The sequence below is a fragment of the Primulina tabacum genome, unplaced genomic scaffold (genome assembly GCF_025594145.1).
Source record: "Primulina tabacum isolate GXHZ01 unplaced genomic scaffold, ASM2559414v2 Contig779, whole genome shotgun sequence".
Taxonomy (NCBI): domain Eukaryota; kingdom Viridiplantae; phylum Streptophyta; class Magnoliopsida; order Lamiales; family Gesneriaceae; genus Primulina; species Primulina tabacum.
In genome coordinates this window covers 1-55374 of record NW_027459906.1, presented here as the reverse complement: position 1 = coordinate 55374, position 55374 = coordinate 1, and the positions used below count along the sequence as shown (strand labels likewise).

The following is a 55374-nucleotide window of genomic DNA, read 5'->3' as shown; positions in this document are numbered from 1 at the left end:
AATAAGAAACTTCGCTAGATTTTCAGTTTGACTAAATTCGAGTTCTAGCTTCCAACTTGAGCTAGCAATTACACACTTGAGTAAATATATTAGAGATACAATAACAAGTTTTGTTGTCATCAAAATTAAGATTGCTTGGTTTTTCTGAACCCAACAAATTGTTATACATGGACTTGTTACATTGATTGTTCTTTTAAAATCAATGTGTTACCATATATTGTATCAAGTATATATTGTAAGACGGTTTCACGAATCTTTATCTGTGAGACGAGTCAATCCTACCGATATTCACAACAAAAGTAATACTCTTAGCATAAAAAGTAATAATCTTTTATTGATGACACAAATAAGAGATCCGTTCACAAAATACGACCCGTGAGACCGTTTCACACAAGTTTTTAACTTGGATCACATTACATAACAAATTACATAGTTTGCCATTGTATGTACTTGTGAACGATGGAATATATAGATTAAAATAAAAATTTAATAAATTAATAGTGTTAGGACTGTGATATTTATTAATTTAGAAATATAATGTTAATCGATAATTTAATAGATTATTATTTTGAAGAATATTTTTCAAGTAAAAAAACATATATTTAATTATATAAAAAAGTAATTGTGCTTCATATATGTCCATATCTTATTTCTTAAATTACTATAAAAATTTAAAATCAAATTTCACATTTATTTTTAAAACAAGTAAATTTTATTCATTTTGATAATTAAAAAATATTCAATGACCAATAAAACTCATTTTATAATTTGAATATGATTCACTTCCATATATGGGTTCATAAATTAATAACATGAAATCCAGCCAAATTTAAATTTCAAGAAAAAACCAAACAATAATTGAATCATACTTTATTAAATTTCCTATTAATAATTGTAATTATAGATAATTATTAATGTATGGTATTGATTTACGGGATCATGGATTTATACAAGAGTTTTTTGAAAAATCATTATTTTATTAAATGATATTTAGATTATTATTCACATATTGGCCCCAAGTTGAGACTCTTGGTGCAATAATTGGTACTTACTGCTTGGTAGAGCGAATCGAACCGTGGTTTAACGCCCCGAAAATTTCAAGGTCCACGCGAACCACATGGAAACAAGTTACTAAATTCTTGTGTATTTTAATTAATTGTTTTTAATTGCATTAATTAATTATGTTATGCATATTCACATGTTTAAAATATATTTTTCTACATGGATGCATTAAAATGTATTTTTTCAAAGGTTATGCGAATTGCGATCGAGGAACGGAGACCGATGTCTTAAAAATGGAAAATGTTTTTATTAAATAACTGCTTTTAATTATTTAAAATATGGGTGATACTTTTTCTTATTTTTGAAAATATGGGGGTTGTTTAGGTTGATTTATACGTTGGGACGTGAATTTTATCGGGTGTTGGATTTCAACAAAATGCAAACGTTTGGCAACCCGGATAATAAATTCACAAAATTATTTAAACAAAATTATTTTAATATATTAATTAAACACTAATGGGCCTAAATTGCCTATTTAATGGGCCTAAGTCTTATCAGTGGTTTAGGTAAATATTATAAGCTAAAACCTACCCTAAACCCTTCTTGAAACCCACGCCCCCTGCCCCACAATCACACGAAATCTCCCATCAGAAAACACAAGCACACACACCACTTTCAAGAGGAAACAACCAAGGTTTGAAGAAAATTCATCCTAGGGTCTCCTACGTCAAAGTTCTTCGCATCGCCATCGAATATTTGTGCGTTTAAAATGCAAAGGTACGCCATAAATCTCCTCTTTCTCATCTATCACATCATATTACATGTTTTAATTATGTTTGCATAGAAAATAAGTTGGTCTTTTATTTGTTTTCGTTTTTATGCCATGGCATGATAATAACTCAAGTTTTTTTGATCCAAACCTTAATGTATTATTGCTTGAAGGACTGCCACTTAGGGACACCAATAAGGGATGAGTTTAAGAGGGTTTGAGGGCCTAGATAATCGGACATAAGATCTGGACATGGAGAAGGAAGAGGTTGGACGAAAATAGACTCCTTGGGAACAAGGACTCTTCGACTAAGGGCTTCTTAGGGATCACAGCGGCTTGCTGCTGTTAGGGTTGCGAACAAGAGATCTGAGAGGATGGTACGAGGTCCTAGAGCGGCCGTGCAAGGGTATGAAGTAACTAAGAGAGGGGCCGCACGGTGGAGAGAACTCGAGAGGCTAGCTGCGGCTGTTGGAGGAACAAGGGGGCAGGTGGCTGCGTGGGCTCCTTCAGGGCAAACGACGGGGCTCGTGAGGGTCGTAGCCACGAGCCAAGGGGGTGCACGCAGGGCTGGAAGAGCTAGGAGTGGAAAGGCACATGGCTAGAGCACCATCTAGCCGCGGCTGTGCGTGAGCAAGAGAACCATGCACGTCCTCGTGCATGGCTCGTGAGAGCTGGTCAGAGTGTCCTAGAGGGTTTGGTTAGGGTCCTAGGAGGGTCGACCAGGGGCTGGACCAAGGGGTTAGGGGCTGGAGCCGAGATATGAGGAGTTTGAAACCTTCTAGAACTAGGATTCCTTGTGCAGAAATTCAGTAGCTGCTAGGAAGTGTTCAAGGGACTAGATGTGCTTGAATTGGGTTGGTAAAGGTTAAGTTGTGTGTTAGGAGGATTTGGTTCAAGTTTGGTAAGTTTTGGTTAAGTTTCGAGTCCATACGAGTCAAAATCGGGATGTACGTCTAAGTTTAAAAACGAATCGAGGAATCTATCGAAAAGCTAAGTTTTAAGCCTAAGGAATAATTATAGGAGTGTTTTAAGGTTATTTGTTAAGTTTGGAATGATTTGGGTCATCGTTTAGAGGTTTAAGGATAAATACGAAAAAATATTCTTCTAGGGGTAAAACGGTCATTTTACACTGAAAAATGGGTAGACGTCCTGGCAGTGCCCCGAATGTAATAATATATGATAAAATGTTATTTTAAAATGTTTTTTTTAAAGGTTTAAAGATTTTTATGATTTAATATTCCAATAAGATTATTTCCAATGTTTATGAATTTTTACATGTTAAATTTTGATTTTAAATGTTTATGGAATATTATGATTATTTATGGAATTTTTGATGAAACCATAAAGTTAAAAGGATATGTTGCATGCTTGTTTTTAAAAGGAAAATGATATCCAAGCATGATTTTTATAAAGTGATGAAAATGTAAAACGTTGAAGGAAGTGAAGTAATTGTGACTATTGAGGATATGAGGATAAGAAAGGGGATATCGTGAGGGAAGGCCCCAGAGAGAGCCCATTTATGGGAGAAGGCCTCAGAGGGAGCCCAACGATCATATTTTCATTCGATGAGGATAGGCCAAGGCTCAGTTGACGAGAGATCGTCGCTGATGTCCCCGTCGCCCGGTACTGTGGTTACATGTAAATGGATCTATCGACTTTTGAGGATGAGGAAAGTCACAATTAACGATCTGAATTCAATAAAAAAGAAATGTGTATGATCATGATGAAAGGAGACATGTTATGAATGAGGAAAAAGAAAATCTTGATGTTTAAAGTATGCATGTTCATATTAATATGTTGAAGGTGATATGAAAATGTATACGAAAGGGTTTACGAAAATTTTTATGAAAAGCTTATGAAAATATTATTGTGTTAAAGTTTATGCATCATGAAAATCTTTATGAAAATGTTATTGTTTTAAAGTTTATGCATCTTCGTGAAAATGATATTTTAAGTACAAGTATTTTTCATTGTTGCATGTGATCTGTACATGTATTATGTTGTTATCAAGATTATGGTATGTTGAGTCTTTAGAGTCACTAGATGTGATTGATGCATGTGATTATGAAAATGATGGAGGTCTTGATGATTGACTTTGCTGGACTGAAGGTGCACATAACCCGAGGACCAGCGGTTCTACTTTTCCGCACTTATGATTTATGATTACAATTTACGTTAAAATATTTTTAAGACTATTTTGAGTGGTTTTTGATAGGATGATACTTTTCACGTTTATTGTTTTTTAGGTTTGGTAAAACAATTGACGATTTTATGTTTTGAGTACTTCACTCAATTTTAAGCACTCGTTGGTTGGTTTATCTTTAAAATGGTGCAAAATATTTTATGAAAATATTTTGTGTACGGTAAGGGTTCGGCCGATTTAGTGAGGATTGAAAAAAAAATTTCTATTACTTTTTAAGAAAACGAATAAGCAGACATCTCACGTGGTGCTTGAGCTGCTGTACGGTTTAAAAGATTTGAGTTGTACCATTACCACCAGCTATAGCTTTTGGTAAAGCGGTAAGCACTCGGTCCTACAATTAGTATCAGAGCCAAGGTCACGGGTTTGATTCCCATTGATTCCCAAGGAGCGCAATTATTGGGAGGGAGATTGTTGGGTGCAATAATTGTTCCTGCTTGGTAGAGCGATCGAACCGTGGTGCTTGAGCTGCTGTGCGGTCTAAAAGATTTGAGTTGCACAATTACCACCAGCTATAGCTTTTGGTAAAGCGGTAAGCATTCGGTCCTACAGAGACTTTGAAAAATATTAGAGATTATTAATTTATAGATTTTTTACTGTATGAAAATAATATTTGTTATAATCGATAACAAACTGCAAGGTTTATGTCAATTTTTTTGGATATATTTGTTTAACACTCTCTTATAAATTACGTTGTTTTCGTTTGAAATAAATAGGTAGGGGTTTGACAAACCCGACCATAAAATTGCCACTTAATAATAAATAAATAGAAATCGTACAATATGGAGGGGAATTGGAATAATCCAGCTGCTGTTTTTCACACGTTGGAAATTAAAGGGGATCGTTGTACGAAGTGGAAAATAAATCAGCCATTATTTTAGGCTTAATGATTTTGGCCGTATGAAATAAAATAAAAGTAAATTATCAATTAACACGAATAAGAGTAAACTTAATTAAAGTATGCTTCATATAAATAAAAATCCCCCATAATTTTCTTTAGTCCCCATGTAAAATTTTTAATTCGTTTTATTTAGAAAATAATTTAATTATTAAATTTTATTTGTATAAAACCATATATGGCATAAGGAATTCAACGCTATACGTTTATTGTTGAGATGATGGCCGAGATTTTGAAGATATAAGTGATGTGATTAAGAGTCAATAAAAGAACTTAACCACCTATTTGTAACTAACTAGTGGTAGGTGTGTTAGTTAGGCCCAAGCTACTATTTTTGGTTGACTTGTGTATAGGCAAGAGGATCACATGCAATAAAAAAGGAGGACCTATTGTAAACTCATTCTTCTTCTTCACAATAAAAGCTCTCTGATTTCTTCAATTTCTCAATCATTGTGCAATTGTTTTTCTGCTAAAATACTTGGTGAATTCTGGTGCTAAAATACTTGGTGAATTCTGTATCAAGACAGAGGATAAATCTTATAACAATTGGCATCAAGAGCCAAGTTCGATCAACTGATTCCATCAAGAATGACGTCTCCGAGATTTGATATTGATAAATTAACGGGGAAGAACGACTTCGGGACATGGCGTCTCAAGATGCGAGCTCTTCTCGTACATCAAGGTCTTGAGGATGCTCTGGAGGGCAATAAGAAATTATCGGAATCAATGTCCTACAAAGAAAGGAGGGGGCTCCTCGATAAGGTTCACAGTGCCTTGATCTTATCTCTAGGTGACAGTCTTTAGGGAAGTTTCAAAGAAGAAGTCTGCTGCGACAATCTGGCAAAAATTGGAAAACTTGTATTTGACCAAATCTTTGGCAAACAAGTTGTATTTGAAGCAAAAATTATACGCTTTCAAGACGTTGGAAGGGAGATCTTTGGAAGATCATCTTGATGATTTTAGCAAGATCCTTCTGAATCTTTAGAATATTGACATCAAAATCGAAGATGAAGATCAAGCTTTACTTCTCCTAAGATCATTGTCTAGTGATTTCAATATCATTTCAGATACATTAATATATGGATAGAAAACATTAACTCTTGAAGAAGTGCAAGCAGCATTGTTCTCTAAAGAACTCAAGAAACGAGCAGAAGGAGCCGTTGATGTGGGGGCAGAAGGTTTGAATATCAGAGGAAGAAGTAAGAAGAAAGAATTTAAACCCAGAAGTGTTAATAGATCCAAATCTAATGATAGAAAGAAATGTTTTCTATGCAAAAAGGAGGGACATTTCAAAAAGGATTTTCCCGATCTCAAGAAGCACAATCTGGGCAAGAAAAATGATTATGGAGATGCCAATGTAGCCTCAGAAGGATATGAGAGCGCTGAAGTTCTTTGTGTAACAAGCGAAGGAAAAAAAATCGAGAATGGGTTCTTGACTCAGGTTGCTCCTTCCATATGTGCCCTAAAAAGAACTGGTTTCTCTCGTATAAAACATGTGAAGAAGGAAATATATTGCTTGGAAACAACAAAGCATGCAAGATAGTTGGCATTTGATCTATAAAACTTAAGCTTGCAGATGGCACTGAGAAAGTCTTGACTGATGTAAGGCATATACCTGAGTTAAAAAGGAATCTAGTGTCAGTAGGTATGTTGGATTCCCACGGTTTTTGTTGCAAGGTTGAAGTTGGAGTTCTCAAGGTCTTGAAAGGATCATTAGTAATAATGAAAGGAAGGCTTGAGAATGGCTTATACCTACTGCAAGCAAAAGCCATTACCGATGCCTCAATCACAACATCAAATATTCAACAGTCAAGAGCACAAATTTGGCATAAGAGATTAGCCCACATCAGTGATGTAGGGCTCAAGGAGATCAGTAAACAAGGCCTTCTCGGAAAAGATCAAATGACAGGAGTTCAATTTTGTGAACATTGCATATTTGGCAAAGCAAAACGATTAAAGTTTGCCACTAGAATTCACAAGGCTAAAGAAATTCTATACTATGTTCATAGTGATTTTTGGGGCCCCTCTAGATTCCCTTCAAAGAGTGGTGGAAGGTATTTCCTATCATTGATTGACGACTTCTCACGGAGAGTATGGATCTATATCTTGAAAAACAAGAGTGATACATTTGGAAAATTCAAATAATTGAAAACACTTGTTGAAACACAAACTAGAAGGAAGCTAAAGAAGTTGAGAACAGACAATGGCTTAGAATTCTGTTCAGAAGAATTCAAACAATATTGTAAGTTAATGGTATAGAGTGACATTTTATTGTGAAGAGAACTCCACAACAAAATGGTTTGGTGGAACGAGTGAATAAAACTATTATGGAGAGAGTAAGGTGTATGTTGTCAGATGCTAACTTGCCAAACGATTTCTGGGCAGAAGCTGCTTCTACAGCTGTATACCTTATAAACAGAAGTCCAACCACGACAATAGAGTTTTATCCTATGGAAAGATGGTCAAAATAAGCCTCAAATCTGAGCAATCTAAGAATTTTGGATGTGTGGATTATGCACAAATTAACCAAGGAAAGTTGGAACCTAGATCTTTGAAATGTATGTTCCTAGGCTATCCGGAGGGTGTCAAAGGTTTCAGATTGTGGTACAAAGATGAGGGGAAATCCAAGATAATCATCAGTATGGATGTGGTATTTAGAGAAAATGAGATGTATCATCCACAAAATCAAAGTTCAAATGATGATCAACAATCTGTTGAAGATGAGAAATCTCCGATTGATGTGGAGCCATCTGAAACATAATATGAAGATTCAAAGGAACTGGTTGGTCAAGAAGTGGACTCTCAGACTCAAGTCAATCCTCAAACAATAGATGATAATTGGCTGACAAGGGACATGATTAGAAGGAACATAACACCACCTTATAGATTCGGATATGCAAATATGATGGCATTTGGTAAGAAATATTTATTTGTTTGTGTTGATGACTTATAAAGTTTTACATAGTAAGTTTTCTTAGAGAAAAATCATGGTACCTTTGATGCTTTTAAGAAATTACATGCAATGATTACTAATATACCTAATTTGAGGGTTGGTAAGATCAGCACCGACCATGTTAAAGAGTTTGAGAATTTACATTTTGCATCTTTGATGATTTCAGCTTGCGCAAAAATTATAGTTCATAGTCCTTTATCAACATCTTACAATCTGATTCAGAGTTTGACTTGTAAATATGATTTATAGATCATTGTCTTAATTTTGTAACGCATAATAAATTGTTTCATTTGGATAATCTAGCTGATCGGGATGACTAAAATACCGTAACTAATCATGGTCAACTGATTGTTGTTTTCGTGCAATCAATTTGGTTTTGCCACATTAGTTTGCCTAGATAACATCCGATTTAGTCCAATTGATGTGTAGTTTGTCATTTTTATTACTGAGCTGATGTGATATATCATAATAATACTGAAACTCGCCAAATTTTCAGTTTGGCTAAATTCGAGTTTTAGCTTCCAACTTGAACTAGCAACTACACACTTGAATAAATATGCTATATAAATACAATAACAAGTTTTTTAATCATCAAAATGAAGATTGCTTGTGTTTCTCAACCCAACAATCTCTCACCTTTTTGATGATCACAAAATAACATATTTCCCCCTTTTTGTGTGAATAAAAAACTATATTTCAAAACAACTTTAACACAAAATTTTCTCCCCCACATTATTTAAAATCAACATCCACCTTAAAATCACAATTAGCTATCCTACTATATCTTTGAAAGTTTGAAATTGATAAAAGTAGAAAGATGACTAACCAGTGCAAATATTTTCAAAATGATGGTATTTTCAAAATATGCAATGCACAAATAATACAAAAAAATATCCAACACATGAATACATGAATCATGCATCTAGCTTCAACAAGAATAAAAACTCAATAAATTTCAACCAACACAAAATCAAAACACGCTGACCAATTTCAATATTCATAAACATTGAAATTGTCCTTTATTAGTCATTAAGCACAATCAACAAATGCAAAGGAATTGTTGGTCAAACTAGCATAAGATAGAATATCTAATTGACAATTTTCTCAAGCACCATAGAATAAATAAAACTTAGAGCGAGTGTATCGAGTTTTCTTGATGATATGTGACTGAAATTTGAGTTTTTTCGCCTTACACTGATGTTGGCAACAACCTTGAATTTCGTGACACAAAAGCCAACTTCTTCCTTGGCCTCTTTACTTGTGGCAGCACACTGGTCTAAATTTGAACCGATAAACTGTTTTTGCTCGTGCACAACCAGATGGAAAATTTTATATACTCTGTGATCTTCTATGAGTCTAGTTTGTAATGCAAAATGCGATTTACCATTTAGACATCCTAGTAAAGAGTTATGTCATTTTATTCAAGGTTGCTGCAAGCTATTAAAAAATTTAAACTTTACATATATGTGTTAGAGAAATATGAAAAAATAATTTTAAAATTAAAAATCAGTTTCATGTTCTTTCAAGAAAACCCACCCCAATACTAATTGATATGATCAATTGATGGATAATCGTTGAGCTATAATAGCTCAGTTCTTAAAATAATGAACACCGATAATTTAAATCGAATTTTATTTTAAAATCAAGCGGAAGACACTGAAAATAATACTTCGTAGAAACCTATTAAACATTTTTAAAGCATTTAAAAGATATGCAAGTTGAATGAGTAAAAAAAATTTTGGTTGAATCATTTTGTCAAATACTTGGTATGCAATATTCTGGGCATTTGAAGAACACATAAAATGCTTCAATAATGCATATTAAAAAAATAACAATAATTAAATGCAATAAATAAATAGACACAAAACCTCACAATTCGCATAATGTTTAACATCTCTTATGCCATGATTAAAAAACAATCTTTAATGTCTTTGTGTGAAGACTCATTCATCTAAACTTTAAAACTCAAATCTATTGTATATATGTGAGTGATTGTGTGTGAGGATTTAATTTATTACAATGTATGTATATCTCAAATGTATCCTCACACGTTGGGCTTACTCTCATTATAATTAATTTCTTCATGTAGGCTGCCCATACTTTGAATTCCTTTCCAAAGCTTGTATTTGATATTCAAGATATTATATTGATAAGCTCCAAAAATGATATATACATTAGACACAAGAATATGACCATTTGGAAAGTTTTTGTATTGTTTCTGATATTTATACGGCCATTTCCGCCTTGTTGGCACTATTCCAGAGCCTAACTGATTTTTATTTTTTTCCCAGTTTTGCTCTTCTACTCAACTGAACATGTTCAACTGGTCATTCGGTTCAACTCAACCAGCTCAACTGAACATGTTCAACTCACCTGTTCAATTGGTCATTCAGTTTTGCTCGTTTGCTCAACTGCTCATTCAGTTTTACTCGTCTGCACAACTAAACCTCCTCAACCGAACCTGTTAAATTGGTCATTCAATATGGATCGTCTACTAAACTGAACCAACTCATATCTTCGTAGTCCTTTATCAGCATCTTATACTCCGATTCAAACTATGACTTGTTATTATGATTTGTAGATCACTGTCTTAGCTTCGTAACGCATACTAAATCATTTTGTTTGGATAACCGAGCTGATCACGCTGACTAAAATACCGCAACTGCTCTTATCCAACTGATTGTTGTTTTAGTGGAATTAGTTTGATATTGCAACCTTCAATTTTCCTAGATAACGTCTAATTTAGCCCAATTGACATGAAATACTTGTCCCAAATTGAGTTTTCTGTTTAGTGATTTGACAATTTGTCATTTCATTATCCAGATGTGAGATATCATCAAAATACGGAAACTCTTAGATTTTCAGTTTGGCTAAATTCGAGTTCTACCTTTCAACTTGAGCTAGCAACTACACACTTTAGTAAATATATTAGAGATACAATAACAAGTTTTGTTATCATCAAAATTAAGACTTCTTGTGTTTCTGAACCCAACAAATTGTTATACTTGGACTTGGTACGTTGTGACCATACAGCGAAGCTCGAAGTTACTCGCGGACGCTGCCCTCTCCCTCAGCCTCAACACAGCCCGCTCCACAGCCGCAGACATGGCCGAGCCCTTGAAATGGAGCAGCATACGCCCCAGGGAGGTGGGCGCCATGCGCGATTGTGTGGAGCAGCTGGCTGACTCGGTGGAAAGGCTCCGCCGATCCGCGGCGGAGATGAACCTGATCGGTAAGAGATGCCCCGATTTCTTGCTGATGATGGAAGACATTCAGACTTGGGTCAGCGCCGCCTTGACGTACGAGGACAACTGCATGAACGGAGTCGCTGCCAAGCCGACCACCTGCGAAGTGAAGATCGCCGTGAGGGGGAGGATTTCGAAGGTGGCGCGTATGACTAGCAATGCATTGGCGCTGATCAATCACTATGCTACAATTCATGGTTAATTTTTTAATAAAATATAATTACATAAAAGAGAGATTGAGTACTTACAATATAATATAAATTAATTAAATCGAGAATGTATGGGGGACGTGTGACTATATAACATATAATATATTTATTAGATATATATTTGTGAATTCTAGATAATACAGGATTGTTGGAATGTATATGATTACACGAGCAAAAATATGGATATCCTGTTATAGCATATCAATTTTTTTTTAAAGATGAACTTTGTTACCATATATTGTATCAAAATTATATAATTTGCCATTATATGTACTTGTGAACGATGGAATATATAGATTAAAATAAAATTTTAATAAATTAATAGCGTTAGGACTGTGATATTTTATTAATTTAGAAATACAAAGGTAATCCATAATTTAATAAATTAATATTTTGAAGAATATTTTTTCAAGTAAAAAAACATCTATTTAATTACATAAAAAAAGTCATTGTGCTTCATATATGTCTATATTATTTCTTAAATTAATATAAAAAATAAAAAATCAAATTTATTTTTTAAAACAATTAATTATATTCATTTTGATAATTAAAAAAATATTCATTGACTAATAAAACTCATTTTATAATTTGAATATGATTCACTTCCATATATGGGTTCATGAATTATAAAACATGAAATCCAGCCAAATTTAAATTTCAAGAAAAACCAAACAATAATTGAATCATATTTTATTAAATAATCATATTCATAATTGTAATTATAGATAATTATTAATATATGGTATTTATCTACGGGATCATGGATTTATAGAGTTTTTTTTTTTGAAAAATCATTATTTTATTAAATTATTGAGATTATTAATTCAACATATTGGCCCAAGTTGAGACTTTGAAAAATATTAGAGATTATTAATTTATAGATTTTTTACTGTATGAAAATAATATTTGTTATAATCGATAAGGTTTATGTCAATTTTTTTGGATATATTTGTTTAACACTCTCTTATAAATTACGTTGTTTTCGTTTGAAATAAATAGGTACAATATGGAGGGGAATTGAATAATCCAGCTGCTGTTTTTCACACGTTGGAAATTAACGGGAGTCGTTGTACGAAGTGGAAAATAAATCAGCCATTATTTTAGGCTTAATGATTTTGGCCGTATGAAATAAAATAAAAGTAAATTATCAATTAATTAACACGAATAAGAGTAAACTTAATTAAAGTATGCTTCATATGAATAAAATCCCCCATAATTTTCGTTAGTCCCCATGTAAAATTTTGAATTCATTTTATTTATAAAATAATTTAATCATTAAATCTATTTGTATAAAACCATATATGGCATAAGAATTTAACGTTGTACGTGTATTGTTGAGATGGTGGCCGAGATTTTGAAGATACAAATGATGTGATTAAGAGTCAAAAAAAGAACCTAACTATCTATTTGTAACTAACTAGTGTTAGGAGTGTTAGTTAGGCCCAAACTACTATTTTTTGTCGACTTGTGTATAGGCAAGAGGATCACATGCAATAAAAAGGAGGACCTACTGTAAACTCATTCTTCTTCTTCACAATAAAAGCTCTCGGATTTCTTCAATTTCTCAATAACTGTGCAATCGTTTTTCTACTAAAATCCTTGGTGAATTCTGTATCAACAGAGAGGATAAATCTTATAACAATTGGCATGAAGAGCCAAGTTCGATCAGCCGATTCCATCAAGAATGACTCTGCGAGATTAGATATTGATAAATTAATGGGGAAGAACGACTTCGGGACATGGCGTCGCAAGATGCGAGCTCTTCTCGTACATCAAGGTCTTGAGAATGCTCTGGAGGGCGATAAGAAATTATCGGAATCAATGTCCTACAAAGAAAAGAAAGGGCTCCTCGATAAGGCTCACAGTGCCTTGATCTTATCTCTATGTGACAAAGTCTTGAGGGAAGTTTCAAAGAAGAAATCTGCTGCGGCAATTTGGCAAATATTGGAAAACTTGTATATGACCAAATCTTTGGCAAACAGGTTGTCTTTGAAGCAAAAATTATACGCTTTCAAGATGTTGGTAGGGAGATCTTTGGAAGATCATCTTGATGATTTTAACAAGATCCTTCTGGATCCTGAGAATATTGACATCAAAATCGAAGATGAAGATCAAGCTTTACTTCTCCTAAGATCATTGTCTAGTGATTTCAATATCATTTCAGATACATTAATATATGGATGAGAAACATTAACTCTTGAAGAAGTGCAAGCAGCATTGTTCTCTAAAGAACTCAAGAAACGAGCTGAAGGAGCCGTTGATGTGCAGGCAGAAGGTTTGAATATCAGAGGAAGAAGTAAGAAGAAAGAATTTAAACCCAGAAGTGTTAATAGATCCAAATCTAATGATAGAAAGAAATGTTTTCTGTGCAAGAAGGAGGGACATTTCAAAAAGGATTTTCCCGATCTCAAGAAGCACAATTTGGGCAAGAAAAATGATTATGGAGATGCCAATGTAGCCTCAGAAGGATATGAGAGCGCTGAAGTTCTTTGTGTAACAAGCGAATGAACAAATCAAGAATGAGTTCTTGACTCAGGTTGCTCCTTCCATATGTGCCCTCAAAAGAACTGGTTTCTCTCGTATAAACCATGTGAAGAAGGAAATATATCGCTTGGAAACAACAAAACATGCAAGATAGTTGGCATTTGATCCATAAAACTGAAGCTTGCAGATGGCACTGAGAAAGTCTTGACTGATGTAAGGCATATACCTGAGTTAAAAAAGAATCTAGTGTCAGTAGGTATGTTGGATTCCCACGGTTTTTGTTGCAAGGTTGAAGGTAGAGTTCTTAAGGTCTTGAAAGGATCATTAGTAATAATGAAAGGAAGGCTCGAGAATGGCTTATACCTCATGCAAGCAAAAGCCATTACCGATGCCTCAATCACAACAACAAATATTCAACAGTCAAGAGCACAAATTTGGCATAAGAGATTAGCCCACATCAGTGATGTAGGGCTCAAGGAGCTCAGTAAACAAGGCCTTCTCGGAGAAGATCAAATGATAGGAGTTCAATTCTGTGAACATTGCATATTTGGCAAAGCAAAACGATTAAAGTTTGCCACTAGAATTCACAAGGCTAAAGAAATTCTATACTATGTTCATAGTGATCTTTGGGGCCTCTCTAGATTCCCTTCAAAGAGTGGTGGAAGGTATTTCCTATCATTGATTGACGACTTTTCACGGAGAGTATGGATCTATATCTTGAAAAACAAGAGTGATACATTTGGAAAATTCAAATAATTGAAAACACTTGTTGAAACACAAACTAGAAGGAAGCTAAAGAAGTTGAGAACAGACAATGGCTTAGAATTCTGTTCAGAAGAATTCAAACAATATTGTAAGTTTATGGTATAGAGAGACATTTTATTGTGAAGAGAACTCCACAACAAAATGGTTTGGAGGAACGAGTGAATAAAACTATTATGGAGAGAGTAAGGTGTATGTTGTCAGATGCTAACTTGCCAAACGATTTCTGGGCAGAAGCTACTTCTACAGCTGTATACCTTATAAACAGAAGTCCATCCATGACATTAGATTTTAAAACTCCTATGGAAAGATGGTCAAAACAAGCCTCAAATCTGAGCAATCTAAGAATTTTGGATGCGTGGCTTATGCACAAATTAACCAAGGAAAGTTGGAACCTAGATCCTTGAAATGTATGTTCCTAGGCTATCCGGAGGGTGTCAAAGGTTTCAGATTGTGGTACAAAGATGAGGGGAAATCCAAGATAATCATCAGTATGGATGTGGTATTTAGAGAAAATGAGATGTATCATCCACAAAATCAAAATTCAAATGATGATCAACAATCTGTTGAAGATGAGGAATCTCATATTAATGTGGAGCCATCTAAAACATAATAAGAAAATTCAATGGAACTGGTGGTTGGTCAAGAAGTGGACTCTCAGACTCAAGTCAATCCTCAAACAATAGATGATAATTGGCTGACAATGGACATGATTAGAAGGAACATAACACCACCTTATAGATTAGGATATGCAAATATGATGGCATTTGCTCTCACAATAGCCACTGAAGTTAAAGGTGAAGAACCATTGACTTTCAAAGAAGCTATGAGCAGTATTAATTCTCAAAGGTGGTTAGAGGCTATGAAAGATATACTCAAGTCTCTGGAAAAGAACCAAACTTGATATTTGGTTGAGAAACCATTGGGACAAAGAGTGATAGGCTGCAAGTGGATGTATAAAGTTAAAGAGGCTATACCAAAACTTGAGAAAGCCAGATTCAAGGCTAGGCTTGTTGCTGAGGGATACTTACAGCGCGAGGAAGTGGACTATAATGAAGTTTTTTCATCTGTAGTTAAATATAGTTTCATAAGGCTGCTCTTGTACCTAGGGTGCAAGAAGACTTGAACTTGGAACAACTCGATGTTAAAACAGTTTTTTTACATGGTGACCTCAAAAAATCCCCTCACCAATGGTATCGAAGATTTGATACTTTTATGCTAAAAATAGGCTTCAAAAGAAGTGAACATGACATCTGTTTTGTCATTAAAGAAGTGATAAGCACATTGGAATTTATTTATTACTTTATGTCGACGATATACTAGTTGCATCGAAGAGCAAATCTGATACTAAGATGGTGAAAGAATTTTTGAAATTTGAGTTTGAAATGAAGGATATGGAGCATGCTAGTAAGATACCGGGGATGGAAATTAACAGAAATCAATATGTTGGAAGAATCTCCATATCTCAAAGTGGCTATATTGAGAAAGTCTTGAAGAAATTCAATATGGACAAATCGAAGTCAGTGCTAGCTCCATCTGCACCACACTTTAAACTCACATAAAGACTCACCTGAGACTGAAGAGGAAGTGCATTATATGGAAAGGATACCTTACTGTAATATTGCAGGGGTCTTATGTACGCCATGATTTGCACACGCTCTGATCTAGCTTATGCAGTAAGCTTGGTAAGCCGTTACATGAGCAAACCGGGGAAGAATCACTCAGAGCCTAAAATGAGATTGTTGTATCTCAGGGGAACATCTAAAATGAGATTGTTGTATCTCATGGATCTTTAGGTATCTCAGGGAACATCTAAAATGGTACTGTTGTATGAAAGGAAAGGAGGAAATTCAGAAATAATAAATGGTTTTGTGGATGCAGATTACGCGAGCTGTCTCGACACAAGGAGATCTCTAATTGGATATGTGTTTAAATATAATGGGAATGTGGTTAGTTGGAAATGTAACCTGTAGCATGCAGTGTCACTATCCACTACAAAGGCCGAACTCATTGCAGTCACAGAGGCGATCAAAGAAGCTATATGGATGAATGGGATGGTTACTGATTAGGAAAACAAAAAGGTATTCCCAAGAGTATTTTGTGATAGTCAGTGGGATTCATCTAGCTAAGAATCAAGTTTATCATGAAAGAACTAAACACATTGATATTAAACTCTATTTTGTAAGAGAGATTATTGCAAAAAGAAGAGTGAAGTTGGAGAAGGTATTTACAAGTAAGAACCCTGCGGATATAATGACCAAAACTTTGTCAGTAACAAAGTTCAAGCACTGTATGAAGCTACAACATCTGGAAGATGGAAAAATCTAGCCAAGCTGCAGAATGTTGAGATGGTGGCCGCGATTTTGAAGATACAAGTGATGTGATTAAGAGTCAATAAAGGAACCTAACCGCCTATTTGTAACTAACTAGTGTTAGGTAGGTCCGAGCTACAATTTTTTGTTGACTTGTGTATAGGCAAGAGGATCACATGCAATAAAAAGGAGGACCTATGTAAACTCATTCTTCTTCACAATAAAAGCTCTCAGACACAGATGATAAATTCTTATAACATGTACATAGATTTTAAATCCTTCGAAAACTTGGATCTCTTTTACCATTTATATAAATTTTTGAATATTATTGTTTGAAATTATAATAATCACATGTATTTATTAAAATAAAACCAGTTTTTGAAACACTCCTTTAAGTAACGTCTATGACTCGGTTCAGAAAAACACAAATAATTCATTCTACGTTAGAAAATTCAATTTAGAAAGAATTGAAAAAACAGTTTGGCAAAGACCGAAGTTCTCCTTGGACAAATACTTATAGAACATTATTTTATAAAAATCTTTTTACAAATTTTTTAGAAAGTATTTTAAATATTATTTTAAGAATAAATATGTGTTTAAACAATTTTATAATTTTTTTTAGAGTTAAAAATATGTTTGAACAAATTTTTTGATTATTTAATAACATAAAAACAATACATTTCAATTATTCTTTAAAAATCATACTTAAAGAATAATTTTTTAAAAAAACAAATATTTTCATAAAATTTTTCAGAAACTTTTCCAAATATACTTCAATTTTTTTTCATTTATAAAACAATAAAAACATTTTTAAAGTTCTTATCCAAATATAGTATAAATGTATTTTAATTTTACAAAAAAATAAAGCTAAAGATACCGATACTTAAAATTCTGATAATATCTTAAAAACAAATTCGCGTCATTTCACTCATGTGATTTCAAATTCAATTAGCGTCTCTTTAATCATAATCCAACAGTTAAGAGAGCAACAATCAGACACAAAATGTTACTTCAAGTGAACATGATTCATCTTTAAAATTATCTCAGTAAAATGGAATTTGAATGAAAATAACAAAAATTTGTGTGATACGGTCTCACGGATCGTATTTTGTGAGACAGATCTCTTATTTGGGTCATCCATAAAAAAATATTACTTTTTATGCTAAGAATATTACTTTTTATTGTGAATATCGTCAGGGTTGATCCGTCTCACACATAAAGATTCGTGAGACCGTCTCACAAGAGATCTACTCATAAAAAATACATCAAAGAGCTAGGAACTTGGAAGTATTGAGACTTGTTGAAATTTAGGGTGCGACTCGTGAAAATGAGCACTAAAAGTCCATATCTCCATCATTCCCACTATCTCGATTACAAACAAGAAGGAGATAATTGAGTTAGTCCAACAAATTTCTAATTAAATTTAGTGACAAGATCGTAGCTGAGAATTTAAAGTTGTGAAAATAATGCACTACGAATAATGATTAGTTATAATATTTATATTATTGTGCAAATGTTGGAATAATGGTAAAGGCTGAAATCATGGATTTTAGGCCAGCTTTTTTGTGGGGATTTAATTGGCCATTCGAGCCTTGTTAGCAGACATATTTTCAAAGTGTAATTTATGTATACTAGGCTATTGTAGGATAAAGACATTATCATGCCTTTAATTTAAAGAAGGATATGACAGCACTTGGCCGATAATTGTGGGAAAGCTGCGTAATTTTGATTCATATATGTCTATAAATTCGACCTTCTACGACAATAAAAAATCACATGGAAAAACATTCATGGAACCTCTCAATATATTCAGTCAATTTCTTCGGTTATAAGTTTTGTTATGATCCAAAAACATTTTGGATCAACATTTCGAAGCATAAATTGTAAATGAACTTGTGCTTTAAAATATATGTATGTGTTTAAAAATTCGATCGACATGACATATTCATTCAAATTGATACACGATTTCTTGTTTTGTTTCGCTTCAATATAATCACTAATTTTGAAAGCACGTCTGAAAATTCGATCCACATGATATATTCATTAAATATGATATTTGATTTGATATGACTCTGATGCGATGAAATATAATAACTGATACCATGGTCTCGCCTCTTAGAAAATTAAAAATCAAGGACTGATTAGTAAATCATGAAAAATAATATGACTTTCAGTGTCATTTTTTTGTTCAGCTTTGATTTTGACACGTTATTCTTCTTATCGTATAAATATATGTATTTTTTTATTTATTATGATCGATCGTCCCCCTATTTACTAAGTATTTCCCAAAATATTCACCTATTACTCTCCCTCCTCTGATAATAACGAAGATAAACTTGACGGCGATGAACAACAAATGTCTTGGTGATAGTGTTAAATATCGATATTCTATTTTAATTTACTTTCTTTAGATTTAATTCGTTTCTGCCCATTTTGTATTTAGTTTCGTATTATTGTAAAGACAGTGTTTATTATTTTTATGAAAAAGAATGGTTTGGTTGTACACTATACTACAAGGCTTGTTTTATGATTGTATGATTGTGAAACAACATCGTATGTCGACTTACTCTGGTCTTGGGGCGTCCCTGACAAGATCGGTAGCTGATAATTTAAAGATGTTAAATGATGCGCTACAAGTAAAGATAAGATAATATCTATACTATATTATTAAGTGTGAGGATATGATAATAACTACTTAGAGAGGACACCAACATCTTTTTCCAATTTTACCTTTATATGATACTAATATTACACTTTTGTTTTGTTTTGTTTTTTTTAAATTTCAACTCACACTTTTATTTTTATTTTTTTTATTTCAACAATTCAAATATCAATTTAGTCCCTCCATAATTTGTCAAATTTCACTTTAGTTCATCGATAATGATAAAAAAGATTGTACACACACGCATCGCGTGTGCAGAGTAACTAGTTTATATTATTGTGCAAATGTTTAAATAATGCAAAAGGCTGAAATCATGGATTTCAGGTCGGCCATTTTTTTTTAATTTAATTGACCATTCGAGCTTGTTAGCAGAAATTTCGAGGCCTAATTAATGTATAGTAGGCGACTGTATGATAAGGTATTATCATGCCTTTAATTTAAAGAAGGATATGACAGCACTCAGCCGATAATTTTGGGAAAGCAGCGTAATTTCGATTCATTTATGTCTATAAATTTGACCTTCTATGATAATAAAAAATAAACGGAAAAGCATTCATAGAACCTCTCAATATATCCAATCAAATTTTCTGTCCAAAGTTCTCTGCTAATCCAAGAACATTTTGGAGCATAAATTGCAAGTGAGCTTATGCTTTAAAATATATTTATGTGTTTGAAAATTCAATCGACATGATATATTTCATTCAAATTGATATATGATTTCTTGCTTCGTTTTGCTTCAATATAATCGTTATATTTGAAAGCATGTTTTGAAATTATTTAAAGGCATTGTTACAATTTGCATTTGAAATGGCAAAAGAATTTCCGACCTTTGATATTTAAAAGAATTGTTTCCATATCATTATGAAGAAAATGTTTATTATTTTTATGAAAAATACTGGTTTGGTTGTGTATTATTCTACGATGCTTATTGCTTTATGATTGTGTGATTGTGAAACAATGTCGTATGTCTACCCACCCCGATATCGAGATGTGACATTTAGCCTTGAGATCGAATTGTTCAAATCAACCCAGTTTTATTAGATTTTTTTAGTTTATTTTATTTGGATTGATTAATCTATCCCCTAACCTCTTCATTTATGGTGTTCAAAGCTCTATAAATATCTATACAATATATACAACCAAAACATTCGCTCAATTTTCTCATAACTTTGATCTCCAGCGAAGCAAATCATCGATGGTTGTCTAGTTTTTATTAAGGTATGTACGTAAACTTCCTAACTGATAATATTTTTGATGTTTTCAAATATTGTATGGTCCTAGTTATATGTCCAAAAAATATTTATAAGCATTGTCTAGAAAATCCTTGTTTTTTTTGTATGCAGTGGCGGAGCCACATTAAAGCCTGTGTGACAAATTTTTTTTAAAAAAAATTATATATAAATTTTGGACTGATTTAAAATTAACCCGGATAGATCAATTTAAATAATTAAATGATTCTAATGTTTAAAATTTTAACTAGAGTAGAGCCATATTCTTGGCTCCCCATTGTTTGTATGTCTAAATTAACACATTTATTTATATGATCGTTCAAATTTTTTTTTTTGGAAATGTTAAAATTATAGTAGTTATCATAATGAACGAAAAACACTGAGGTAGCTCTTCTAAACAAAATTATAATTAGATATTTTCTGCTCTGGATAAATAGGAGTTGAATAATTAACAAGTTATAATTAACAAGTAATTATAGTATAAATACATGAACTAATTTTTTTTTTAAAATACTTTTTATCTAAATTTTTATAAATATATTTTTCTGCTCCTATGATGTGGTGTTTGTCAATACCGTTGCCACGGCACAAGTGACTTCACCCAAAAAAAGGGGAAAATGTTTTTTCAAAATTAAACAATTGGAATATACAACTAAATACAAAGGGAAAAATAATATATAACATTTAAATATTTAAAATAATGCTTATAATTGTTATATCTATCGAGCATGTTCCTAAAGACATATAGCCTAAAGACATACAGTTACGCAAGGTTTTTAGCTGATATACCATTTTAAAAACAAACTGAGCTAAGAAAAGGAGACAATTAAATTTTAGAATAATAATGAATATGAGGTTCTTCTATGGAACTTTTACAAAACATAAAAAGAATTAACAAAGATATAACAAAGAAATTAAACAACAGAGGATTTTACCGAGGTCCACCTCAGAAACATAAATTCATAAAAATCACCCATGTTATGTGTATTTAATATGACTGCATGAAAAATACGATACAATTTTTTTCTTTTTTATGACAAAACATGAACAAAACCTAAGTTTTTATGTTTCTAAATTCATGATTATGATGCAAAAAGGGGCTGCCATGATAGGGCTATTAGGAAGGACGTTTTTCACCATGTTTAAGGGTCCATAGATGCATGTTTAAGGGCTGAACAATAGGGATGCAAGAGCTGAACGAAAATTTGGGTTTAAGGAACTAGTGTTTTCGAATTTGGGTTCTAGAAGGGCACGGCTGTGGACTGCTGTTGGGGCATGTATGGGGGTCCTAATAGGGTCTAGCCATGGTCCTAGATAGGCTAAGGGACGATTGGTGCAAGGGTAGGCCTGAATCCGCTAGGGGTGGCGGCGCAAGGCTTGTAGGTGATAGTTTATGGGTTTGCAAGTGCATGGACTGTAGGGCTTGACCGACAACAAGTAAAAACATGGCCATCATTTCTTCAATACAAATATATATTGTATTTTGCAATGGTGTTTTTTCTCTAAGGATGTTGCACAATTTTAAAAATACGTCAGGATACATTCTATAAATTTCTCGAAAGTTTGTTGTATCCTCTTTTAATATTTTATGGATATATTCGTATCCATTTGAAGTTATTGGTTGTCTATTTAAGGGACGATGGACACGTTCGTCATTCATGTTAGTTATATGCTTAGTTAGCACATAGAGGATCCCAAGAATTTGCCTCAACAAATAGCTAAAAGCTTCGTGTAATTTTTCTTCGAATTCTTCTTCTTCCATTTGATATGCTACATCATGTACGTTGATATATGACATTTTAATGAACCACCTGATATCAGACAAGGAATTAGAAAAAAAAAATCTATGAATTTATTGATTCCATGTAAAACTCAAAACTTATATAAATAATCCAAAAATCCACAATTAGAAAAAAAATAAAAAGAATATATCCAGAAATTGTATCACAATATAACTCATTATTGATCATGTCCCTAAAAATATGCATTCAGTTAATTTATAGTCTATCCATCCCGAACGCGCCTCAATTGTCTTTTTCAAGAAATCCATCTTCTTTGATCTGGTGTTAAGTAAATCAAGCACTTTGTATCGAGTACGATTATCCAAATTTTGGACCTCTTTGATAGCATCCCAACAAGTATCACCTGCATTCCATATTAATTCTATCTTAGAAACTACCTTCTCAAGAGTGTGGGATATTTCACATATATAATTTGGGTCTGTATTCTTGAATGTGCTTGATTTTGCTTCAAACTCAGCCCTATCTCGTTTTTTAGTTGTTGGTGGAACCTCTGAACTGGGCTAAGGAGGTAATGGTAAAGCAGAGTCCTCAAAAAATGGAGGCTGGTGTGAAGATTCTTGTTTGTCACTTTGCACGAATTCACCACTATCATAATCAAAGACATAATCATATAATAAATTAGTTTCCCTATTTTCTTCTATCTCAAATGTTCTTGCATCAGTGTCATCTCCTAGTCCAATGGAGTATTTTCCAGTAGCAGTTCCAGTCCCGACCGCAATTCCCAAATCTTCATAATCCTCAAAAGTGTCTGTCCGATAGTGTTCATGTTTAGGATGAGACTGGTCAAGAACAAAAAACAACAATTGTTAAAACTAGTTATAATTATAATTATAAATATAAATTTATGACTTTTACCTTGAAATAATCCTCACATACTTCATCTTTAGCAGTGAATTTCTTTGTCACGAAATCCCATTCAAAATCAGAGTTATGACGTATAAGCTTACAATAATTGTTGTATCGTTGTTTGAACCACTTTAAACGACTTTGATATTGTGTAATATAGTCTTTTCACACCCAAGTTTTTCGTTTAGAGCAGGAAGTATGTAAGGCCCTGGCCCTGTCCTCAGACCCTGCAATCACAGTTCCTGGACTCAGACCAGCTTGCACTTACTCATCTGACTTCTCCACGCCAGGAAAGTGGAGTTTGTGACTTCCCAGGATTCGACCCCTCAACCTCCTGGCATATAGGTATATTGGCTACAATCCTATATGCCAGGAGGTTGAGGGGTCGAATCCTGGGAAGGCACAAACTCCACTTTCCTGGCGTGGAGAAGTCCGATGAGTAAGTGCAAGCTGGTCTGAGTCCAGGAACTGTGATTGCAGGGTCTGAGGACAGGGCCAGGGCCTTACAAAGTATTTTTTTCTCCACAGTTTTTTTGTTAAATACTCCATTCTTATCACGCCATCTCGCATTGCGGCATCAACCATGTGTTTTAGCAATTCATTACTCTCTTCAGTTGTCCACACATTATATTTTGCTTGTGAATCTCCCATTGTAAGTATCACTTGAGTATGCATAAGATATAAAATATACGGTGATAAGAAGCTAACAAGCACATACATTTTAATAGATATTGTCCAAAAAAAGTAAAAAGATCTAGAGACAATGATAAAGTGTGATACAAACAATCAAACAACAAGGACTAACAAGAATTTTAAGAAAGAAGCTCCTAAGTTCTATGCTTATCACAACTACATGATATACATTGATTTAATTAGTTCAAAAAATATACATTGTTTCTTTTTCTACAGATTTCTGATATATATATGCTAGTTGTGCTCAAATCGTATATTTTAATAAACTTTTCCCCTAAATTTATATACATGAATTAGAATACAGAAAATCATTAACATAAATATATCTCTATCGCAAGCAACTTGTACTACTGGGCGAGGACTGGCGAATATTTGATCTTTGATTGGGTTGGTTGGATTAGATTATTTTAATAATTCACTGGATCAGGTTACAATTTTATTTATTGATTATTCATCGTAAATCAACTAATCAATTTATTAATTATTATCTTATTACTTTTTATTCTAATGAATATTTTCAGTATGAAAGAAACTGTTCAAAACAGTTTAAATGAAGAATATGATTTACCTGAAAATTTAGATTTGTTGAATAAATGGACTATTCCTAAGATAGAATCTAAAATGATCTATAAGTTAGGAACCTTTGAAAGAATTGGTTTTAAACAAGTAGTTAAACTACAGAATCATCAGTACCTCTTCATAATAATGAAATGGTAATTAGATTGTTAAATAATAAAGATAGTTTACCTTATATGAAAAATTATAGATTTATTCATATAGGTTTAATTCAAATTTCTTTTAGACCTCTAACTTTAGAAGGACTACCAGAAAGTTTAATAGCAGCTTTAAGAGATGGTAGAAATTTGAATTGGAAAAAATCCCTTATGGGAATAATTCAATCTAGTCTGGCACATGGTCCAGAATATTTTGATGTTTATCCTTATTTATTTTTATCTCTGTCTGATATTAATATATTAGATTCTTTAACATTAAATGTTAAAACTCATGGTTATAATTATACTCCTGGTACAGAAGTAATATGTATCTGTTATCGTATTTATTACAAACCATTATTTACACTGAATCCTATGTGTAAAAGAATAGATAAAAAATTAAATGAAACTATTCTTATAGAAACTAATTTTAATAGATCTAATATTACAACCCGTAGATCTATAAAATGGGAAGAAATTGAATTTCCAGAAAACTGGATAATTGAACAAGCTGTTCCTAGAAATCATATAATAAATAGGGATTTACAACAAGTTATTCAGAATAATGAAGGATCTGTTCAAATACAGTTCAATAATGAACAAAGAAGATTATTACCATCTTCTATCTATGCTAGATCAAGATCTAGTCATTCTTTTATTTCACCTTTAGGTTATATGGTGGATGTTCCTCAAACTTCTAGAGCTTCAACTTCTCAGATAAGAGAAGATGTAGAGTCTTCTGTACAAGATAGAGTAGATGAATTAATCATAAATCAAAACAATATTGTTCATAAAAGTAACTTTCAAAAAGTTAGAGAAACTGATACAGTTTCAGAAATGTATTTTAGTATTTAATGGATAGTAAATCAAAAATTGATTTTACTAAAGGATATCTTGCTAGAGCAAAGATCAATGCAGAATTTTATTTACCCAAATGGGAATCTTTCAGAAATTGGTACTTTAAAAGTTTTTCTGAAAATGAGTTTGATTATATTGTTTCGGAATTTTATAAATATTGTGAAAACCAGAATAAATTGATTCATTTTGTTCCTTGGTTTTTTAAAACATTTATTATAGATTATATATTCTTGAAAGAAATTTTAAACTTTCTTCTGGACAGATTCAAAAATCTGTTTATCCTCCTCAACAATCTTTTATTATAGAAAAAAATAATAAAATTTTAAATTTTACTGCTTTTTCAAAATTATTTGAGAATGATATGTTGCAAATAACTGTTAAACATATTAATCAGATAATTGAAAAACAAAATTATACAAATTTGTATCTTACGATAATAGGAGAGGAAATAGTTTCTCTTAAGGATCGTATTGATAAAATTATTTTAGCTATAAATTAAATTAAATTAGATGTTCATTTACAGTCTAAAGAAGAAACTAATATTGTTTCTATTGCTACTTCGTCTATTCAATCCCCTCCAGATATAAAGGATTTTAAATTTAAATCTTCTGTTTCTGATATAGAAAAATTATTAGAAAAAAATGTAAAAATCTGAATTTAAATACTCTTAATGAAGAATTTGAGAATAATGAGAATTATTCTGATGAAGAAATTAATAAAATCAAATGGACAGATAAACCTACCCAAAATAAATATTATTATAATAGACCTACTCCCATGGATGTTCTTATAGAAGAACAAGAATATATATTTGCTAGTAGTTATAATGGGAAGAGTATTTATGAATGGAATATTGATGGTTTTAGTGATAAGCAAATTTATAATACTGCTCACAAAATGCTTATGTATAGTACTGTGTGTAAAACTTCAGGCAATAATGATAAAAATATTGCTAAGATGATTATATCAAGTTTTACTGGCCAACTTAAATGTTGGTGGGATAATTATTTAAATCAATCCCAAAAAGAAGATATTATAAATTCAATAAAAATTGAAAATAATATTCAATCAGAGAATGTAGTATATTCATTAATAATGACTATGATTGAACATTTAACTGGTAAATTCACTGATGATAGTGAAAAGATTCGTACTTTATTAAGTAATCTAAAATGTAAAACACTTACTGATAGAAGATGGTATAAAGATACATTTTTATCTCGTATTTATAAGATACCAGATTGTAATAATAGTTTCTGGAAAGTTAAATTCATAGATGGTTTACCTTTTCTATTTGCTGAAAGAATTATAAAATTATGAAGAAAAGATGAAATTAATATTCCATATGAAAATTATACTCATGAAAATTTAATTAATACTGTTAGACTTAAATTTGTTGTGGAGATGCTAGTAAAAGTGGAGATGCTAGTAAAAACCAGTAGATGATGGCTTAGTACAAAACCAGTAGATGTAAAATAGCAGAAAAACAGAATGACTTGTATCGAGCTAAAGACCAGTAGCAGCACTTGTCAAGTACTGTTTCTTAGCTAAAACCAGAACTAGAAGGATAAAAAAATTCGAAATATACACTAACAGAATCTTGCATATCTCAAAGTCTCTAAATATTACCGTTGATCTATTAACGTGATACCAGCATTTATTGCTTCATTAAATGCCATTAAATGCTATACAAGAACATTTAAGACGGTATACCATTTTTGGTATGAACTGCGACTGATTACTTTTAATGTATTCTGCAGGGTCCATTTTCGGCAATAAAGCTGAACCACTGAAAAGTCAAAAAGAGCCGTTCAAATTTTAACGTTGGATAAAGTCTATATATATGGAGACGAAGCACTTTTCAAAAAAAAAAAAAGAGAGAGAAGTGGAATGAATCTAAATCAAAGAATATCATTTGAGCATCGCTAGAACTTTCAGTCATCCCAAAAGCTCAACACTGAAAAAGCAGCACACGCTTCATTGCATACTCTTGATCATTGAGATCATATTGTGCTAGCTATTTTCGTTATATCTTCTCAAGCTATTAACTTCATTATTTCATTGATAGAAGGATTTGTAACTGGAAAAGAGTTTTTTCCAGAATTTAAGATCATTCAAGAAGTTGAGTTGTAAAGCTAAGAGTTTCAATAGGCGAAGGGCAAGTCCTATTGAAGTGGGTGTGTACAATTGTTATGCTGTATTCAACAAAGTCTTTTAGTGATACCTTCTGGAAACAGAAGAAGAGGGACGTAGAAGATTAATCTTCGAACTTCCAGAAACAAACCTTGTGCCATCTACTGTTTTTCTGTTTCACTATTTTTCACCTACTAACCAACAGATCGTTTTCGCACATTATCTTGTGATCTGCTGGTCTTTATACTTGAACAAGAATCTGCTAGTATCTTTAACAGGACTCTAGCACATCATTTCGATAAATCGGTTAAGTTTGCCGTTGAGTTTATTCAACCCCCCTTTTAAACTCATCCCGATCCTCAGCAAATACTTGTATTAAAGAGGGTTTAGCTCTTTGTAATTAATTAAAATTAAATAATCAAATTAAAAGACAGAATTTACTTGAGAAAAAACAATCAGGTAAATTTTGTGATCAATTTGGCATGGACTTACCTAATAAAGGTAAGAAGAAAATTAAAGAAAAAGATGAAAAAATTTATAGAAAGAAAAGACATTTGTCTGAAAGACAAATAGATAAAAAGAAGAAAAGAAAAGAAAGCCGTGATTTACGGAAAGCTGAAAAATATAAAAACAAAAATAAATTAATAATTTGTAGATAATGTAGTAAGCCAAGACATTATGCTAATCAATGTTGGGCTAAAAACAAAATTAATAATTTAGATATAGATGAAAATTTAAAATAATAATGAATTCAAATAAAAATTCTGACAATGAAACTGATAGTTCGTTATAATCTTATATTTCAGAAGAAATACTAGATAGTGTATCAAAAAATTTCTGATTTAGAAGAATGTAATAACTGTATACAAGGAAAATCTTGTATAAATCATTTAGAAGATAATAAAGATAAAAATGATGATTTTTATAAACTCATGTCTCAATTTCAAGATTTAAATATTAATGTGTTAACTAACAATAATATTCTAGAATTCCTTAAAATGATTAAGGATCCTATATTAAAATCCACAATTATTGATCAAATGGAAAATACTGCTTCAACTAGCAATAATAATAACATTCTTGTTAAACAAGAACAATCTTATTCTATGAAAGAAGTAAAAAATCTTTTACGACAGAAATATAGTAAACAAAATCCAGTTACTATACATGATTTAGTAAAATAAATAGAAAATCTTAAAGAACAAGTAAAAATTTTACAGAATAATAATAATAGTTTAAATTATCGTATTTCCATTATTGAAAATAATAATTCAGTTAATAATTCTGAAAGTTTTGATAATCTTCATGATATTTCATTTCCTGATAAAAAAACATTTATCTGTTTTAAGCATGATCATATCTCAAAAATGGTACACCAATATTACTTTATTAATTGAAAATTCTTATAAAAAGAATTTAATTGCTATGATTGATAGTGGTGCAGATTTAAATGTAATACATGAAGGATTAATTCCTACAAAATATTTTCATAAAACTACTCATTCTCTCTCTCATGCAGGAGGAGAACCATTAGAAATAAATTATAAATTACCAAAAATATATATTTGTAAAGATAAAAACTGTATTCAAACCAGTTTTTTATTAGCAAAAGATATTTCTAACCAACTTATACTTGGTCTTCCTTTTATTTATCAAATTTATCCTTTAACTTATGTTGATAAAACAGGTATAATAGGAACTTTTCAAGGTAATCCTATTTTATTTAAGTTTATAACTAAACCTATTCATAGAATTCTTAATGAGTTACAAGAAAAGATTGATAGGTAAACTTTTCAAATAAATTCTTTAAAAGAAGAAGTTAATATTTTAACTATAGATGATAAATTAAAAAAATCCTAAATTAGAGGAAAAAATTAAAATTATTTATAATAAATTTTCATTAGAAATATGTAATGATCTTCCAAATACTTTTTGGAATAGAAAGAAACATATTATATCTCTTCCATATGAAGAGAATTTTGATGAAAAGAATATTCCTACCAAGGCTCGTCCTTGTCAAATGAATTCTGAATATTTAGAATTATGTAAGAATGAAATTAATTCCTTATTAGATAAAGGTTTAATAAAACCTTCTCAATCTCCCTGGTCATGTACATCTTTTTGTGTTAATAAACATTCTGAGCAGGAAAGAGGTGTTCCTAGATTGGTAATAAATTATAAACCCCTTAATAAGGTTTTAAAATGGATTAGGCATCATATTCCTAATAAAAAAGATTTATTAGATAGACTGGTAAATGCAATTATATTTTCAAAATTTGATTTAAAATCAGGATTTTGGCAGATTCAAGTAAAAGAATCTGATAGATATAAAACTGCTTTTAATGTTCCAATAGGACATTATGAATAGACTGTTATGCCATTTGGACTTAAAAACCCTTCAGAATTTCAACAAATTATGAATGATATTTTTTATAATTATAGCAATTTTATAATTGTTTATATTGATGACATATTAGTATTTTCTAATGATATTGAAACACATTTTAAACATTTAGATATGTTTAAAAATATTTTTATTCAAAATGGTCTTGTTATATCAAAATCCAAAATGATTGTATTTCAAACTAATATTAGATTTCTTGGTCATATGATTGAGAAAGGAAAAATAATTCCTATACAAAGAAGTATAGAATTTGGTTCAAAATTTCCTGATATTATAACTGATAAAACTCAGTTACAATGATTATTAGGAAGTTTGAATTATATTTCTCCTTATATTAAAGATCTTACTAAGGATTCTGCTATATTATATGATAGGTTAAAGAAAAATATTTTACCTTGGTCTGAAAGACACACTATGGCTGTTAAAAATATTAAGGAAAATGTTAAAAATCTTCCTTGCCTTATGCTTGTTAATCCCCAATGGGATAAAATAGTTGAAACTGATGCTTCTGATATAGGTTTTGGAGGAATTTTAAAACAAAAAGATTCCCAAACTAAACAAGAATTTCTTATTCTTTTTTATTCTGGCAAATGGAATAATGCTCAGAAAAATTATTCCACAGTAGCAAAAGAAATTTTAGCTATTGTCATATTATTTTAAAATTTCAAGATGATTTATATAATCAAAAGTTTATTATAAAAACTGACTGCAAATCTGCAAAATTTATGTTTAATAAAGATTTTAAACATGATGTGTCTAAGCAAATGTTTGCAAGATGGCAGACTCATTTAGCTCCCTTTGATTTTGAAATCATTTATAAAAAAAGTGAAGATAATCATTTACCTGATTTCTTAACTCGAGAATATTTATCCTAATGTCTTTATCTACAGATATGAATTCTCGAGGAAGAGGAGAGTCCTCCTATAGAGGGCGAGGTGGTAGGGGAAAACCCCCAAATATTATTGCCCATCATGGTAAACAGAGGCTAATAGCCCAGAACTTATCCAGTTCATCAGCCAGTAATACTGTGCAAAATAATGAGTTATACAATGAGTTTCAAGAATTTTTGAAACAAAACCAGAGAAGTAATACAGATTCTCAATCTTCAGCATCATATGCTAATATCATCAAAGAAGATGATAATGATTCAGCTCTATATACAGAAACAAAACATCGTGAATTGATTCTTCTTATAGAAGAAAAAGATACCCAATGGGAAAAAACTCCATGGACTATCATGATAAGATATTTAACCAATACATCATATGTATATGGTTCTTACAAACAAAGAGGATTTTATGAAAATCTTCCATTATTTACAAAAAGTGTTGATATAACTCACTTTTTCAGTAATACCTAGCAAAAAGGAAGTTATAACTTCTCAAAGTTCATTATCAAAAAGATAATATCTATTGAAGAATGGAGTATATCTCCATTGCTTGAAAAAGAATTTTATTCTGAAAGTCATAAAATGAGTTTCAAATTCAATTTTTGGGATTATATTGAGAGTTTTAATAAAACTATATTCTATGAAAATGAAAAAAAGGAAACATACTTGGTTTCTAAAGATTTGTGAAAATGTTTTTCATTATCATGTTCCAAATTGGTTTTTAATTTGGCGGAAAATATTTGGTCTATCTGCAAAGATTTTGCCAGAGGTTTTTATAAAACCCATGAATACTTGGTTAAATGTTTCCCCAAGTATTAAAAAATCATTCTCTTAACATTGGATTGATGGTAAGACTTTATATCTATTTTTCATGGAATTTGGAATTCCTTGGATCTGGAAATGGCAACCAGAATTCGGATACACTGATGAAGGAATCCCTTGCATATGGCGAGTCGGTTCCACTAAATTTTGTGACAAATTATTGCGTGATAATCCAGAAACTGGAAAAATTTATGGTTACGACACTCTTCATCAAATGGAGGAGAAAATTTCATTATATCAGAAAGAATTTTATAATCAACAAGAAAAGGAAAAAGCCTCTATGAGTCCATTCAAAATTCTCGCTCAGAAATATTCTGAGATTTATTCAAAAGGAAAAATGATTGAAGTCTATATTGAAGAAATGAAGAAGGATCTTTTTCAGAATATTGGATGTTCTGATTCAAAGTCAGTTAAATCAATGGCGTCTGAATCTAGCGAAAATCAATTCATACATCTAATGCAAATGCAGGAAGCACAGGATCAAGAGGATGATATTCCTCAATTATCTCAAATAGATGATATCTTTGAAAATTTGAAGAAATCACCAAAGAACAATATCAAAGATGATTAAAATCGTTGAAAGTGGAATCTCACTATTCAAAGATGGTGGAATCTCACATCATGGTATATCGTGACAAAAAGTGGGTGGCATATCACTATTTACTTGAAGTTTTTATCTGAACTTCAAGTTTTTATTGATAAACTTCAGAAGGGTTGTTTACAAGAGAGAATAGAGGGGAGCAAACTCAACCGTGTCCTTCTAAAGACACAGAAGTAACCTATAAACAAATAGAAAAGTCGGACATCAAACCCCGGATTCAATCTCAAAATATAAATAGTAAAATGCTTTATTAAAGCAAATAGTAACATTGTTATTGATAAACTTCAGAAGGGTTGTTTACAAGAGAGAATAGAGGGGAGCAAACTCAACCGTGTCCTTCTAAAGACATAGAAGTAACCTATAAATAAATAGAAAAGTCGGACATCAAACCCCGGATTCAATCTCAAAATATAAATAGTAAAATGCTTTATTAAAGCAAATAGTAACATTGTTACAAAATTCAAAAAGTAAATAGTGATATGCCACCCACTTTTTGTCACGATATACCATGATGTGAGATTCCACCATCTTTGAATAGTGAGATTCCACTTTCAACGATTTTAATCATCTTTGATGTTGTCCTTTAGTGATTTCTTCAAATTTTCAAAGATATCATCTATTTGAGATAATTGAGGAATATCATCCTCTGGATCCTGTGCATCCTGCATTTGCATTAGATGTATGAATTGATTTTCGCTTGATTCAGACGCAATTGATTAATCTGATTTGAATCAGAACATCCAATATTCTGAAAAAGATCCTTCTTCATTTTTTCAATATAGACTTCAATCATTTTTTCTTTTGAATAAATCTCAGAATATTTCTGAGTGAGAATTTTGAATGGACTCATAGAGGCTTTTTCTTTTTCTTGTTGATTATGAAATTCTTTCTGATATAATGAAATTTTCTCCTCCATTTGATGAAGAGTGTCATAACCATAAAGTTTTCCAGTTTCTGGATCATCACGCAATAATTTGTCTCAAAATTTAGTGGAACTGACTCGCCATATGCAAGGGATTCCTTCATCAGTGTATCCGAATTCTGGTTGCCATTTCTAGATCCAAGATATTCCAAATTCCATGAAAAATAGACATAAAGTCTTACCATCAATCCAATGTTCAGAGAATGATTTTTTAATACTTGGGGAAACATTTAACCAAGTATTCATGGGTTTTATAAAACCTCTGGCAAAATCTTTGCAGATGGACCAAATATTTTCAACCAAATTAAAAACAATTTGGAACAGGATAATGAAAAACATTTTCACAAATCTTTAGAAACCAAGTATGTTTCCTTTTTTCATTTTCATAGAATATAGTTTTATTAAAACTCTCAATATAATCCCAAAAATTGAATTTGAAACTCATTTTATGACTTTCAGAATAAAATTTTTTTTCAACCAATGGAGATATACCCCATTCTTCAATAGATTTTATCTTTTTGATAATGAACTTTGAGAAGTTATACTTACTTTTTGTTGGGTATTACTGAAAAAGTGAGTTATATCAACACTTTTTGTAGATAATGGAAGATTTTCATAAAATCCTCTTTGTTTGTAAGAACCATATACATATGATGTATTGGTTAAATATCTTTCCATGATAGTCCATGGAGTTTTTTCCCATTGGGTATCTTTTTCTTCTATAAGAAGAATCAATTCACGATGTTTTGTTTCTGTATATAGAGCTGAATCATTATCATCTTCTTTGATGATATTAGCATATGATGCTGAAGATTGAGAATCTGTATTACTTCTCTGGTTTTGTTTCAAAAATTCTTGAAACTCATTGTATAACTCATTATTTTGCTCAGTATTACTGGCTGATGAACTGGATAAGTTCTGGGCTATTAGCCTCTGTTTACCATGATGGGCAATAATATTAAGGGTTTTCCCCTACCACCTCGCCCTCTATAGGAGGACTCTCCTCTTCCTCGAGAATTCATATCTGTAGATAAAGACATTAGGATAAGTATTCTCGAGTTAAGAAATCAGGTAAATGATTATCTTCACCTTTTTTATAAATGATTTCAAAATCAAAGGGAGCTAAATGAGCCTGCCATCTTGCAAAAATTTGCTTAGACACATCATGTTTAAAATCTTTATTAAACATAAATTTTGCAGATTTGCAGTCAGTTTTTATAATAAACTTTTGATTATATAAATCATCTTGAAATTTTAAAATACATATGACAATAGCTAAAATTTCTTTTGCTACTGTGGAATAATTTTTCTGAGCATTATTCCATTTGCCAGGATAAAAAAGAATAAGAAATTCTTGTTTAGTTTGGGAATCTTTTTGTTTTAAAATTCCTCCAAAACCTATATCAGAAGCATCAGTTTCAACTATTTTATCCCATTGGGGATTAGCAAGCATAAGGCAAGGAAAATTTTTAACCTTTTCCTTAATATTTTTAACAGCCATAGTGTGTCTTTCAGACCAAGGTAAATGATTTTTCTTTAACCTATCATATAACATAGCAGAATCCTTTGTAAGATCTTTAATATAAGGAGAAATATAATTCAAACTTCCTAAGAATCTTTGTAACTGAGTTTTATCAGTTATAATATCAGGAAATTTTGAAACAAATTCTATACTTCTTTGTATAGGTATTATTTTTTCTTTCTCAATCATATGACCAAGAAATCTAATATTAGTTTGAAATAAAATCATTTTAGATTTTGATATAACAAGACCATTTTGAATAACAATATTTTTAAACATATCTAAATGTTTAAAATGTGTTTCAATATCATTAGAAATTACTATATGTCATCAATATAAACAATTATAAAATTGCTATAATGATAAAAAAATATCATTCATAATTTGTTGAAATTCTGAAGGGACATTTTTAAGTCCAAATGGCATAACAGTCTATTCATAATGTCCTATTGGAAAATTAAAAGCAGGTTTATATCTATTAGATTCTTTTACTTGAATCTGGCAAAATCCTGATTTTAAATCAAATTTTGAGAATATAATTGCATTTACCAGTCTATCTAATAAATCTTTTTTATTAGGAATAGGATGCCTAATACATTTTAAAACCTTATTAAGGGGTTTATAATTTATTACCATTCTAGGAACACCTCTTTCCTGCTCAGGATGTTTATTAACATAAAAAGCTGTACATGACCAGTGAGATTGAGAAGGTTTTATTAAACCTTTATCTAATAAGGAATGAATTTCATTTTTACATAATTCTAAATATTCAGAATTCATTTGACAAGGACGAGTCTGGTAGAAATATTCCTTTCATCAAAATTCTCTTCATATGGAAGAGATATAATATGTTTCTTTCTATTCCAAAAAGCATTTGGAAGATCATTACATATTTCTAATGAAAATTTATTATAAATAATTTTAATTTTTTCCTGTAATTTAGGATTTTTTAATTTATCATCTATAGTTAAAATATTAACTTCTTCTTTTAAAGAATTTATTTAAAAAGATTTCCTATCAATCTTTTCTTGTAACTCATTAAGAATTCTATGAACAGGTTTAGTTATAAACTTAAATAAAATAGGATTACCTTGAAAAGTTTCTATTATACCTGTTTCATCAACATAAGTTAAAGGATAAATTTGATAAATAAAAGGAAGACCAAGTATAAGTTGGTTAGAAATATCTTTTGCCAATAAAAAACTGGTTTGAATACAGTTTGTATCTCTACAAATATAGACTTTTGGTAATTTATAATCTTGAGATAATAACTCATAAGATTTCAGAACTCGATCATCAGTTTTCTGAGCTGACTTTACAATCTGAATCAACTTCGGCTCAACAGAAATCTGATATACCCAAACAGCATTACCTTGGATTTGAAAATCTAACTCAGAAGTGCAAATATCCTCTCGTAACTTAGAAACATGAATCGAGGATAAATTAATATCAACAACCTTATGACTCAAAGCATCGGGAATGACATTCACTTTTCCCGGTTGATACTGGATCTCACAATCATAATCTTTCAAAAGATCCATCCAACGTCTCTGTCTCATATTCAGATCTTACTGAGAGAACAAATACTTCAAACTTTTGTGATCAGAATAGATTACAAATTGCTCCCCAAACAAATAATGTCTCCAAATCTTGAGAGCAAAAACAATAGCAGCCAATTCTAAGTCATGAACAGGATACTTAGACTCATGCGGTTTAAACTGACGAGAACCATAGGCCACTACTCTGCCATGCTGCATCAGAACACAACCTAGACCTCGATTAGACGCGTCGGTACGAACAAAAAATCCTCCAGAACCACTTGGAATGGTAAGAACTGGTGCAGAAGTCAATCTCTTCTTCAACTCGACAAAACTTGACTCACATTCATCAGACCAAATGAATCTCTGATTTTTCTGAGTCAGTTGAGTGATAGGTCTAGCAATCTTTGAGAAATTTTCGATAAATCTCCGGTAATAACCAGCTAAACCCATGAAACTACAAATCTTTGGCACATTGGTCGGTCATGCCCAATTCAAAACTGCTTCCACTTTACTTGGATCGATAGAAATACCATGTTGAGATATGACATGGCAAAGAAACACAACTCTATCTAACCAAAACTCACACTTGGATAGCTTGGCGTACAACTGCTTCTTTTGAAGAATTCGAATAACTATCCTCAAGTGTTTGGCATTCTCTTCCTCGGACTTGGAATAAACAAGAATATCATCGATGAATACAATCACAAAACGATAGAGATATTTACGAAATACTCGATTCATCAAGTCCATAAACACAGCAGGAGCATTGGTCAAACCAAAAGGCATAACCAAAACTTCAAAGTATCCGTATCTCGTGCGAAAAGCTGTTTTCGACACATCTTCTTGTCTAACTCGCACTTGATGGTACATAGAACGGAGATCAATCTTAGAGCACACCGAAGTACCTTGCAACTGATCAAATAAGTCATCAATCCTAGGGAGTGGATATTTATTCTTGACAGTAAACTTATTCAGTTGCCGATAATCAATACAGATCCGCATCGTTCCATCTTTCTTCTTGACAAATAGAATCGGTGCACCCCACGGTGAAGAACTCGGACGAATATAACCTTTACTCAATAAATCTTGTAATTGCTCTTTCAGTTCTTTTAGCTCAACAGGAGCTAAAAGATATGGTGCTCGAGATATGGGTTCCGTTCCTGGCATTAATTCGATACTGAACTCAACTTCTCGTTCTGGTGGAAAACCAGGAATCTCTTCTGGAAACACATCAGGAAACTCACGGACTACAGGAATATCATAAATCCGTCGCTCATCTTGCAATAGATCAACAGCATAAACCAGAAAACCTTCATGACCAGAATCTAACAATCGGTTCATCTCAATGGCAGAAACTAGAGGATTTTTGGCTTGAGAACCACGGCCATAGAAATTCCATTTAGGAGCAAAGCTAGGCCTGAAACGAACTATTCCTCGATAACAATCAACAGTGGCCCGATTTGCAGTCAAAACATCCATACCAACGATACAATCAAAGTCATGCATAGGTAGGACTATGAGATTCAGATATAGAACATTTTCCTCATGAAACAAAACCGCATTGAACAGCACATTATCAGTTATAATCATTTTGCCCATCGGAGTAGCAACAGATAGATTGGAATTCATACTAGTGGTGCGAAGATCATGCGAAATGACAAATGCATGAGAAACAAAGGAATGAGATGCTCCGGTATCAAATAACACTTGTGCTATAAAACCACATAGAGTACAGTTACCAGAAGTAACAGTACCTGGAGCTGCCTGTGCCTCATCCTCAGTCAAGGCAAATACATGAACAGATGACTGATTCTGTGGACCACCTTGCCCTCTGCTCTGATACGAAGGGCGACTAGGCTGATGGGAAGACTGGGACGCAGCTGGAATTCTATTACTTTGAGCTCCACTACCTGGCTGGGCTGATTTCCCCGTTTTACTAGGACAAACTCTAGAAAAATGACCCGGCCGACCACAATTATTACAAACCCCTTGAACTCCAACACACTGATTACTGGAATGCTTGCCTCCACAGTGATCACAGTAAGGTCCACTATATCGATATCCACCACGGTTCCCTGAACTCCCTGAACTCGAGGAACTAGAATCAGGCTTCTTAAATTGTTTTCCACGTGGACGAAGAGATGCAAAACCAGATGAACTGATTTGTTGCCTCCCCGACTGATGATGTTGGGTAGGCACTCGATTGCCACTCCTCTTAAGACTAGCTTCAGCCCTTTTTGCTATTTCCACCGCTTCAAGATAATTCAGTGGCTTACCGGTAGAAACAAAAGGGTGCAGATGATCGTTCAATCCTTCAATGAAACTTTCGACGACAGCAACCTGACTCGCAGCAACATGAGGAGCATATCTCAGCATAGCATAAAAAGTATCCGCATAATCCGCAACTGACATATCGCCCTGCTTCAAGTTATGAAACTCTGAAGCCTTAGAACTGTAGAATGATGGAGGACAATAACTTTCCTTAAATTTCAGCTTGAATATATCCCACGATGGAACAATCCTCTGAGCATCTAAAGTCATCAATGTAGTAGACCACCACATTTTAGCACGATCTTTCAACTGATGCACATCTAATCTCAATCGACACTCTGGAGGATACTCAATCAAATCAAACAATTCCTCGATCTCAGAAATCCACAGTTCTGCTTTCTCAGCTCCCTCCGAACCACTGGATCGAGGTGGATGCATAGAATGGAAACGCGCAACTAATTCATCCATCCTAAGCTGCTCTAGCTGATCAGCAGCTTGCTCAACAAAAGTATCATCAACAACACGGACACGAGGTCTACCACGTCCACGACCTCGACCACGAGCTAGAGGAATCTCATCAACAGGAATTTCTCCACCTCCTTCCATTCTATACGATAAATCACCAAAACAATAAGAATGGAAGTAAACAAATCATATAATCACATAAGCATGTTGTCAAGTAGCATACACAGGCGCAACAACCATTTTAGTGCCAAGACTCAAGAGTCCTAGACTCTAGTTCGAGCGTATCCCAGTTTACGCTCTGATACCAAGATGTGAGGCCCATTTACTCTAATGACAATTAATGATCAAACAATAATGATTTGACTTAAAACTGCAGCGGAAAAATATTTAAAATACTTTAAAACGGACCTCAGGGCCTAGAAAAATTTTGGCATGACCTCCCGAAAAACTCAAGCAACAATTTATATCAAAATATACTCCCACTAGAGTCATTAAAACAAAACCGAAATGAAACAACCTATAGCCGCACTGGCCAGGACTAAACCGAAATTAAAACTTACCAAATACTCACCAGATCATAAACATCACAGAGTCGACTTAAAACATCACAAAACAACCAAATACTACTACAGATACACGGGGCATCTCCCCGGCAAATAAACTACAATACAAGACTGAAACAACTTAAGACATACATATAGACTAACTGGGAGACTCCACTGAACAGAACCAAGCAATCCAACCTCAATCTTGAGCTTCACTGGCGGAACCCCGGCCTGATGCTGCAAAACGACTCGGGAGATCTACTATGATGCCCAAAAGCAACCACAACAGCCCCCCCTGTAAAACAACTGAGGTTGGGATTCTGGTATGAAACAGTCCAACAATAACAACAATAACATAAATCATGCATAATCATATAATGAAATGTAATATGCAATGCATGAAAGGCTCAACGAATAACCGGGATAACAGGAGCCAACAAACGGTACGATAACAACTGGAATAATGCTCGAGCAACAACACAGGGGAGCTACATCGTCATGCAGCTAAACCGCCATGCCAATTATGCGAGCTATGCCAAGCTGTGCTGAAATAACACCCCTGACTCGGCCTCCATACAGCTGATACGATATAACAGGATGTCACAACATAACGAACTAGATGACACAACCACAGCGCTCACCTCAAAAGGCTGCACTAACCACGGGATTGTTCAATCACATCTACGGTCTCATGTGTATAGGCCTATCAGCCACACGATGATCCCGAGATAAACAACAATGCCAGATAACAACGGATATCAACAATGGGCTAACAAGAACGATAGGCTCAACATGAATGTCATAACTGTATGCCCGATGCTAAATCCCAATAATATGTCATAATAATAAACATAGATCACAACGAAGGCATTTAACAATTTACAACAGTCAACAAATCATAAACACAATCCATGTAACACAGAATGACAATTAAACATAATTTATGTTTTACCGTCGTATATTACCGAGCTGTAACATACATATACCGACTGATAACGACAACAAGCTTAACTTTGATCTCCTCGGCCTAACAATAAGATAATATAACAAGTCGAGTAAATTTCCAATTCAATAACAATATTTCCAAATTTCAGCTTGTACCTATGCTAAGTTTTAAGATCAAAAGTCAACCAAAATTTAACCAAAGTATATTTATCATACATGGTTGGAATCCTAACTCAAAAACCCATATTTCATCAGAAGATGTCAACAAGAAATTCAATCATCTTGACAAAGATAAACACCCAAAACCAGAAATCTAGAAAAACGAATTCTGTTACAGTTTCAGATTCGTCACCTATGACCATAAAATTCATATATAATTCATTTTTGACCCAAATCAATATCTTCCAAATGGAAATGAAAGACAACTTAAATATCTAAGTTTTTCTAGAAGAAACCAATTCCAGAATCTGAGTAGATTAATGCCATAATTAACAAGAACACGCTGCTACTCACACAATTCGCGGACAGAACTCTAATACTGCGTAGTTTCAGTAAAACAAGCATAACTCTCTCAATTCTTAATGGAAATTAATTATTCAAGTCTCATATTGAAGAAAATTCATAGCTCTACAACTTTCATTCCAACCAAAAACCCAGAATCCGAGTGCATAAATGCCATAAACCCGAATTACAATAGGTGTTGTACACAGCTCCAACACAGATTCCATTTTTACACGTTTTTGTAGAAAAATCATGCCAAATCCGTTTCTTATCCAAATTCAATGATTCCAGTGGCTATAGAAAGCTAACAAACAGAGCTACATGTTTTATTTGAACCACAAGTCGAGATTCTTAACGGACAATACACAAAACTTCGAATTTCAGAAGCACAAAAACTGAACTCACCAAAATACTGCACAGAAACAGGGTCACGAAATGGAGCTTTGATCTTCTCGCCTCCTTGCTCAAAATTCACGATTTCTGTCTTGAATCAAAGCCTAAGATGTTAGGAAGACACCCCTTTAGGCCGATCGAGATTTCGACGCCGGACGGAGGAGATATCGCGATTCTTCCACAGCTGCTCCAAGGGTTGCGAGAATTGGGTTGAGGGAAATGGGTTTCTTCTTCTCTCTTTCCTTTTTCCTTCTTTTAAAGGTAAGTTGTGTGTATGTATATGTGTGTGTATATATATATATATATATTGTGCATTTGGTTACTGAAATAGTAACTCAAGCCCATCTATCCCGGTCTGTATTTATTTTGCTCTAGTGTGTTATTTAAACTCTATATGTATTTTATATCATTAAATTCTCCGATATTCTAAAATACATATTTTTAACGCACTTCTTGAATTTATTTAGCATAAATAATTATTTTAATTTACAACTCAATAATTATTCTAATTATGCCAAATTACCGGATAATTGATTACAGGGCCTTACATTTCTCCACCCCTTTAAAACAAATTTCGTCCTCGAAATTTCTGTTTATACACATACATCTTACACACGATACGAAACCAACAATACATTAATAAGAACCAAATAGATATGGATAAGATGCTCTTATCTTCTCTTCTGTTTCCCACGTTGATTCTTCTACACCATGCCTCGACCACTGAACACGTACAAGTGGTATAACTTTATTGCGTAAAACTTTATCTTTATGATCCAAGATACAAACAGGATACTTAGTATACGATAGAGAAGGGTCGAGTTCAACCTCATCAGGCTGAATCACATGAGACGGATCGGGCTCATACTTACGCAACATAGAAACATGGAAAACATCGTGGATGCCAGACAATGACTGGGGCAAATCCAAACGATAAGCGCAAGTACCAATACGCTCAACAATCTCGTAGGGACCAACGAAACGAGGTGACAACTTACCTCTCATACCAAAACGAACAATACCTCTAAACGGAGATATTCTCAGAAACACAAAATCTCCAACTTGAAATTCTAGAGGTCGAGAACATCTGTTAGCATAACTAGCTTGACGATCTTGGGCAGCTTTCATTTTCTGACGAATCAACTGGACTTTATCATGCATTTCCTGAACAATGTCAGGTCCAGTCAACTGCTTCTCACCAAATTCATCCCAACAAAGAGGTGATCGACACCGTTTGCCATACAAAGCTTCAAAATGAGCCATACCAATAGTCACCTGGAAAGTGTTGTTATATGAAAATTCTACCAGTGGTAAAGCTTCCTGCCAACTGTCTTTAAAATCCATGACTACAGCTCGAAGCAGATCCTCGAGTGTCTGGATTGTGCGTTCTGTCTGACCATCTGTCTTAGGATGGTACGCAGTACTCATCGCAAGTCGTGTACCCATTTTTTTTGGAAACGAGTCCAAAATTTTGATGTGAATCTAGGGTCACGATCTGAGACTATTGCAACTGGAACTCCATGAAGTCTCACGACATTTTCAATATACAGATGAGCCATTTTCTTGTACGAATACGTCCTCTCATACGGAATAAAGTGTGCCGATTTAGATAATCTGTCGACAATCACCCAAATGGCATCGAAATGACGAGAAGTACGTGGCAAATGCGTGACAAAATCCATAGCCACGTGCTCCCAGTTCCACCGAGGAACCTCAAGATTATGAAGTAATCCTCCAGGTCTCATTCGTTCTGCTTTGACTTGCTGATTGATCATACAACGAGACACAAACTCAGCCACATCCTTTTTCATATTCTTCCACAAAAATTGAGGCAGTAGAATATGATACATTTTCCTTCCTTCTGGGTGGACACTATATCGAGTACAATGAGCTTCTTTAAGGATGGCTGTACGCAATTCAGGAATATCTGGGACAACCCATCTACCATTCAACCAAAGAGAATCATCTGAGTGAATTGAGAAACCAGATTGGTGTCCTTGAGATACTAACTCATAAGATTTCAGAACTCGATCATCAGTTTTCTGAGCTGACTTTACAATCTGAATCAACTCTGGCTCAACAGAAATCTGAGATACACAAACAGCATTACCTTGGATTTGAAAATCCAACCCAGAAGTGCAAATATCCTCTCGTAACTTAGAAACATGAATCGAGGATAAATTAATATCAACAACCTTACGACTCAAAGCATCGGCAATGGCATTCACTTTTCCCGGTTGATACTGGATCTCACAATCATAATCCTTCAAAAGATCCATCCAACGTCTCTGTCTCATATTCAGATCTTACTGAGAGAACAAATACTTCAAACTTTTGTGATCAGAATAGATTACAAATTGCTCCCCAAACAAATAATGTCTCCAAATCTTGAGAGCAAAAACAATAGCAGCCAATTCTAAGTCATGAACAGGATACTTAGACTCATGCGGTTTCAACTGACGAGAATCATAGGCCACTACTCTGCCATGCTGCATCAGAACACAACCTAGACCTCGATTAGACGCGTCCGGTACGAACAACAAATCCTCCAGAACCACTTGGAATGGTAAGAACTGGTGCAGAAGTCAATCTCTTCTTCAACTCGACAAAACTTGACTCACATTCATCAGACCAAATGAATCTCTGATTTTTCTGAGTCAGTTGAGTGATAGGTCTAGCAATCTTTGAGAAATTTTCGATAAATCTCCGGTAATAACCAGCTAAACCCATGAAACTACGAATCTCTGGCACATTGGTCGGTCGTGCCCAATTCAGAACTGCTTCCACTTTACTTGGATCGACAGAAATACCATGTTGAGATATGACATGGCAAAGAAACACAACTCTATCTAACCAAAACTCACACTTGGATAGCTTGGCGTACAACTGCTTCTTTTGAAGAATCCGAAGAACTATCCTCAAGTGTTTGGCATGCTCTTCCTCGGACTTGGAATAAACAAGAATATCATCGATGAATACAATCACAAAACGATCGAGATATTTACGAAATACTCGATTCATCAAGTCCATAAACACAGCAGGAGCATTGGTCAAACCAAAAGGCATAACCAAAAATTCAAAGTGTCCGTATCTCGTGCGAAAAGCTGTTTTCGGCACATCTTCTTGTCTAACTCGCACTTGATGGTACATAGAACGGAGATCAATCTTAGAGCACACCGAAGTACCTTGCAACTGATCAAATAAGTCATCAATCCTAGGGAGTGGATATTTATTCTTGACAGTAAACTTATTCAGTTGCCGATAATCAATACAGATCCGCATCGTTCCATATTTCTTCTTGACAAATAGAATCGGTGCACCCCACGGTGAAGAACTCGGACGAATATAACCTTTACTCCATAAATCTTGTAATTGCTCTTTCAGTTCTTTTAGCTCAGCAGGAGCTAAACGATATGGTGCTCGAGATATGGGTTCCGTTCCTGGCATTAATTCGATACTGAACTCAACTTCTCGTTCTGGTGGAAAACCAGGAATCTCTTCTGGAAACACATCATGAAACTCACGGACTACAAGAATATCATAAATCCGTCGCTCATCTTGCGATAGATCAACAGCATAAACCAGAAAACCTTCATGACCAGAATCTAACAATCGGTTCATCTCAATGGCAGAAACTAGAGGATTTTTGGCTTGAGAACCACGGCCATAGAAATTCCATTTAGGAGCAAAGCTAGGCCTGAAACGAACTATTCCTCGATAACAATCAACAGTGGCCCGATTTGCAGTCAAAACATCCATACCAACGATACAATCAAAGTCATGCATAGGTAGGACTATGAGATTCAGATATAGAACATTTTCCTCATGAAACAAAACCGCATTGAACAGCACATTATCAGTTATAATCATTTTGCTCATCGGAGTAGCGACAGATAGATTGGAATTCATACTAGTGGTGCGAAGATCATGCGAAATGACAAATGCATGAGAAACAAAGGAATGAGATGCTCCGGTATCAAATAACACTCGTGCTATAAAACCACATAGAGTACAGTTACCAGAAGTAACAGTACCTGGAGCTGCCTGTGCCTCATCCTCAGTCAAGGCAAATACATGAACAGATGACTGATTCTGTGGACCACCTTGCCCTCTGCTCTGATACGAAGGGCGACTAGGCTGATGGGAAGACTGGGACGCAGCTGGAATTCTATTACTTTGAGCTCCACTACCTGGCTGGGCTGATTTCCCCGTTTTACTAGGACAAACTCTAAAAAATGACCCGGCCGACCACAATTATTACAAACCCCTTGAACTCCAACACACTGATTACTGGAATGCTTGCCTCCACAGTGATCACAGTAAGGTCCACTATATCGATATCCACCACGGTTCCCTGAACTCCCTGAACTCGAGGAACTAGAATCAGGCTTCTTAAATTGTTTTCCACGTGGACGAAGAGATGCAGAACCAGATGAACTGATTTGTTGCCTCCCCGACTGATGATGTTGGGTAGGCACTCGATTGCCACTCCTCTTAAGACTAGCTTCAGCCCTTTTTGCTATTTCCACCGCTTCAAGATAATTCAGTGGCTTACCGGTAGAAACAAAAGGGTGCAGATGATCGTTCAATCCTTCAATGAAACTTTCGACGACAGCAACCTGACTCGCAGCAACATGAGGAGCATATCTCAGCATAGCATAAAAAGTATCCGCATAATCCGCAACTGAAATATCGCCCTGCTTCAAGTTATGAAACTCTGAAGCCTTAGAACTGTAGAATGATGGAGGACAATAGCTTTCCTTAAATTTCAGCTTGAATATATCCCACGATGGAACAATCCTCTGAGCATCTAAAGTCATCAATGTAGTAGACCACCACATTTTAGCACGATCTTTCAACTGATGCACATCTAATCTCAATCGACACTCTAGAGGATACTCAATCAAATCAAACAATTCCTCGATCTCAGAAATCCACAGTTCTGCTTTCTCAGCTCCCTCCGAACCACTGAATCGAGGTGGATGCATAGAATGGAAACGCGCAACTAATTCATCCATCCTAAGCTGCTCTAGCTGATCAGCAGCTTGCTCAACAAAAATATCATCAACAACACGGACACGAGGTCTACCACGTCCACGACCTCGACCTCGAGCTAGAGGAATCTCATCAACAAGAATTTCTCCACCTCCTTCCATGCTATACGATAAATCACCAAAACAATAAGAATGGAAGTAAACAAATCATATAATCACATAAGCATGTTGTCAAGTAGCATACACAGGCGCAACAACCATTTTAGTGCCAAGACTCAAGAGTCCTAGACTCTAGTTCGAGCGTGTCCCAGTTTACGCTCTGATACCAAGATGTGAGGCACATTTACTCTAATGACAATTAATGATCAAACAATAATGATTTGACTTAAAACTGCAGCGGAAAAAGGTTTAAAAACTTTAAAACAGACCTCAGGCCTAAAAAAATTTCGGCATGACCTCCCCGTAAATAGAACATCCCGAAAAACTCAAGCAACAATTTATATCAAAATATACTCCCACTAGATTCGTTAAAACAAAACCGAAATGAAACAACCTATAGCCGCACTGGCCAGGACTAAACAGAAATTAAAACTTATCAAATACTCACCAGATCATAAACATCACAGAGTCGACTCAGAACATCACAAAACAACCAAATACTACTATAGATACACGGGGCATCTCCCCGGCAAATAAACTACAATACAAGACTGAAACAACTCAAGACATACATATAGACTAACTGGGAGACTCCACTGAACAGAACCAAGCAATCCAACCTCAATCTCTAGCTCCACTGGCGGAACCCCGGCCTGATGCTGCAAAACGACTCGGGAGATCTACCATGATGCCCAAAAGCAACCACAGCAGCCCCCCCAGTAAAACAACTGAGGTTAGGATTCTGGTATGAAACAGTCCAACAATAACAACAATAACATAAATCATGCATAATCATATAATGAAATGTAATATGCAATGCATGAAAGGCTCAACGAATAACCGGGATAACAGGAGCCAACAAACGGTACGATAACAACTGGAATAATGCTCGAGCAACAACACAGGGGAGCTACATCGTCATGCAGCTAAACCGCCATGCCAAGTATGCGAGGTATGCCAAGCTGTGCTGAAATAACACCCCTGACTCGGCCTCCATACAACTGATACGATATAACAGGATGGCACAACATAACGAACTAGATGACACAACCCCAGCGCTCACCTCAAAAGGCTGCACTAACCACGGGATTGTTCAATCACATCTACGGTCTCATGTGTATAGGCCTATCAGCCACACGATGATCCCGAGATAAACAACAATGCCAGATAACAACGGATATCAACAATGGGCTAACAAGGACGATAGGCTCAACATGAATGTCATAAATGTATGCCCGATGCTAAATCCCAATAATATGTCATAATAATAAACATAGATCACAACGAAGGCATTTAACAATTTACAATAGTCAACAAATCATAAACACGATCCATGTAACACAGAATGACAATTAAACATAATTTATGTTTTATCGTCGTATATTACCGAGCTGTAACATACATATACCGACTGATAACGACAACAAGCTTAACTTTGATCTCCTCGGCCTAACAATAAGATAATATAACAAGTCGAGTAAATTTCCAATTCAATAACAATATTTCCAAATTTCAGCTTGTACCTATGCTAAGTTTTAAGATCAAAAGTCAACCAAAATTTAACCAAAGTATATTTATCATACATGGTTGGAATCCTAACTCAAAAACCCATATTTCATCAGAAGATGTCAACAAGAAATTCAATCATCTTGACAAAGATAAATACCCAAAACCAGAAATCTAGAAAAACGAATTCTGTTACAGTTTCAGATTCGGCACCTATGATTATAAAATTCATATCTAATTCATTTTTGACCCAAATCAATATCCGCCAAATGGAAATGAAAGACAACTTAAATATCTAATTTTTCTAGAAGAAACCAATTCCAGAATCTGAGTAGATTAATGCCAGAATTAACAAGAACACGCTGCTACTCACACAATTCGCGGACAGAACTCTAATACTGCGTAGTTTCAGTAAAACAAGCATAACTCTCTCAATTCTTAATGGAAATTAATGATTCAAGTCTCATTTCGAAGAAAAGACATAGCTCTACAACTTTCATTTTAACCGAAAACCCAGAATCTGAGTGCATATATGCCATAAACCCGAATTACAATAGGTATTGTACACAGCTCCAACACAGAATTCCATTTTGACACGTTTTGGTAGAAAAATCATATCAAATCCGTTTCTTATCCAAATTCAATGATTTTAGAGGATATAGAAAGCTAACAAACAGAGCTACACGTTTTATTTGAACCACAAGTCGAGATTCTTAACGGACAATACACAAAACTTCGAATTTCAGAAGCACAAAAACTGAACTCACCAAAATACTGCACAGAAACAGGGTCACGAAATGGAGCTTTGATCTTCTCGCCTCCTTGCTCAAAATTCGCGATTTCTGTCTTGAATCAAAGCCTAAGATGTTAGGAAGACACCCCTTCAGACCGATTGAGATTTCGACGCCGGACGGAGGAGATATCGTGATTCTTCCAGAGCTGCTCCAAGGGTTGCGAGAATTGGGTTGAGGGAAATGGGCTTCTTCTTCTCTCTTTCCTTTCTCATTCTTTTAAAGGTAAGTTGTGTGTATGTATATGTATATATATATATTGTGTATTTGGTTACTAAAATAGTAACTCAAGCCCATCTATCACGGTCTGTATTTATTTTGCTTTCGTGTGTTATTTAAACTCTATATGTATTTTATATCGTTAAATTCTCCGATATTCTAAAATACATGTTTTTAACACACTTCTTGAATTTATTTGGCATTAATAATTATTTTAATTTACAAATCAATAATTATTCTAATTATGCCAAATTACCGGATAATTGATTACAGGGCCTTACATGGTATCTCATAAATATGAGATAAAAGGAATCAAAGTGAATCTGATACGTGGCGTTGTTATACAAAATTTTTTCCTTAGTGGCTTTCGCACACATGGAAAAAATTTGGTATAACAACGCCACGTATCAGATTCACTTTGATTCCAAGGCTCAGATGGTATTAGAGCCATGGAAATAGTCTGGATAATAATTTAACACTTTTTATTCTAATGAATATTTTTAGTATGAAAGAAACTGTTCAAAACAGTTTAAATGAAGAATATGATTTACCTGAAAATTTAGATTTATTGAATAAATGGACTATTCCTAAAATAGAATCTAAAATGATCTATAAGTTAGGAACCTTTGAAAGAATTGGTTTTAAACAAGTAGTTAAACTACAGAATCATCAGTACCTCTTCATAATAATGAAATGGTAATTAGATTGTTAAATAATAAAGATATTTTACCTTATATGAAAAATTATAGATTTATTCATATAGGTTTAATTCAAATTGCTTTTAGACCTCTAACTTTAGAAGGACTACCAGAAAGTTTAATAGCAGCTTTAAGAGATGGTAGAAATTTGAATTGGAAAAAATCCCTTATGGGAATAATTCAATCTAGTCTGGCACATGGTCCAGAATATTTTGATGTTTATCCTTATTTATTTTTATCTCTGTCTGATATTAATATATTAGATTCTTTAACATTAAATGTTAAAACTCATGGTTATAATTATACTCCTGGTACAGAAGTAATATGTATCTGTTATCGTATTTATTACAAACCATTATTTACACTGAATCCTATGTGTAAAAGAATAGATAAAAAATTAAATGAAACTATTCTTATAGAAACTAATTTTAATAGATCTAATATTACAACCCGTAGATCTATAAAATGGGAAGAAATTGAATTTCCAGAAAACTGGATAATTGAACAAGCTGTTCCTAGAAATCATATAATAAATAGGGATTTACAACAAGTTATTCAGAATAATGAAGGATCTGTTCAAATACAGTTCAATAATGAACAAAGAAGATTATTACCATCTTCTATCTATGCTAGATCAAGATCTAGTCATTCTTTTATTTCACCTTTAGGTTATATGGTGGATGTTCCTCAAACTTCTAGAGCTTCAACTTCTCAGATAAGAGAAGATGTAGAGTCTTCTGTACAAGATAGAGTAGATGAATTAATCATAAATCAAAACAATATTGTTCATAAAAGTAACTTTCAAAAAGTTAGAGAAACTGATACAGTTTCAGAAATGAATTTTAGTATTTAATGGATAGTAAATCAAAAATTGATTTTACTAAAGGATATCTTGCTAGAGCAAAGATCAATGCAGAATTTTATTTACCCAAATGGGAATCTTTCAGAAATTGGTACTTTAAAAGTTTTTCTGAAGATGAGTTTGATTATATTGTTTCGGAATTTTATAAATATTGTGAAAACCAGAATAAATTGATTCATTTTGTTCCTTGGTTTTTTAAAACATTTATTATAGATTATATATTCTTGAAAGAAATTTTAAACTTTCTTCTGGACAGATTCAAAAATCTGTTTATCCTCCTCAACAATCTTTTATTATAGAAAAAAATAATAAAATTTTAAATTTTACTGCTTTTTCAAAATTATTTGAGAATGATATGTTGCAAATAACTGTTAAACATATTAGTCAGATAATTGAAAAACAAATTATACAAATTTGTATCTTACTATAATAGGAGAGGAAATAGTTTCTCTTAAGGATCGTATTGATAAAATTATTTTAGCTATTAATCACATTAAACCAGAAATTCATATACAGTCTAAAGAATAAACTAATATTGTTCATATTGCTACTTCTTCTATTCAATCCCCTCCAGATATAAAGGATTTTAAATTTAAATCTTCTGTTTCTGATATAGAAAAATTATTAGAAGAAAAATTTAAAAATCTAAATTTAAATACTCTTAATGAAGAATTTGAGAATAATGAGAATTATTCTGATGAAGAAATTAATAAAATCAAATGGGCAAATAGACCTACCCAAAATAAATATTATTATAATAGACCTACTCCCATGGATGTTCTTATAGAAGAACAAGAATATATATTTGCTAATAGTTATAATGGAAAAAGTATTTATGAATGAAATATTGATGGTTTTAGTGATAAGCAAATTTATAATACTGCTCACAGAATGATTATGTATAGTACTGTGTGTAAAACTACAGACAATAATGATAAAAATATTGCTAAGATGATTATATCAGGTTTTACTGGCCAACTTAAAGGTTGGTGGGATAATTATTTAAATCAATCCCAAAAAGAAGATATTATAAATTCAATAAAAATTGAAAATAATATTCAATCAGAGAATGTAGTATTTTCATTAATAATGACTATGATTGAACATTTTACTGGTAAATTCACTGATGATAGTGAAAAGATTTGTACTTTATTAAGTAATCTAAAATGTAAAACACTTACTGATTTTAGATGGTATCTGATTACCTGATTTCTTGACTCGAGAATATTTATCCTAATGTCTTTATCTACATATATAAATTCTCGAGGAAGAGGAGAGTCCTCTTATAGAGGGCGATGTGGTAGGGGAAAACCTCCTAATATTATTACCCAGCATGGTAAACAAAGGCTAATAGCCCAGAACTTATCCAGTTCATCAGCCAGTAATACTGAGCAAAATAATGAGTTATACAATGAGCTTCAAGAATTTTGAAACAAAAGCAGAGAAGTAATACAGATTCTCAATATTCAGCATCATATGCTAATATCATCAAAGAAGATGATAATGATTCAGCTATATACAGAGACAAAACATCGTGAATTGATTCTTCTTATAGAAGAAAAAGATACCCAATGGGAAAAAACTCCATGGACTTTCATGGAAAGATATTTAACCAATACATCATATGTATATGGTTCTTACAAACAAAGAGGATTTTATGAAAATCTTCTGTTATCTACAAAAAATGTTGATATAACTCACTTTTTCAGTAATACCCAGCAAAAAGGAAGTTATAATTTCTCAAAGTTCATTATCAAAAAGATAATATCTATTGAAGAATGGGGTATATCTCCAATGGTTGAAAAAGAAATTTATTCTGAAAGTCATAAAATGAGTTTCAAATTCAATTTTTGGGATTATATTGAGAGTTTTGACAAAACTCTATTCTATGAAAATGAAAAAAGGTAACATACTTGGTTTCTCAAGATTTGTGAAAATGTTTTTCATTATCCTGTTATAAATTGGTTTTTAATTTGGTGGAAAATATTAGGTCCATCTGCAAAGATTTTGCCAGAGGTTTTTATAAAACCCATGAGTACTTGGTTAAATGTTTTTCCAAGTATTAAAAAATCATTCTCTGAACATTGGATTGATGGTAAGACTTTATGTCTATTTTTCATGGAATTTGGAATTCCTTGGATTTGGAAATGACAACCAGAATTCGGATACACGATGAAGGAATCCTTGCATATGGCGAGTCAGTTCCACTAAATTTTGGGACAAATTATTGCGTGATGATCCAGAAACTGGAAAACTTTATGGTTATGACACTCTTCATCAAATGGAGGAGAAAATTTCATTATATCAGAAAGAATTTCATAATCAACAAGAAAAGAAAAAAGCCTCTATGAGTCCATTCAAAATTCTCACTCAGAAATATTCTGAGATTTATTCAAAAGAAAAAATGATTGAAATCTATATTGAAGAAATGAAGAAGGATCTTTTTTTAGATTATTGGATGTTCTGATTCAAAGTCAGATAAATCAATGGCGTCTGAATTCTGCGAAAATCAATTCATACATCTAATGCAAATGCATGATGCACAGGATCCAGAGGATGATATTCCTCAATTATCTCAAATAGATGATATCTTTGAAAATTTGAAGAAATCACTAAAAGACAATATCAAAGATGATTAAAATCGTTGAAAGTGGAATCTCACTATTCAAAGATGGTGGAATCTCAAATCATGGTATATCGTGACAAAAAGTGGGTGTCATATCACTATTTACTTTTTGAATTTTGTAACCATGTTACTATTTGCTTTAATAAAGCATTTTACTATTTATATTTTGAGATGGAATCCGGGGTTTGATGTCCGGCTTTTCTATCTATTTATAGGTTACTTCTGTGTCTTTAGAAAGACACGGTTGAGTTTGCTCCTCTCTATTATCTCTTGTAAACAACCCTTCTGAAGTTTATCAATAAAAGCTTGAAGTTTTGATAACAACTTTTTATGTTTATATTGTTTTTATTTTTTATTTTTATTTACTGTTTTAAATTTTTATATTTCATAAGAATTAGCCTGAATTACAGGCTAAAGTATTCGTGCTAAATTATTACCTTACTATGACATGATCTATATTTATTTGTAACTTGGAATTAAATTGAGGTAATAAAAGATTTATTTAAATTTTTGGAATTTAATGTAATATATGAGTCTTTGGTTAGAACATAAGGTAAAAAGATGAACCAGGAAATGGTAAACACAAGGTTCGAGTTTAACCAGTAAAAATAAATTCATGTTGTAGCCCTTCAGCCTCCTTAGCCGAGAAATGGCGTTTAAGGAATTTATGGGTGATTTTTATGAATTTATGATTCTATGGGATCTCGGTAAAATCCTCTGTTGTTTAAATTCTTTGGTATATCTTTTATAAATCCTTTTATGTTTTGTAAAAATTCCAAATATGAATCTTATATTCATTATTATTCTAAGATTTAAATTCCTCCTTTTCTTAGCTCAGTATGAGTTGAAGATGGTATATAGGCTGGAAACAAATAACCTCTATGTGTGCGAAAGCCACTAAGGAAAAAATTTGGTATAACAACGCCACGTATCAGATTCACTTTGATTCCAAGCCATGTATCAGATTCACTTTGATTCCAAGCCTCAGATGGTATCAGAGCCATGAAAATAGTCTGGATAATAATTTAGCACTTTTTATTGTAATAAATATTTTCAGTATGAAAGAAACTGTTCAAAACAGTTTAAATGAAGAATATGATTTATCTGAAAATTTAGATTTATTGAATAAATGGACTATGCCTAAGATAAAATCTAAAATGATCTATAAGTTAGGAACCTTTGAAAGAATTGATTTTAAACAAGTAGTTAAAACTACAGAATCATCAGTACCTCTTCATAATAATGAAATGGTAATTAGATTTTTAAATAATAAAGATATTTTACCTTATATGAAAAGTTATAGATTTATTCATATAGGTTTAATTCAAATTGCTTTTAGACCTCTAACTTTAGAAGGACTACCAGAAAGTTTCAGAGCAGCTTTAAGAGATGGTAGAAATTTGAATTTGAAAAACTTCCTTATGGGAATAATTCAATCTAGTCTGGCACATGGTCCAGTATATTTTGATGTTTATCCTAATTTATCTTTATCTCTGTCTGATATTAATATATTACATTTTTTAACATTAAATGTTAAAACTCATGGTTATAATTATACTCCTGGTACAGAAGTAATATGTATCTGTTGTCGTATTTATTACAAACCATTATTTACACTGAATCCTATGTGTAAAATAATAGATAAAAAATTAAATGAAACTATTCTTATAGAAACTAATTTTAATAAATTTAATATTACAACCCGTAGATCTATAAAATGGGAAGAAATTGAATTTTCAGAAATTTGGATAATTGAACAAGCTGTTCCTAGAAATCCTATAATAAATAGGGATTTACAACAAGTTATTCAGAATATTGAAGGATCTGTTCAAATACAGTTCAATAATGAACAAAGAAGATAATTATCATCTTCTATCTATGCTAGATCAAGATCTAGTCATTCTTTTATTTCACCTTTAGGTTATATG

At 32.9% G+C, this 55374-nt stretch overlaps 2 protein-coding genes and 1 long non-coding RNA gene across 3 annotated transcripts; 1 reads left to right on the top strand and 2 right to left on the bottom strand.

The window, feature by feature from the left end:
* The first annotated feature begins 20051 nt into the window (after nucleotides 1–20051).
* LOC142534997 (uncharacterized) lies at nucleotides 20052–27787 on the top strand. The gene is made up of 3 exons (XR_012817308.1): nucleotides 20052–20134; nucleotides 20677–20714; nucleotides 27398–27787. It is a non-coding gene; the product is annotated as an uncharacterized LOC142534997 (long non-coding RNA).
* Nucleotides 27788–33046: 5259 nt separating this feature from the next.
* On the bottom strand, nucleotides 33047–39348 carry LOC142534998 (uncharacterized). Its single transcript, XM_075641649.1, has 4 exons — nucleotides 37542–39348; nucleotides 36547–36764; nucleotides 36220–36435; nucleotides 33047–33148 (listed from the first exon to the last, which is right to left on the bottom strand). The coding sequence occupies exons 1-4, from the start codon at nucleotides 39346–39348 to the stop codon at nucleotides 33047–33049; spliced, it is 2343 nt and encodes a 780-aa protein (XP_075497764.1).
* A 3667-nt stretch (nucleotides 39349–43015) lies between these two features.
* On the bottom strand, nucleotides 43016–46747 carry LOC142534999 (uncharacterized). The gene is made up of 5 exons (XM_075641650.1): nucleotides 45895–46747; nucleotides 44864–45790; nucleotides 44661–44776; nucleotides 44343–44537; nucleotides 43016–43855 (listed from the first exon to the last, which is right to left on the bottom strand). The coding sequence occupies exons 1-5, from the start codon at nucleotides 46745–46747 to the stop codon at nucleotides 43016–43018; spliced, it is 2931 nt and encodes a 976-aa protein (XP_075497765.1).
* Between the last annotated feature and the right edge of the window lie 8627 nt (nucleotides 46748–55374).

What these genes read in the sequence shown, in the direction of transcription:
- LOC142534999 (XM_075641650.1), bottom strand. Translation starts at nt 46,747, where the DNA reads ATGGAAGGAGGTGGAGAAATTCTTGTTGATGAGATTCCTCTAGCTCGA. An exon ending in ATATGGAACGATGCGGATCT is followed by an intron (nt 44,777 to 44,863) that starts GTATTGATTATC and finishes ATCAGTTGCAAG; the next exon opens with GTACTTCGGTGTGCTCTAAG. An exon ending in ATTGGGCACGACCGACCAAT is followed by an intron (nt 43,856 to 44,342) that starts GTGCCAGAGATT and finishes GATCTTTTGAAG; the next exon opens with GATTATGATTGTGAGATCCA.
- LOC142534998 (XM_075641649.1), bottom strand. Translation starts at nt 39,348, where the DNA reads ATGGAAGGAGGTGGAGAAATTCCTGTTGATGAGATTCCTCTAGCTCGT. An exon ending in ACAAGATTTATTGAGTAAAG is followed by an intron (nt 36,765 to 37,541) that starts GTTATATTCGTC and finishes CTTCTGCACCAG; the next exon opens with TTCTTACCATTCCAAGTGGT. An exon ending in CTCAGAAAACTGATGATCGA is followed by an intron (nt 33,149 to 36,219) that starts GTTCTGAAATCT and finishes ATGCAAATGCAG; the next exon opens with GATGCACAGGATCCAGAGGA.